Raw genomic sequence first — 72,089 nt, forward strand, 5'->3', positions numbered from 1 at the left:
TTTTAAACAATCTGATAAGTCTCATGATTCAATCCTCTGAAATTAAGAGTAAAAGATATTCTGTAACTGAATTGTTTCTGCAGCTTTAATGATATAAAAAATATCCAAAAGTAGAAACTCTTTTTCTGTCTTTACTGATTTATTTTTTTGTTTTCCTGGGCATAATTATCACAATCTTGTGATGATTTATATGATCCTATATGTTTATCTGAAAGGGCGTTTTATCATGTTTTAAGGGTTCATTGTGTGCAATCAATAAAACTGTGTGCCATATGGTTTTCTCTAAAACAGCCCTGCATTAGCATTTACTCCGTCGCGCACTGTGCAAGAATTCCCACCTGTGCTAATTAGCATGCTCCGTTCCCTTCATACAGATGGTTTCTATAGAGTTAGAGCGATTTAACGTTTTGCAAAAAGCCATCTGAAGTATTTGAAAATCCAGACAACAAACTAATGAAGCTACATCTCCAGACAGGTGAATAGATTCCTAAACCTTGCATTTAAATATACAGAGAAACGCATTACAGTTACTCTTACCTCATTATTTCCTTGGATTGTTTTAAGGTATTAGCTCATTCAAAAAGTGCATTTTATCAGTTCCTTAGCTTCTTGTAGTTCCCCTCTATGCCGTACGCCTATCAATATACGTCAAAGTTCAGACTGTCTAGGGAAAAAAGTGTTATTTAAAATGAGTAGTAAATCACAGAATGACATTTAAATACTGAATGAAATATCCATGTAATGTAGAGACACTACACTTATTTGTATAAGACACAAAGTAACAAAAGCTGGAGAACAAAGAAAAAAGACCACAAGATGGACTTACGAGAGAGAAGACTTACATGTGGACACAGCACCAGGGAGCAGTCAGTATACCAATCAAAAATGTTCAAGCATGGTCCTAACACTAACTTGAAATACCCCTAATTAAATATAAATGAAATGTTGTTTTTTTTTGTTTTACATCTAAACTAGAAAAATAAGCTCTGCATGCTGCAACTTTATATAAGCGAACAATGATGATTTAATGAAGTTCAGTATGTCATTATAATTTATAAGAAAATGTATAAGAATAATTAATAATATTATTTCAACAAATAATAACAGGGATGTGTGTGGAGCATAATTCAAAACCATACACAGTAAATTAAAACAAGCGATTAATGCGAAATTAAATGTGGAAAAAAATTCAAGAAATCATAACACTACCATTAGTCCTCAGTTCTGATGAGAATGGCAAGCCGAATTAACATAAAAATGAATTTTAAGATATCTGGAAATACATTTTTGATTTGGATTGCCATATTTGAGCAACCCTACTGAATTTGTTTGATTCGAGTTCAATTAAAAACACTGAAATTTTCAAACATTTTGGCGAACTCGACAAAATTCATTGAAGTCAAATGTGAAAAGAGAAAGGGAAATATTCTGGAGTAGATTATAATGGTGCAAAGTTTTTGTAATTGACCCTGAGGGCTAGGGCCGATTACTGCGGCTAAAAATTATGGCCTGAACTGTGTGACAGGAGTGCTAACCACTGTGCCTCCCTGAGATTATACTGCAATTCTTTTATCTCTTTCTGTGTTCTCCAAGCTACTATTACTATGACTAACAGAGCCTGTGATGCAAGATATCAGCGTTTTATATTCAGGGGCTTGTTCCTGTCACTACTACATTGTGAGGAGCATAACATGCTTAATCCAACAGTGAAGATACAATGTACAATAAATCTACGCAGAACAATAACATATCTTCATGATTACGGGATGCAATTATTGCTGGAGTACTGATCAAACAGTGACATCACACGTGTGTATACTTTGTAAATTATACACGCATGTGAAAAGTAGATCAGCCAGTGCCATTTAGTATTTGGTGGATTATTATTAATCGAAAAGTGAAGAGATATCCTGTCAGAGAGAGAGCTCCTTTTCCAAGAGTCCATTTAAGCGACCATATTGAGCTGAAAGGCTCCTGGTAAAATGTTCATTTCTTACAACTGAGCTGAGATCTATACACAAATCAGAAATGCAACTGAAAGCTCCATTATTCCAAAAAATTATAATAAAAAGGCAGCTGCTCTCCTCCTCCCTTCACACCCAAAAACATGCAAACACCTGACTTTCTTTCTGCTAGAAGAGCAGACAGTTTCACAAAATTTGGTACTAATTCATTGTCAGCAAGTCAAGTCCGAGTCCCATGGGAATCAAAAGGTGCATCCTCTAATTTAGTAACACACTCTGAATCCAGTTTTACCATTCATTCATCCCAGAATGCACTGCATTTCTGCTTAGCATGACAAGACTTTCAACCTTAGGCCATTCACCTGAAGTCTCCCACGCAATATCTAATACTCTGTATTTGCTTGACAGCTTTTAATGTGGCCAATGTCCCAGAAGTCCTGCAGCTGGAAGTGACTGAACCATTGTGGAATTATGAACATAAAAAAAGTTTAATAAAGTTTCTCTGCTAGATCTCTAAACACTGTATATTACTTAAGATTTGTTCCTAAAGTTTGTAAGCATGCTGTGTGTAGACAGTTGTGAGCAGGCCTTTTCGTAAATGAAAGTTACTAAAAATAAGTAAAGAAGCATACTAACAAATACAAATGTTTTCAACAAAGTAATTGTTGATATTACCAGTTTGAGCAGAAGCAAGCAGATTCATGTTCTTGACTAGATAATTTGAAATCACATTGCTTTAAAATTACTCAGTAACTGGTGTCTCAGCATTGCTCTTAACAGCTTTTAATAAAAAGGTTTAAAATTGAGTGACTCCATGAAGTAAGTATTTCTAAAGTTAATAATGTCTGTTGTTTACATAGCTCCCCAACAAAAATGTTGCCCATCCGTCTAATAGAATGTATAAGAAATACACAGTGCAGTTCTACAAAGTGAAAAAAAAGAGGAAGGGAATTTCTGTAACTTACCAAGTAAGCAAAAACTTCAGTAAATAAGGAATACAAATTATATTCAAAGCAGATGCTTCAACATATGCGTAGTAATTGAGATAATGAAGCAATTAACATCCCATCATGCTCAAGGTCAGTTATAAAAATGCTGGGCAGGCCCACTTGCCCATCATTTTGCTTGTCTTGGTTTACAGACAAGATCTCAGCTGAAGTGTATTCTTCAGAAGTGTCAGTCATAAGAACTCTTCATCTTGACAATATCTTTTGAAGAATGGTGAGTGAGCTGATAATAACCTGAAAGAACATCACCTTAGAAGTCAGAAGAAAATCCTAACCTGGCAGAAAGGAGATTATGTATGTGAAATCACAGTCTCCATAGCCATGATGCCTCTGCATTGATTTAATGTGCCAGGAAAATCTGACAAACAACTTTGGATCTTTTAACTGCTAAATGTCAGTATAGGCCAAAATAGTACTATATTTGGTTGGTTACCAAATACTCCTATATTTAAAAAATGAATGAAGTGTTACAAAAAGGTATGTATTAATAAGTTCTGTGGCTATTGCATCACAGCTGAGAAATTTCTCAACCTCATGCATGGCATCTACAGTACCCAGTGACTCTAAGCAGTGCACTGGTGGAACCACAGACTGGTTTCAGATTGATAAAGGCATCAGGTACAGTTTCAGGATGGATCCTGATCTTCTGTAGCCCCCATTGAGAGGATCCTCAAGTGTACATCTCACAGAAGAATGCTGGATACCACATTCAGAGTATAATTCATCATGGACCTGGATTTTGCAAATAATATCGTCTTCCTATAAAAAAAAAATGGGACTGGTCTCCCCTAGACTTTCTCGTATACTCGGGTATGGGGCTGGATATTTGAGGAGTAAACCGCAAGACAATGATTATATTTTTATATCATGTACATTAAAGAACCAACAACAACAAATCAAATCAAATTAATAATATATTGAAGAATTATTATAAAATCAAAGTTGAATAAATAGAATTCTGCAGCTGCATGAATAAAAAAGTACCACCTCCAGTTAGCGAAAATAGCCCAAAAGTGGATACAACAACAACAACATTTATTTATATAGCACATTTCCAGACCATGAGACCACCCAGCCCCCTCTGGGCATTCTACCTAACATAAATGAACAGTCCTCTTTGTATTTAGGGTTCTCAAGAAAGGACTTGATGATGATGGTCATGTAGACTTCTGGCTTTTAATCCATCAATGTAGGAACATCACGGTGCTTTGATTAGGTGGTGGTGGCGCAGGTCGCCACCACAAAAAACGGGAAAAGAAACAGAAGAGAGAGTAGGGGTTAGTACGGATTCTAGAGCCACCATGAATAGTTATGATAATTAATTGAATATACAGAGCATCAGGATTAAACACTGATAGAAATCAGTGAAACGTAGAAATCTACGTTTAAGAAATCTACGTTTCTTAATCAATAGCGCCTGATGACCCTGACTCTCAATTCACTGACACAATGTCTTATTTGGGTTTCTGAATGGATGAGTAGCAATTTTCTCAAACTAAATAAGGAGAAAATAGAAATTTTAGTGATTGGCAAAAATGGATACAATGAAGTTATTAGAAATAAACTTGATCCATTAGGATTAAACGTCAACATGGAGGTAAAGAATTTAGGGGTAATTATTGACTCTGACCTGAATTTTAAATCACATATTAATCCGATCACTAGGACAGAATTTGGTCACTTAAGAAATATAGCAAAAGTTAGAGCTCTTATAACTTTGAGAAATGAGTTCACGCTTTTGTTTTTAGTTGGCAAGATTACTGTAATGCACTCCTCTCAGGACGACCCAAAAAAGACATCAATCGATTACAACAAGTGCAGAATGCAGCTGCTAGAATCTTAAATAGGAAAAGAAAATCCAAGCACATTTATCCAGTTCTGATGTCATTAAATTGGTTACCTGTGTCATTGAGAATTGACTTTAAAATACTGCTTATGGTTTACAAAGACTTAAATAATCTGCTCCATCCTATATTTAAGAATGTCTTTCACCTTACACTCCAAATCGAAACCTTATATCTTCAAATAAGTGTCTGCTTATAATTCCAAGAGCTAAACTTAAAAGAAGTGATGAGGCGGCCTTCTGCTGTTATGCACCTAAAATCTGGAATAGCTTACCAATAGAAATTCACCAAGCTAATGTGGTGGAGCACTTTAACAAACTACTAAAAACTCATTATTTTAACATGGCTTTCTCATAACTTCATTTTACTTTAACCCTAATATTCTGTACAGTAATCCCTCGCTATATCGCGCTTCACCTTTCGCGGCTTCACTCCATCGCGGATTTTATATGTAAGCATATTTAAATATATATCGCGGATTTTTCGCTGCTTTGCGGATTTCTGAGGACAATGGGTCTTTTAATTTCTGGTACATGCTTCCTCAGTTGGTTTGCCCAGTTGATTTCATACAAGGGACGCTATTGGCAGATGGCTGAGAAGCTACCCAGCTTACTTTTCTTTCTCTCTCTCTTGCGCTGACTATCTGTGATCCTGACGTAGGGGGTGTGAGCAGGGGGGCTGTTCGCACACCTAGACATACAGTACGGACGCTCGTCTAAAAATGTTGAAAGATTATCTTCACGTTGCTACCTTCTGTGTGCAGCTTTTAAGTATGCTGCACGGTGCTTCGCATACTTAAAAGCTCAAAGGGCACGTATTGATTTTTGACTTTATTTCTCTCTGTCTCTCTCTCTCTCTCTGTTCCTGACGGAGAGGGTGTGAGCTGCCGCCTTCAACAGCTTTGTACCGGCGGTGCTTCGCATACTTAAAAGCCAAACAGCCCTATTGATCTGTTTGCTTTGCTCTCTGTTTCCTTTGAAGAGGAAGATATGTTTGCTTTCTTTTAATTGTGAGACAGAACTGTCATCTCTGTCTTGTCATGGAGCACAGTTTAAACTTTTGAAAAAGAGACAAATGTTTGTTTGCAGTGTTTGAATAACGTTCCTGTCTCTCTACAACCTCCTGTGTTTCTGCGCAAATCTGTGACCCAAGCATGACAATATAAAAATAACCATATAAACATATGGTTTCTACTTCGCGGATTTTCTTATTTCGCGGGTGGCTCTGGAACGCAACCCCCGCGATGGAGGAGGGATTACTGTATATGCATTGATTTATCATGATCATTCATGGTGGCTCCAAAATCCATACTAATCCCTACTTTCTCTGCTGTTAATTTTCCGGTTTTCTGTGTTGGCGAGCTGCACCACCACCACCACCTGATCAGGGCACCGTGATGTTCCTACATTGATGGATTGAAGACCAGAGGTCCACATGACCATCATCATCACGTTCTTCCATGTGAAGCCTGAAAACCATGAGGACTGATTGAGGTCATTTATGTTAGGTAGAATGCCTAGAGGGGGCTGGGTGGTCTCGTGGCCTCGTAACCCCTGCAGATTTTGTTTTATTTTTTCTCCAGCCATCTGGAGTTTTTTTTTTTTGTTGTTGTTTTTTCTGTCCTCCCTAGCCATCGGACCTTAGTTTTATTCTGTGTTAATTAGCATTGCCTAATTTTAGTTTTTCATATTTTGTCTTTTTTCATCCTGTAAAGCACTTCGAGTTACATCATTTGTATATATGCTGTTGTTGTTTTGTACATAATACCTATATGCAAAATTTGGTTGATCTATGTGAAAGCATACTCAAGTTATTGTGTTTACACACACACACACACACACACACACACACACACACACACACAGACATAATTCCAAAAATGGTATTTTCAGACTCTAGGAGGTCTAGAACGTCGAGATTCATAAAAATCTCGAAATCTAATTGTGTAGGTTGCCTCATGTGGCACTGTAAAAATCATGGACTCCTTCACTTCCTTTGTAATTCAGACTGTGACAAAAGCTGCCAGTCAGCTATAAATGAGGCGGTGTATCAAAATGACAAGGGTGTGTACACTCTCCTTGGACAGGAGCATCTCCTACTCTGGAATGATCAAATTTAAAAAAGCCTTATTATTTTGACTTTGCTGCATGCAACTTATTCTTGTTCAAAAGGGTTATTAAGCATTTCTTCACAGACTTGAAATATTTTCAAAATTTTCCACAATGGTAATGATCTTATTGTTCTGTTAACTGTCTTGGATTTGAAACAGTCATTCTAGTTTTGTATTTTACCTGCGGTCATATGAACATCGATAACAGCCTTCATTTGGGTTGAGTTAGACTGCCTCACAGTTGATGGTCTGCTTGTGATATTTGTAATCAATCTGTGGGATTGCAGTCTTTTGACACAAGGAGCCGACTCTGCCCCTCCATTAGGAATGTTCAGAACTCCAGCCCTGTAGCCCTACAGAATCGGTGCAATCATCATTAGTGTGAATGTTAGGCCATGATGATCTATACATTGATTGCTTTGAGTGACACACAAACTGATCTGAGGAGGCTGAGTGAGAAAGAGCTGGCTACAAAACAAAAGATGTGAATGAAAGACTAGGGACATGGGAGAGCTGAGAAGATGTGCCCTCGATTAGACAAAATAAAATTAGATAGATAGATAGATAGATAGATAGATAGATAGATAGATAGATAGATAGATAGATAGATAGATAGATAGATAGATAGATAGATAGATAGATAGATAGATAGATAGATAGATACTTTATTAATCCCAATGGGAAATTCACAATTAATTACAATTAATTTAGTAACACCAAAATGGGGCAGGTGGGCAGGCATTTGACAGTATTTCACTTGAATGCTCTCCATTGTTACCTTTACTAAAAATAAAGACTTATTTCTTTATAAAGGTTGCCCTTTGGAGTTAAGGATATGGTGTTGGATGGGTTTGCTTTAATCAGGACCACCTAACTAAATTCTAGTGTTGATTTAAAGGGGCTGAATACATATACAATCAATTGCTTGATGTTTCATAACTGTAATTAATTTAGGTCACTTTGCTCAGATCTGTTTTCACTTTGACATTAAAAGTGTTTTTTTGTTGCTCAGTGTCAAAAATGTCAAATTAAATCCACTGCGATTCAATGTTGTATGATGATTAGATGTGACAACTTCTAAGGGGTGAAGGCACTGCATTGTTCACTGTTGTGGAAAAACTGTCCTCTGTTTTCAAAGAAGTCATTCATGGAAACCATGCAGAACATTTCTTTATTTGTTCACAGGTATGCACAAATATCTCAGTTCATGGAGTGAACACTCAATAAAACAACTCATCTGCATTTGTTCGTTTCTGTTACATTACCTCATCTAATACATCACGTCATCTGACTCTTAATATGCATAATATCCAGAGCGTCATCCACTCAACGTGTGCCACCAGTGTTTCTGACTCCTTTTGACTCTCCCACTATTCTGAATATTTCCTTGTAATAGGGGTGACCCCTGGGCTTTCTCATTAGTTTATTCCCACTTTCCTGAGGGGTGTTTGTTACTCACCCATTTTATTTAACCCTTAGCAATTATCTTGGTGGCTTCTCATGTGCCTAAGCTTAAAACAACATTTAGTTAACCCTTTAGTTCTAATCAATTTTTATCCTTATGTTTAATAATTCATTGTTATAACTTCCCATAAGTTTATACTTGTATTAAATAGTAAAATTATCCATCCATCCATCAATCCTCTTCCGCTTATCCGAGATCGGGTAGCGGGGGCAGCAGCTTGAGCAGAGATACCCAGACTTCCCTCTCCCTGGCCACTTCTTCTAGCTCTTCTGGGAGAATCCTGAGGCGTTCCCAGGCCAGCCGGGAGATATAGTCCATCCAGCGTGTCCTGGGTCTTCCCCGGGGCCTCCTCCCGGTTGGACGTGCCCGGAACACCTCACCAGGGAGGCGTCCAGGAGGCATCCTGATCAGATGCCCGAGCCACCTCATCTGACTCCTCTCGATGCAGAGGAGCAGCGGCTCTACTCTGAGCCCCTCCTGGATGACTGAGCTTCTCTCCCTATCTTTAAGGGAAAGCCCAGACACCCTGCGGAGGAAACTCATTTCAGCCTCTTGTATTCACGATCTCGTTCTTTCGGTCACTACCCATAGCTCATGACCATAGGTGAGGGTAGGAACATAGATCGACCGGTAAATTGAGAGCTTTGCTTTACGGCTCAGCTCCTTTTTCACCACGACAGACCGATGCAGAGCCCCATCACTGTGGACGCCGCACCGATCTGCCTGTCGATCTCATGCTCCATTCTTCCCTCACTCGTGAACAAGACCCCGAGATACTTGAACTCCTCCACTTGAGGCAGGATCTAGCTCCCAACCCTGAGAGGGCACTCCGCCCTTTTCCGGCTGAGGACCATGGTCTCGGATTTGGAGGTTAGTAAAATTATATATAATATATTAATTAAAAATATTTATTAAAATTCTCTGTATCCTATGTTGTGATCCATTTGAGTCGATGAAAAGTTCAGTCATGCTGGATTTGATAAGACCACACCAGAGGTGAGCAAGCGTCTGTCTAAAAGGGCAGAGAAGAGATAATCAAAGAACAGCCAGGCAGCAGTAACACCTGAATCTGAGCAATCTTTCATCTAAAGAGAAAACATTAACCAGAATATAATTTCAAAACCATAAAACCACCCTAAATCATTTCTTTTGCTTTCATAACAATGTAGTGCTGCTTAACATGACCTTATCAAAGTTTTTATTTGAGACTTGTAAAGCAACAGTAAAGTGACTATTCATCTCCTCGTGCATTGTTGTCTAATTCTTACTTAACTGAAATCAGGCTTCTGTTTTATTGTGCTATCAGATCTGATCACCCATGACATGCACCTAACACACAGGTACCAACTCAGGTCTTAGATTCTGTTGTTAACAGGGTTATAGGAAGAAATACCCAAACCAACTACAGTGGTAAGAAAAAATTTATGAACTCTTTGGAATGACTTGGCTTTCTGCAAAAACTGATGTAGAATATCTAAGTCTGGTGACCACCTTAAGTGAATTTTGCTTAAAAGTGGGTGGGAACAAATAGCCGGCTCACCAAGTGTCACATTTCTAAACCAATCAAACGCTTCAAGAAGGTAGTGGTCAAAGTTAGGGGTGGTGATTATGAACTGCAAAGAGTAATGGTGTGCTTGTGAACATCGTCCAACAGAGAGCAATCTTCTGATTATTACAACAAACTGCTTGGGTCTCAAACAAAGACTTCTATTAAACATATGTGTGCAGAGAGCACATTGCATGTGTTGAAAGGAAAATGTCTTTTTGTACATTTAGATTATACATCGGCATTCGAGGACATCACTGGGTTAGCGATAAACGTGAACGATACATTGTCATGGGTGCTAAGTGTGCCCTCTGTTTTTCAGTTACGATGGTGATGTTGCAGTCGATGTAAGGTTGAAAGAATGTTTGTGAAAATATGAATTGCAAAATGTGCATTTGAAATAAATTGTGTGTCACATCACATCAAAAAGGGGTGAAAAGGGCAGCCATTAATAGAGTTGAAAACAAAAAGTCCCAGGAGATGAATATTTCAGTACTCAAAACAGTCAAATTAATAAATTTTCCTCACATTACTGACACAACTCCAGCAAAACTACGTAATGGCTGCTCAGCACCTAACATCTCACTGCCTGTTCAAACAAATAACTAAAGTTAGTTAACATTACTGTCAAATGCCAAAGTGCCATCTCAGAATATGGAATTTTAACACGTAGTATATACAGACCACAATTCCCATTTAAACTCTATTTGTTGCTATAATATACACTCACCGGCCACTTTATTAGGTACACCTGGCTAATACCACTTTTACCCCCTTTTGCCTTCAGAACTGCCATAAAAATCATCATGGATTGTGGTCTATATTGACATGATAACATCACACAGTTGATGCAGATTTGTCGGCTGCACATCCATGATGCTAATCTCCTGTTCTACCACTTCCAAATGGTGTTCTGTTGGTTTGAGATCTGGTTGACTGTGGAGGCCATTTGAGTACAGTGAGCTCATTGTCATGTTCAAGAAACCAGGTCTGAGATGATTTGAGCTTTGTGACATGGTGCAATATCCTGCTGGGAGGAGACATCAGAGGATGAGGACACTGCAGTCATAAAGGGATAGGTATGGTCAGCAACAAGACTCTGGTAGGCTGTGGCATTTAAATGATGTTCAGTTGGTACTAAGGGGCCCAAAGTGTGCCAAGAAAATATCTCCTACACCATTACACCACCTCCAGCCTGAACCGTTGATACAAGGCAGGATGGATCCATGCTTTCATTTTGTTGACGCCACATTCTGACCCTACCATCCAAATGTCGCTGCAGAAATTGAGACTCATCAGACCAGGCAACATTTTTCCAATCTTCTATAGTTCAATTTTGATGAGCCAATGCGAATTGTAGTTTCACTTGCCTGTTCTTAGCTGACAGGAGTGGCACCCATTGTGGTCTGCTGCCGTCGCCCACCTGCTTCAAGGTTCGACGTGTTGTGCATTCAGAGACGCTCTTACTGTTACCTTTCTATCAGCTCAGACCAGTCTGATCATTCTCCTCTGACCTCTGGAATCAACAAGGCATTTTCACCAAGAGAACTGCCACTCACTGGGTATTTTCCCCTTTTCTGACCATTCTGTGTAAACCCTAGATATGGTTGTGTGTGACAATCAGCAGTTTCTGAAATATCTCTGATCATCCTGTCTGGCATTATCAACCATGCCACGTTCAAAGTCACTTACATCACCTTTCTGATGCTCAGTTTGAACTTCAGAAGGTTGTCTTGAAAATGTCTACATGCCATAATGCATTGAGTTGCTGCCATGTGATTGGTTGATTAGATATTTGCATTAACAAGCAGATGAACAGGTGTACCTAATAAAGTGGCCGGTGAGTGTATTGATACAATAGTGGAAATGACAGATATCGTATTAGACAGAAGCACTACACAATGCTTTGGACCAAGTAGCTGGAGTGGTCTACGTGTGTGTGTGTGTGTGTGCCTGTCATTACAATGTACAAAGTATATTCGTTAAGCTTCATTTACTTTCTGCTACTGATCTCCTGAATTGATAACAGCAACTTTAACCTTTTATTTTTGTCTCAGTCTTTTGTTTAGTTTCTTTTACGTCTCTTCCATTTAAAGTACATGGATTGGAGGAACTGAGAGGCAGATGTGTTAGGAAGAATCCCTGTGGGTGTAGTCTTTAGAGCAGCTGATTTTGTGGCAGTTCAGTACAAACTTTTTAACAAGTTGACCCTAGATGTGTTATTGCCATTCGAGAATCGCTTCTGGCCCTGTGGGACTAAGTAACTCCCTCTGCCCTACTTATTAGCTACTTGTTACAGCTTAAATTTTAATAGTTTATAGGACCGTGATTCACTCTTAATAAGTATATGATTTTCAAATGAAGGCTATACAACAGTACAGAATTAATCTTAATAAAACAGTAATTGAAAATGAACACATTTCTTACCATCTATATGCTTTTAAGTATTTTTAAATAAAAATAAGCACAACTACAAAATAAGAAATGAAAAGGAGTATGGTTAAAAAAAATTATTAAGTTATACTAAGTCAGGCATGACAGAATACCATACCAGCCAGAGACTGTCTGCTGACCTTTTCATCTGCCATTAACTGAAATGATCTTTGAATGAAATTTGAGTTGGTCAGACCACTAAAAGCTAATTTCAACTGGCAATGAGCACACTCAAGGCTACTACTAACTCCTTCTTATTAAAGACAGTTTTATTCCCCAGAAACGTACGGTTCAAGTAAAAGAATGTGCTGTACTGTGTATAATCTTCAGACTTTCCTGCCTGCTGGCTGAACAGCCTATAATGCCATTATGGACTCTTCAATGATCCACATGATTAAATGTTCCTCCGAGAGTGCTGGCTTTTTTCTTAAGTGTAATTATTTCCTTCATAGTCTTCAAGTAAACAAGAAAAATCTGTTTGCAATTTACTAAATTACCTTCCCTTTGAAATGGTTAGAGGGTGGCTTAAATAGGACGTAATGCAATATGTCTGTGTTTTGCCGTGGAAGGTGCAGTGTGCCCTTCCCAGGAACACATAATCCCCCTTTCTGTGCAACAAATTTCTTTTTTTATGCCCCATGCCATTTACCGGCTACTGTACTCTGCCCTGTTACTCTGTAATGCCCTCTGCAGTGTCACAGGCCGCAGCTTGAACCTGTTAGTGTGCCTCCTGGCTCTGATGACTTGATATCATTCGGTTGTAAGGCTGCTACTGTGATTCCTTCTCTGTGACAGAGTATCACTTGACTCCATGGCAGCAGTATACCGTATTTCTGAGACTATGAGTGTGAACCCGACAACTGAGATCAAGTGACCCTTGAGATTACATGTCCCCCGCAAGCCCTTCTTAAATGGAATGTTAAACCAATAATAAGGAAGAGAGCAGAGCAGGTATTTTCACCTTATTTGTCCATTAACATAACATGCCAAAGAAGAAGCAAAAGAGTGTGACAAATGACATGATACAACCTGAGTTCCAGCAGAACTTAAATGTTATTAGCATTGGTCCTTCATAATAGGTCATTTCAGTCTTTCCCCTCTGTTCTCAGGTGGCCAGTCCAGCAGTAAAGCAGTTACAGATAAAGGAGCACGTGAATCATTGAATACGTACAAGGGTTCCTTCACCAGATTGGCTGGTCCAGCACTGACTCAGCTGTAGAATGGCCATTAGGAGTGATTAGGAGCTTGTTGGCCGAGGTCTCCAGTTGCTGGCTTGTCTGAGTTCTCTTCTATAATCTGGCAGTGCTTCTACAATACACTGACGGACAGATATTGTTGTTTTTCATTTCTGCTAATTCGTTTACTTCACCAGCAGGCACCCAACACAAATTCTGCAACTCCTTGTTTTTCATCAAGGAAGAGGTTCAGTCACTCACTGGTTCTTTTCTGTTCTGTGGGCCCCATGCCGTCACAATGGGATTCACGTAGCAGTCAGGCCAGTTGCTGCTTCAGGCTTTGCAGAGTTCTTCTGGGCAGGTTTCATGACCTTCCTCTGCAAAAGGAGGGCACAGGCTCTCACAGCTCAAAAAGTCGGGGCATACCCAGCTGCAGAATAGCCTGGAGTTGCGATCTGGTTGCAAACTAGAGTCTATATTACCAATGTCTGCGAGGTATTAACATGAAAGGCATGTTCAAATCGGTTTCGGAACATACCTCGGTTCCTGCTCGTTCTTCTCGCTACTCCTCTTTTTAGGGAGTCAAGGCTGGTGGGGGCCGAGTGTGAGGATCTGTCAAAAAACATGAAAAAGCCCATTGAGGCATTCACAAGAAATAAATTGTTGTTGTTGTTACATCTTGACTACAGCTGTCTGTTCCCCCCTCCCAAAGATCTGTGTCACACCCATTTGCTGTTCCTCTGCAGAGACCTTTTCTTCTGCAGGTGTATGTTGTCTTTTATCTTCAGCTTGTTTGTGGTTTTTGTATGGCCACTCATTCAGAAGCTGTTCAGCAGCATCCTGGCAAGCGTTTCAAATTCCCTGCAACGTGAGGGCCCAGGCTACTGACCTTTTGGAGATGAGTTGTTTTTGAGAGTCCAGACAGCTGCTCATGAGACCAGTGTGTGCCTTGAGCATGTCCTTTGAATAACCTTAGCTAAAAACATCCTAGCTTTTAACACCTGTTTGTTATAATTAAGCACAATACAGTACCAATACAGTAATTGTAAGAAAATGCATCACTATTCTTAGAGAAATATATCCCATCATCACCGCAGCCACTCAACGGCCTAAATAGTCTGAGGGCTGAAAATCCTCAATTAACACCTTGGTAAAACTAAATCTACCTTTGGACAGCATACAGTATTGAATTACCATATAAATTGCAGTTAATATGCCATGTTGCAAAAAAAAAATGCACTAACTAATTTATTGTTTTTAAATCTTATAAAGCCTAAGTGGAACCATTGTTAAGATCTTCTTATATGTCTGATAAGTGACTCTTATATGCCCTCTAGGTGACCTTTATTCTAAAGTGATAAAAACACATCAAGCTGTAGTAGTCCAGATTAATGACATCTTTAGACAACTAAAGATTAGATTTAACTATTCATGTATGTCCGTATAAGTTGCTCAACTTTACTTAAAATGACTTGTCCAAAATGATAAGGTCCGATTGCTTTCAAAGATAAATGAATGCATTCACTTCTGAGCGCTCTGTTATGCAGCAACATTTTTACACAATCTCTCTCTTTTCTTTTCTTTTTGTTATTAATTATTAATGTTGGCCTCTGGCTTGTTAAATAAGTAAGTTACTATATTATCAGTGCCCTCATAATGTACATGCACTTAATGATGTCTATGAATCGTAAACTTCATGCATGTAAGGGATATGCAACAAAGTCCTAAATATGACTGCTTTAATAGACCTGCCATTGCTGTCTCCAAACATTTTGTTGCCCTGTAGTGGTGGGAACATGTTGAAGAAGTGTTGTCATTTCTACATGGTGTGACCAAAATATATGAACATACCCTTAAATGAAAGTCTGCAATGTCCTCACTGTCCATGCTGTTATCACTCATCTGAACTTCGGCTTGTCTCAATTGTGTTTTGGATGAGCTGCAAACTTGAAAGATGGCACAAGGTGATCACTGAGGATCCTGAACCTACCTTATGTCCACAACATCTGCAAATGTAAGAGACCTTGAGGAAAATAAATTGGGATATATTAAATGATCCTGTATTCAGTTGGTAGTACTGTGATTGATACCACCAAAGGAACCTGTGATAAGAGGTCCATGACAAAGTGCAATTTTAAATAAATAATCAGACATCCCAAGGCATGCAGGCGGGTGCAGATGCCAGTCAGGGAGAAAGAGAGAAAAAGAGCACTTGATGACTAGATGTTGCACACTGTACTAAACAGGTAGATTAAATGTTTGTTTATGTTCATTATGTAATAATAGCTTGAACTGGTATCTATTAACTTAATTGAACCTGCTAAAAAAATAAGCCATCATAAAGGTTTGGGGCAGCCACCCATATAATATGCCCTGGCTGCAAAAGGTTGAGATTTCAAACAGAGTTATTAACAAGACTGAATCCAAAACAGAACTGATTAACTAGAAGTAAGATGGCGGCTTTAAAGGCCCGTAGAGGAAGTGACATCATCAAAGTGGCCGGAACAGGAAGTGATGTCGTCCAAGGCACTGGAACTGGCGTAAGGAACTGAGAAAGACAGTTAGTGCACCCCGCCGCCCCCTGGTCTGATGTGCTTTTACAATTACACAAGCCCTTTAGCTGCCTCCTACTCGCATGTGTGTGACAATATATATACAGGTAAAATTCCGTTATAACGAATATTTTTACAATGAAATTTTCATTACAACGAAATATTTTATGGTCCTGACAGTTTCCCCATATGACACGAGTCTATAAAAATCTCGTTACTATGAAGTACATTCAGCAGATATTTCATTACAACGAAGTACCCAAAAGACCTTGAAATGCCTGAATGAATCATCAACAGAGCAGTTTTTTCTGTGGTCGCAGCTCAGTTGTGCACAACGATCCCCAAGCAGAAACATTGTAAAAAAAATGTCTTTGTCCGAAACTTTGCTCGTACTGTTTTTTTGCTGTTTTTGTTTTCTATGTTTTTCAGCGATACCTTTTGCTTATTGCTCGTCAACATTTGAAAAACATCCATTGGAATTTAACTCATTGTCACCCTCCTATTAAGGTTACGGGATGGAATGGCAACATGAAAAAGGTCAGACAGATATGGAGGGGCGAGGTTATGGATGACCTTAAATGTTAATAGCAGAATCTTAAAATCAGTACGAAACTTGATCGGGAGCCAATGAAGCTGCTGCAAGACCGGAGTAATATGGCGAATAGATGGGGTTCAAGTGATGATACGTGCTGCAGAATTCTGGACTAACTGAAGCCTATGAAGTGATTTATTAGGGAGACCAAAAAGGAGTGAACTGGAGTAGTCCAGCCAAGAAGTGACAAGACTATGGACAAGAATGGCAGTGGTATGAGGAGTGACGGAGGGGCGAATGCGATTAATATTATGTAGGTGGAAGTAAGCAGACCGGGTGATGTTATTAATGTGACATTGGAAAGATAGAGTACTGTCGAGGATGACACCCAGACTCTTGACCTGAGATGATGGGGAATCAGCAGAATTATCAATAATAAGAGAAAGATTATTGGTTTTGGATAATTATGATTTTGAACCAATGAGGAGAACCTCAGTTTTATCACTGTTTAATTTAAGAAAATTCGAAGACAACCAAGATTTAATTTCAGAAATGCAGTCAATAAGCGAGAGTGGTGGAAAAGAGGAGGTGAGTTTACCAGCAAGGTAGAGCTGGGTGTCATCAGCATAACAGTGAAAATGAATGTTATATTTGTGAAAAATATTCCCAAGGGGAAGAAGGTAAATAATAAAAAGAAGAGGCCCCAGGACAGAGCCCTGGGGCACACCAGAAGTAATAGTGGTGGATTTGGATGTGAAGGTTTTAAGCTGTATGAACTGAGTGTGGCCTGAGAGGTAGGATCTAAACCAATCAAGTGGAGTATGAGTAATGCCAATCAAAGATAATCTATTAAGGAGAGTGGTATGACAAATAGTATCAAAGGCCGCACTCAGATCAAGGAGGATGAGAAGAGTGATTAGACCAGAGTCAGCAGCCATAAGGAGGTCATTGGTAATTTTAACAAGTGCCGTTTCTGTACTATGAAGAGGGCGAAAACCAAACTGGAACTTTTCATATAGATTATTGTGAGATAAGTGGGTGTGAAGTTGGATAGCTACTATTTTTTCAAGAATTTTGGAGATAAAGGGCAAGTTAGAAATGGGGCGAAAATTATTGAAATTAGTAGGATCAGCACCAGGCTTTTTTAGTATTGGGGTTATAGCAGCAGTTTTAAAAGATGAGGGAATAATACCAGTAGTAAGAGAAGAGTGAATGATGGCAGAAATGAGAGGGACTAGAGAGGGGAGGCAGGCTTTAACCAGAACTGTAGGCAGGGGGACCAGCTGACAAGTAGATGACTTAGATTTGCAGATGAGATCTGAGATTTCAGAGGAAGTGGGAAGCTGGAAAGAAGAGAAACAGTGAATAGGCGAGTGTAGTTCAGAAGGAATACAGAGAGGATCTGGACCAAGGTGCTGATGTATCCTTTGGAATTTCTCATTGAAAAAAGACATAAGAGAATTACAGAAAGCAGTTGAGTAAAGGTGAGATGGTAAAGAGTCTGGAGGTTGTGTAACATTTTTCCAAATTTCTGGAATTTTAAAAAATTAAAAGTTGTTGAAGTGGCAAAAGAAATTGGTAATTGCGCTGCTGCAATAAAATTCAATGTTTCTGAGAAACTGGTGCGAGATTGGAGGAAGCACAAAGATGTTAAAAAAAAATAAGTGTTGTATTTTTGAATAGGCATATAAGTCGGGGTCTGATTTTGTGATAAATATTTTTGGGTTTTCTAGACCCGACTTATAAGCGAGTATATATGATATTTCACAAACTGCTGATCTACTTGGATTTTCACACACAACCATCTTTAAGGTTTACAGAGAATGGTCTGAAAAAGGGAAAATATCCAGTGGGCAGCAGTCCTCTGGGTCAAAATGCCTTGTTGATGACAGAGGTCAGAGGAGAATGGCCAGACTGGTCTTAGCTGTTACAACTCGTTACAACTGAGGTATGGAGAAGAGCATCTCTGAACACACAACATGTCAAACCTTGAAGCAGATGGGCTACAGCAGCAGGAGACCACCCCGGGTGCCACTCCTGTCAGCTAAGAACACACAACTGAGGCTATAATTCACATGGGCTCACCAAAATTGAACAATAGAAGATTGGAAATATGTTGCCTGCTCTGATGAGTCTCGATTTCTGCTGCAACATTCAGGTGGTAGGGTCAGAATTTGGTATCAACAGTATGAAAAGCATGAATCCATCCTGCGTTGTATCAACAGTTCAGGCTGGTGGTAAAATTATGAAGGGAATTAGAACAGTAGATGGCCCCAGTGGGTAAAGGTCTTAGTCCAAGCTGTCTATGATATCCTACCTAATCCAACAATCCTCCATGTTTGGAACAAAAGAGATACACTTCTCCTTCAGGAAAGGAATACAGAACACATCCTTAACAGTTGTCCAAAGGCAATGGGAAAAGGATGCCACCTCTAGCGATATGACGAAGTGCAGAAATCAGTGACAAATAGTGTCTCATCAGCCATCATACCCAGCAAACACCACTGTCCCCTCAGAAAGCATATTGCCTTTATGAAAGCATCAACATTCCTACTCATTACCGCACAAGACTGGCTAGTAAAGGTTGACCAGGGCAAACAATTCAAATTTCCATCTCCCACAGTAATACTGTCACTACGACCTGACATATTCATTCTGTCAGAAGCCTCTAAACAACTGGTTATGACAGAGCTGGCAGTGCCCTGAGAGGACTGCATCCAGCAGGAACAGAAGAGGAAGCTTGCTAAGTACCAGGAGCTATTGGAGCAGTGCTGAGCGTAGGGTTCATGAGCTCAATGCCAGAAGGTGGAAGTAGGATGTAGAGGCTTTGCATGTCGCTCACTTTGCACACTGAGGCTGCAGAACGAGACTCTAGATGGCTTAGGGTCAAGATAAGAAATTTATGGACTAACATGACTGAGACACAAGTCAGGGCCTGATCAACCCTGGCTGTGTTGTCTGGATGAGGGTGTCTGATGTGGAAAGACCCAAAATATCCAATGAACCCAAAGTATATCACTGAAGATTAATTCCCATGGCATTAGGTTGATGTATCAGCATATCATATCATATCCATCCATCCATTTTCCAACCCGCTGAATCCGAACACAGGGTCACGGGGGTCTGCCGGAGCCAATCCCAGCCAACACAGGGCACAAGGCAGGAAACAATCCTGGGCAGGGTGCCAACCCACCGCAGGACATCATATCATATCATTCTTTGTTATAAATTTTGTTTAAGAAAATTATTTAAACTAGCCAACCCGCGGCGTACCATACGCCGCATAATCAGGCCGCTTTTTTAATGATTTTTAAGCACAGGGAAAAAATTAACATTTGAAAAATCCGGAGGAGAGGGGAAGGACGCCCATTACACCCCATCCGTCATGCTAGTCTGCTGATTTCTTGTTCAGTAACCTGTGAGTAGTGATGGGCGGAGTGAAGCCTCACGAAGCATCAACACGTTTGAAGCAATTGTGTCGGAAATCATATCGAAGCTTCGAAGCATTTGACACTCACCTCTCTCGTGACACCTCCTGGCCATTTTCATTAACGTTACAGAAACTTATGATACACTTCAATGACGTCTGTTAAAAGTCGTATTGCTTTTATTTTTTTGTAGCTACAGACTGACAACGAAGAGAAGGGTTCGTCAGCAGCTTGTAGTGTGTGATGTCTAAAAAATATAAATATAACTAACGCCGACAGGCAGAATGCACTATACGATAGCAAGAGTTAAACAAAATAAGACGCCTCACCTCATGCATTCCCGGCTCTTTCAATTAGTATTTACTTTTGCACTGTATCATTATAATCGCTCCTGTTATTAGTATTATAATTAACAATGATCTTTTCTTGAGATCACATTTAATAGCCTTAAATATTTTCTTTGGTCTGTCTTAATTAAAACGGAGTAGACAGAAAATAAAGGTTTATCCCTGTACTTTGCCATGATATAGGTAAGCACATTTGAGAAAGAAAATGTGAAATCCTTAAATCACAGATGTCATTATTCGATCAAGTATTAAAATCTGCAGTGCTTCGAAAGCTCGACACAGTGTCGAAACCTGAGTATCGAGCGGCCCATCACTACCTGTGAGTCACATAGAGTTTTCATTGTTGTTTGCGATTCTGGCCGCTTTTCGCGTACTGAGTTGTTCCGGAGTCACAGTTGAGAAACAGTTTTTTAATGTCTTTTAAGCACAGGCGAAAAAATGAACATGTGGCCCGGTGCATTCTTTAACTGCCTTGTGGCGCTGTAGTAGTACGGCTGCTTTGCAGTAAGGAGACAGTGGAAGATTGTGGGTTCGCTTCCCGGTTCCTCCCTGTGTGGATAGCAAATTATTCGCGACAAACAAACTGTTTTACACGCTGCAAACCAATCCGCGCTGCTTTTTCAATGTTTTTTAAGCAGAGGGAAAAAAATGAACATTTGCAAAATCCGTAACGCTGCTTTCAGTAAGTACAATGCACACGCGTTTAATTTGTCAGCCACTTTTTGCCAGCGGTCTTTTCTGGTTTGGGCCGCTCTTGCAGTGTTACCTCTTGTGTATATTATATCTTGAAATCCTTTGAGTTGCTAATTAACTAACTAACACCCACCCACTCAGCTTGTGTGAAAAAAATGCGCCCGTTCTTTCATCATTTTGTTGCAGCAATATACATTGTGTTTTCACTCAGCGCGGAGGCGCGCAGTCATCTTGGATTATTACAGCCTGCTAATCTGCTACACGACTGCGTTTGAAAAACCGACTTATCCCTGATGAGTTTCAATCATCACACTCACAGTGTAGAGAGGGGCGTGGAAGTGTGGCTGAAATGGTTTCCGGGTAGACTCGTGCTTTGGGCATTTCTCCCCTGTGCAGTGTGTGAGCGAGCGAGTGAGGAGAGAGAGAGAAAGCCGGTACCTTACAGTGAGCGAGAGCAGGCTCAAAGGCAATGTGTTCCTGTGGTATAGCGGGTCCATAGCTCCCCTTCAAAAGGCCATTTTTAATCAGGTGACTGACAGTAGTGGAGTCAGGCACAGAGAAGGTCAGGCCTGAAGCAGGTGAGACGCTAATGAAAAAGAGGCACAGGGCTTATTGGTTTTTAAAGACTGCTCCTTCATTGTGTTTTAACTTCAGTTTTAAAGGATTGCGCGGCTCTCTCTTGCGCTGCCTGTGTGTGCGCTTGTCTCTCTCTGGCGTTGCCTCTGTGTGTGTGTGTGTGTGTGTGTGCCTCTGTCTCTCTGGCGCTGCCTGTGTGTGCGCGGCTCTCTCTCTTGGGCTGCCTGTGTGTGCCTCTGTCTCTCTCTGGCGCTGCCTCTGTGTGAACCAAGGTTCCACTGAGGTTGACTAATGAAAAGTCAATGTGGCTCAGAGCTGCAAGTGGACTGTGGCACAGAAAAACAGAAATGACGGCATGTTTTCCGAGGCATCGCGTCTGAGTTGGTGGGCGTGGCTGTGATTTTTTCGTCGTATCCAATGGTCTAAGAGTTGGTGGGCATGGCTCCTTCCTGCGTGCGCCATTGGCGTCTTACTTGTCGCCAGTTTAGTGAATCCACGCCCCTTCCGGCGTGCTTTCCATGGGTGGCTACTTGTCTCCCGGCTTAGTGAATTATATATATCCATCCATCCATCCATTTTCCAACCCGCTGAATCCAAACACAGGGTCACGGGGGTCTGCTGGAGCCAATCCCAGCCAACACAGGGCACAAGGCAGGAACCAATCCTGGGCAGGGTGCCAACCCACCGCAGTGAATTATATATATAGATTATTTAAAACTATCGTTTCTTTTGTCTTTTTTCCATTGATTGTTCTTACAATATTGAAAGCTTTAAAAAGAAGCCTGCACTGAAAGGTAAGGCACTATTGGCAGCAGTTTGTGTGTTGGCTGTCGGAGCACTTCAAACCCACTGATCACAATATGAATTCAACAATTTTCTGAGATCAGCCTTAAGCACTCAAGCTTGTGACAATACATCATGAACAGAACAAAAGAAATCACTGATTGTCACAAATATAAATAATGCAAATGTTTTTAATCTATTTAGCCATTTCTAAATTATGTGAAGCCTATCACTCAGCTGTAAGTAATATAATATACTGTGCAGTGTATCCACTAACTAGTCACAATATGTCTACCTATTACCTTGTTTTCCATTACACTGCATTATATCTCATCATCACTTTGGCTCCTGGGCTACTTATGCAAAGTGCTGTGATGTTCTTTCTCTTTCAGATATATTGATTCACTTTCTTTCAATTGCTGTAAAAACCAAATATGGGTAATTCAAGCAAAACAGTTGTTTTTCTTACTTTGTTTTCTAAGTTTAGATTTATGGCCAACTAAAATGAACCTGAAAGTTTTAGTGATATAAAACAAGCAACACTGCTCAGAGCCTCTTTTCAACACCTCATCTAAATTTAATAGCACTTTTCATTTTCAACTGTTTTCCTGTTGAAGATGGAGGTGCATAAAAAGGTATTATAAATACTATATATATATATGTTGTGTCAACTAAACCACAAAGAAAGCCACAAAAGTGCATAACAGGCATTTCTTTAGCAGGGGCAATGACTAGCAAAGTGGGCAGTCCAGGCATTGTTTGTGTGGACACGAAATAGTGTGGAGTATGGAAGGGAAAGAACGATGCTCTGAATGGGGATATGCACAAGATAATGGATTGTGTTAAGAGCATCTGGCACATAAAAATAAAGAGTATTATAAGCAGACATATAAAAAATATAAAATATAAAAAGCCGACTGAAAAGCGGAATATTGCTCTTCTGCATTGCAATGTAGAATCCATGTACACATCTGTGACTGAAAGACAGATTGATTGAACTATTCCTGTCTTCCTTGGAGATCTCCTTCCATAATAGATAGATAGATAGATAGATAGATAGATAGATAGATAGATAGATAGATAGATAGATAGATAGATAGATAGATAGATAGATAGATAGATAGATAGATAGATAGATAGATAGGAATTAATTTGGCTCAAAGAATAAGTAAGTAAATACTAAAAAAGGAAAGACAAAGAATCCTTCCGACTTGCCTAATGATAAAAAGAACAATAAGAATCACAGTACAGCATTATAAAGGTGTATTGCTGTAGGAATAAAGGAGCCGCAGTAGTGTTTCTTTACAAATGTCTGCTGAATAATTTATTGGCTAAAAGTCTTCAATGCTGCCGTGTCAAAGAGAGGATATGCAGGGTTGTTCATAATGGCCATCAGTTTCATCTTCATACTCTCCTCCAGTACTATATCCAGAGTAGTCCAGCAGGTCCAGAGGACATCCCATAGCTAAGCCTGCCTTTTCAATTATCTTTGTAATTCTGTGGGCCTCTCTTGAAGTGATGTTACTGGCTCAGCTCAGTACAGCATAGAACATCACATTCGCCATCACAGAGGTATAGAACATGTAAAGGAAGTCAACACCCACGTTGGTCCATTGTGTAGAATAAAACAGCAAGTAAAATAAAAAGGTTGACCATAGACATTGTATGTCTACTGTAGGGTTACATTAGTAAGCTCTTGCCAAGGTCTGAAAAGAACCTCACAATTATATTTAATTTATTCCAGTTTGAGATTATAGAGAATGTCACTCTCCACACTGAGTTAGACAAGGTGGGTGGACTGTGGTTCTCCAGTTGAGAAATAGTGTGCTTTAGAATATTACAACTAATTTTTCATAGCACACTTTTATCTATCTGATATTACTCCAAATATTAATGTTAAAAATAAAAGGACAGCTGAGCAACCTGGTTTTAGACAGATTGGGACAACATATGCTTTATCAATCTCAGACTCACTCACTCCCTCCTTAATTTCCCTTCTCACAATTTCTTTTTCTTCTTTCTTTCCTACTCCAATTCCAGTTAATACCATGAATGTCAGTGCCAGTTAACCAGTGGGATAAATAAAAAAATAACTCTTAAAGCTATTGATGAATGAAACCACACAAATATCCCACTGTGACATGCCCCACAACATTTGGGGGGGGGGGGGGGGCAAATATTATTCAGAAATTCTTCAGTCTTCTATCCCTAATCCTCATAAATGTAAAGAAGTTACCTGTATAATAACTTTAAAATGATATAAAAAGAAAACAAAATCAGGACACATAACATGTTCCTGCCAAACTGACCGTACATCCAGGTCAACTTATAACATGACAGAGAATGCCCACCAAGACCACATGTCCATACATCCTGACATCATGTTCATCCTACTATAGTGTCATAGTGAAAATGAAAAGTAAATAAGAAATAAAATATTAAACGGTAAGCCATCCAACAGCTGACGAACCTGACAGATTACTGAAGGAGTATAATTATTATTGTGTTCTTTGTGATGCTTCTTGCCAGGCTTTATGTCTGTCTAAAAATAAAATCTTTTGGAGAAAAATTGAACACTGTTGGTGGCAGATATAAGGCGTGCCCATCAGCAGAACATTTTGTCGCTAACAATTAGTCAGTTTGGTTTGTGTGTGCTAATAAACTTAATCTTTGTTTTCCTTTCAATTCGCTCAATAGCCTATTTAGGTTCAAGTTTATTGCATTACACAGTTGTGAGGACTCAAGGCTGCAAGGCAGGAAACAAAAGAAATTAAGAATATTGACAAATGAGGAGAGACCATTCAGTCCATCATTTAGATAGCTAATAGCAAAGCTGCTAAAGTGTGCAATCTACACACTTTGGAAAATAATTCTGTATGGGTTAGTAAATATGATAAACCCATTTGTAGGCATATTTAGCCAAGAAACCATCACGTTTCTGTTTGAATTTGCCAAACGTCCCCCCAAATCAGTCCTCTCTGCACAGTATATAGTGAGGTTATAGCCTATCTGTCCTTGCTGCAGTGGGCCTTTAATTTATATCAAATCCCAAGAACACATGCTTTGGTTCCTTTTGTTTAGGTGCCAGACACACTATGACCACTTACAGGGTAAGATGTACTTTTCTTGCTTTGTCTATATTCTCTAAATAGAGTACATTTGTTTAATTTATTGTTAAAAAAAGGAATGAAGTGAATTATCTGCAACAACACCAGTAACAACTTATTTCTTGTACTGCCCAAAAATCAAACAAAGAATGCCTCATTGGGCTTTAACATGTCCTGTTTTTTTATAGCAGCCCCAGCCTTGACTTCCCAATAAGACAAGAGAAAAGTCACCCACCCATAGGGAAAAAAATGGAAGAAATCTTGGGAAAGGAAATTCAGATTGAAATCACCTTCCAGGTACAGTAGGTTGGGTGTGCAATGGGTGTCAAAAAATGGGGTACATGCAACACACAAAACAAAACACAAGTAATCCTTTTCACAGAGTAAGATGGCCAATCTATCAAATACAGCATCGGGCTGGACAATGACTGACTAACTGACTGACTGACAGCACAACGGTACAAATTACTTTGTTCTTGCACAGCACACCTCACCAAGTGCAGGCACAGAGCGCCATGACAACTCTCAAGGCAAAATGCAAGAATAAATGATATAACTTACTAAATACAGAACTATTCCATATTAGGCTACTGGTTCAAATGTCGAGAGGTTTACTTACCTTGGCAGTGACATTCATGTCTCTGGTGACTCTTGCTATGAAGTCAGTAGACAGATTGGGAGAGCATGGGGGGTCATAAGGTCACTGGAAAGGGGTGTGTGGTGCTCCCAATATCTATACAAAACGCCAAAGGTCCAAGTCTTTATAGTCCTGGTGCTTCCTGTCTTGCTATATGGTTGCAAGATATGGACGCTGTCCAGTGACCTGAGATGAAGACTGGACTTCTTTGGTACTGTGTCTCTCCAGAAAATCCTTGGGTACCGTTGGCTTGACTTTGTGTCGAAAGAGTGGTTGCTCATGGAGTCCCGAATGAAGCACATTACCTGCATTGTGAGGGAGCATCAGTTACGGCACTATGGCCATGTGGTGCGTTTCCCCGAGGGTGATCCAGCTCGTAAGATCCTCATTGTTGGGGACCCGTGTGGCTGGACCAGGCCAAGGGGTCGCCCACGTAACACCTGGTTGCGGCAGATAGAGGGTCATTTCCAGAGGGTGAGACTGGACCGTCTGTCTGCCTGGGGGGTTGCCAACCAGAATCCTGAGTTGTTTCATTGTGTAGTGGGTGCGGCAACGCACTGTACCAGTGCATGCTCCTCAACTTGACTTGACTTGACTTGTTCAAATACATCAAGACCAAAGTAGAAACTAATTAACATTAATGGAAAACAACAATATCTGTCCATCAGCTAATTGTAGGACCACATCCAGATTGTAGGAAAGGAGTCAGGCAAGCCAGACACAATCAGAGTACTGGAGACCTCGGCCAACTAGCCACCTTCCCTCTATTGGCCAATCTACAGCTAAGTCAATGCTGGGCCGGCCAATCTGATGAAAGGATCCTTCTACCCAATTCCAGTGCTCCTTTATCTAATTTGACTTTTCCATGTCAGGCAACTAACTTGGCAGTAGACAAGTGGTACCAAGTAACTCATGAGGATACTGAAAAGAGAAACAGAATAGGAGAGTGTTGGTAAAAGTTTATAAATATCAAAGTAGTTATATTTTAGTACTAATGACTAACAAACAGAGATGCAGAATGCACAGTTAACTCTAGTTAGGGTACGCTAAACTGAAGTTGTGAGTCTTCAACTGGGATGTAAAAGCTGAGACTGAATGGGCACCTCTTATAGCAGCAGGCAGACCATTCCACAATTTTAGGGCCCGGTAACTACAAGTTCAATTTCCCACTGTTGATTTATTAATACTCGGAATCATAAGCAGGCTAGTATCGTGAGATCTTAATGTGCGCTCAGGTTTGTAAGTAAATGATAAATTCAGATAAGTAAGTAGGGTCTTGGCCAATTACGGCTTTATATGATAAAACAGCTCTGTGAAATATTTATGTATAGTAAGATTATGTTGCAAATTATTATTTTACATTTCAGCATGTTTAACCTGTTATGCATTGACCTCTTTGCATCCACAATGCGTCATAATGGCAAAGCTTCAAATATCTTTAGGATTTTTTTTTAAATTGTTTTGATATACTAAACTTGATTTGTGTCATTTCAAATGTAACATTCAGTTTGGGTGTCACTTTGGTAGGAGCTGGAGAGAAGTCCATTTTGTTCTGTGATGCCCCTGTTCTTTTTATATTCTGTAATATATGTCATCAACTACTGATTGTACTTTATGAGTACATTATCTCAACAAACTGATTAAGAATTCAGACTCGGTTATGGGATGTACTCTGAACCCCCTGGAGGTAGTAGTGGAAGAGAGAATGAATACAAAATGGTGTGCCATTATGAACAATGCTACACATACTCTCTTTGATGCATCAGGTCACAAATCACTGAACAGAAGTGTGTCAAGAAATGCTACTGAGGCTCCTTTATACCAATGGCAATACAGTGCACTTGATAATGTTTGGGGCACATTTTTCTTTGATTTATTTCACTACTTCACAGTTTAAAATTACAAATCAAACAGTTCATCAGTGATTAAAGTGCACATTGCAGACTTTCATTAAAAGGTACTTACACCCAATTCACGGACACCGTGTAGTAATGACAACCATAACGGCAATATAATGTTTGGGAAAATTGATGCCACAGGTGTTTGTGATTCCTCAGGTGTATTTCATTGCTTCATAAGATACCTTAGCTTGCTTCTACCCTTTGGAGTCTGTAGTTGCCATTGTTCATCATGAGGACTAGAGCTGTGCCAATGAAGATCAAAAACACCATTATGAAGCTGAAATACCAGAAGAAAATCATATGAGACAACAGTAAAACCTGAGGCTTACCTAAATCAACTGTCTGGAATACCATTAAGAAGAAGGAACACACTTGTGAGCTCAATAATCAAAAAGGGACCAGTAGGCCACAGAAGGCATCCACTCCTGATGACAGAAGTATCCTCAGTATGGTAAAGGAAAAGCTCCAAACTCCTGTCTGACAGACCAGAAACAGTCTGCGGGAGGCAGATATGTGTGTCAGAGAAGACTTCATAAACAGAAATACAGAGGATACACTGCAGGATGCAGACCACTAGTTATCCACAAATACAGAATGACCAGATTACAGTTTTGTGAAAACGGACTTAAAAGAGCCTGCAGAATTCTGGGAAAAGGTCTTGTGGACAGACGAGACAAGATGAACATGCTTTATCAGTGTGATGCCAAGAGCAAAGTGTGGAGACGAAAAGGAACTGCCCAAGATCCAAAGCAGACCACCTCATCTGTTATACATGGCAGTGGGGGTGTTATGGCTTGGGCATGTATGGCTGCCACAGGTCCTGCCACACTTCTCTTCACTGATGATGGAACAAATGACAGCAACTGCACAATGAATTTTGGGGTGTGGAGAAACATCTGATCTGCTCAAATTCCAGTAAATTCCTCCAAACTCTTTGGGCGGCACTTCATCCTCCAACAAGATAATGATCCAAACAGACTGCTAAGGCAACATGGGAGTTTTTCAAAGCTAAAAAACAGAAAATTCCTGAATGGCCAAGCGAGTCACCCAATTTAAATCCAACTGAGCAGGTCCTCTGTATGCTGAAGAGAAAACTTAAGGTGAAAAGCCCCCCAACAAGCAAGAGCTGAAAATGGCTACATAACAGGCTTGGCAGAGCATCACCAGAGAAGATCATCAGCACTTGGTGATGTCTATGAATTGCAGACTTCAAGCAGTCATTGCATGCAAAGGATATGAAACAATATTCTAAATGTGATGACTTTAATAGACCTGCCATTGCTGCGTCCCAAACATTATGATGCCCTGAAATGACTAGGTACAATAAGTATTGTCATTTCTACACGGTGTGACCGAAATGTATGCAAATCCCCTTCAATGAAAGTCAGCAATTAGCACTTTAATCGCATCTGAATTGTTTAATTTGTAATTGTAAACTGTGGAGCAGAGGGGGAAATCAAGAACAAATGTGCATTTGTCCCAACATTATGGAGGGCATTGTATGTCTGTATAATGTGTCGTTGTGACTGCCCTCTCTTTTTGTTAGCCAAGTTTTTATTTTGTAAGTCTTGTGTGTATTTATAGGGGCAGTCTGTTATTGTTTTTTAAAATATTTCCTGAACTTTTGTTAAAAGCTAAACTGTCCCCTTGTGACAAATAAAGTACTATATATATGATATGTATCTTTTCAAAGTTGTTGGTATTTATTGCTTTATTCTGATTTTGTTAATTTTGAAGCGGGTGTGAGAGTGTGAGTGGGCTGTGCAAAGGACAGAGTGGTTCTTGCTTTATTTCCATTGCTGCTGACACAGGTTTTGACTCTCATTGCCCTAGATTGGATTAAGCAAGCTAGATAATAGTATTGTATGTTCTATTAATTGCCATTAGAAAGAAAATAATAAAAAAAAAAAAACACAAGAGACTGAGACATAAATGGAAGAGATGCTTCTGAATCCTCTTCCAAACTGAATAAAAATGAATGGGCTCTGTCTCCAATAGTCAACACAGGAGCAGAATTACACTGAAGCTCAAATTCAAGCTTTTGCTGGAGGGCTGGCTTTACACTGAAACGTAATTTAATATTCACAGAGAAATGGAGAGAAGATTCCTCACACTGTGTGCAAAATGACTTACCTTGGAGGCAGTGAAAGTGCTTTAGGAGCCAATTTTCATTTTTGGAGAGTTTCTGTAAGGTAAGCATAACTCTAGTGGGACTGACACTCTTTTTTTTTCATTGCCGGTATATTATGGCAATTTTTAAAAGCTGATTGTTATCTGCAGAAGGCTTCACTGAATAAGGGGAAAACTGAGCAAAGGGTTTAGTAACACAAGAAAAAAGTAGGTAAAGAGAGAAATGGTGGACAGACGTTGAAATAGACAAGGCAGCTTTAATTTAAAAACTGTATGGAGAGACTTTGAGAAGACATTTATGATGTCACAACATTTTACTTTCGAGACAGCTCAGCAGCCATAAGTAGTTTTCAATCCTGACATTTGCTAGGTCGTTTAATAATATTAAGTATAAAAATATTTTCAGAAACAGCTACAATTTTTCACCTACTGTAAAGCATCTTAAAAATGATCATTTTTATAATTTAGTCTCGGCCAAGATGCATTTTTACACCCACTTCAGTAATCACAGTTAACCCTCCCTTTATTGTTGGTGAATATCGTATATCGTGAAGTTCACAAAGTTACAAAAAGGGACACACATTATTGACACTGAACACCAGTGGCCGTAGAAAAATGAGGAGCACATGAGCTTGCAATTAAAATACAGCAAGAAAAAGAAAATTAAATGAAAAAGTGCAGATACAGAAACAACACAAAAATGCAACATCTCAAATTCAAAGAGAAAGATCATTAATCAACAGCGCCAAAAGACTCAAGGACTGCATATTGGTGGTTGAGCAGGTTGAGTTCCAAAGTCCTAGGTTTGATTCCCAGGCCACATTCTTAAAAAATATTAATTCTGTACGCATTTTTACCTGGCTATGAGTTTAGACAGATTTTGAGTTTCAACCCACCCAGTTTCACTACAGACTCACATTTTCTATCCAACAATGGAATGGGAGTGCAGACTTTTTTGTCTAAAAAGACCCATTTTATCTTCATTATATAAATCAGATATAAGTTACTGAGTTAGCTTGACTTACTATTGCTTGCAAAGAACTTTGGTTTATATAACCCTATAAAGAAATATGACTATAGCTAATAGTTTCCTTTTTAAATGTAAACTCAGAGGTTAAGCACAGTTTAATGAGCATCTGCTTTGTTATAAAACCCCTGGGGATAGGAAGCTCTCTTAACATGTGTTACATAAATCATATTAAAAATGTTCAACCTCAGACACTAAGTGTCATTCTTTAGCATGTGTTTTAGATTAAAACCTCAGAGGCTAGTCAGCTTAACCTAACGTGTGTTACATTTAAATCAAAGCCTAACTATTAAAGAATACTCACCTAACAGAAATATTCAGGTTGCGAACTTTAGAGTCTAAATTCTAGCATGTATCCACAGTTAAAGAGGCTATACCTTTTCAGCACAAATTACAGTAATAGAAGGGAGATAACCAATATAATAATTGACAATTTATTAATAGCAAAGTCAAAAGTATAGACAGTAACAAATAGAATAAAATTATAATAATGTCAAAATATGAAACAGAATTAAAGCATAGATAGCATTCTTAAAGACAGAAATACTTATCTCCCCTTTAGCATTTGAAAGCTTATATCCTTATATAACCTAAAAAACTAAAGTTAGTCAAAGATTAAAGCTCACCCAATGGGACAGTTTGTGGCCATAAAATCATTAAAAGAGTTAGCACAGAGATCAAACCTCATCCATTAGGACAATTTGTGGCCATCTAATCTTCAAAAGAGCCGATATAGCGGACCATTTCTTGCTATCCCTCTGCATTTTGCATCATGTGCGTTGAAAGAAAAGACAGACAACAGTCGGCTGGCCCCAATTTTTTATTCTTAAACAAAACCAAAAAAAACAAATAAGTAAAAAAGAGACAGAGACATCACACAAGGAATTCGTTTCTCTCTTTGTTTTACTAATCTTCAGCACTCATTCCATGTCTCTGTTTACACAAATATAACTATAACTATTAACATGGATGTTCATAAAAACATGTTGATGTACACAAAAATTTACAACGATAAAGTAGACATACCTTAAACAAGCAAAAAAAAAAATGACAAGGGAGTCACAAAGGGAATCAATTTCTCTCTCTCTCTTTAACTCCTACCAAAAAAAAAATATCCAAATATAATATTTCATGTTGACATAACACAATATTAAAGTGAGGAAAAACAGAAAACTGAGGGTATGAGATTTCAATATGCCACAGACGCCAGGACGCTGTGAAGCAAAAGTCATGTGCGTAATTATTTACAGCAAACTGCTGCATTGTCTTTAAATATAAAATAACTGCACATACATAAAAAAATTGCTACAGATAGTGATGTTGTGTCCTTTATATAAAATAAAAGTTGAAATACTCCTAAGCAAAGAGAGTCAAGAGAGAGAGCTTGGAGAGCATGTCTTACTCCTTCACTACTCACAATATGTCTGACACACTCACTGAACAGACACGCACAGTGCTGTGGTGCAACATCCCACAACAACATGAGGATGAACTTTATAAATTAACTGGATCAATGCAGAGAATATTCTGTTAGCCTTTATATTTGCCTTGCTCACACTTTCAGCAACCACGGGTAGAAGTGTCCAAAAAATTACATTTCTAGAGGCAAATGTTTAGGCAATTACATTATTCCACATCCTGGCTGAAATTTCCTGTCTCAATATTTCAGAAATCACCAAATGTATGTTGATGAGCTAATGTACAGTGCTAAGCTCAGCAACACAATCTTGGGAGCAGCTTATAAAAACATATTAGAAAACATATTAGATCACTCTAGACAAGAACAGGTCATTCAGCCCAACGAAGCTCGGCAACCCTGTCCACTTATTTCTTCCAAAAAAATATCAAGTCGAGTTTTGAAAGTCCCTAACGTCTTACTGTCTGCCACACTACTTGGTAGCTTATTCCAAGTTTCTATCGTTCTTTGTGTAAAGAAAAACTTCCTAATGTTTGTGCGAAATTTACCCTTAACAAGTTTCCAACTGTGTCCCCGTATTCTTGATGAACTCATTTTAAACTATCTATCCACTGTACTGATTCCCTTCATAATTTTAAACACTTCAGTCATGTCACCTCTTAATTTTCTTTTGCTTAAACTGTAAAGGCTCAGCTCTTTTAATCTTTCCTCATAACTCATCCCCTGTAGCCCTGGAATCAGCCTAGTCGCTCTTCTCTGGACCTTTTCTATCGCTGCTATGTCCTTTTTGTAGCCTGGAGACCAAAACTGCACACAGTACTCAAGATGAGGCCTCACCAGTGTGTTATAAAGGCTGAGCATAACTTCCTTGGACTTGTACTCCACACATCGTGTTATATAACCTAACATTCTGTTAGCCTTCTTAATGGCTTCTGAACACTGTTGGGAAGTCGATAGCTTGGAGTCCACTATGACGCGTAAATCCTTCTCATAAGGTGTACTCTAGATTTTCAGACCATCCACTGGGTATTCAAACCTAACATTTTTACTTCCTATGTGTAATTCTTTACATTTACTGACATTAAATTTCATCTTCCACAAATCTGCCCAAGCCTGTATGCTATCCAAATCCTTCTGTAATGATATAATGGATTCCAAATGATCTGCTAATCCACCTATCTTGGTATCATCAGCAAACTTAACCAGCTTGTTACTTATATTCCTATCTAAATAATTTCTATATATTAAAAATAGCAGCGGCCCTAGCACTGACCCCTTCTGGACATCATTCTTAACATCGGCCAGTTCTGATGAGGTTCCTCGCACCATCACTCTCTGCTTCCTGTGTCTGAGCCAATTCTGCACCCATCTACACACATCACCCTGAACTCCCACTTCTTTAAATTTGTTGCCCAACCTCTCATGTGGCACCTTATCAAATGCTTTCTGAAAGTCCAGATAAATAATCTCATAAGCTCCACTTTGATCGTATCCTTTTGTTGCCTCCTCATAGAATTCCAGCATGTTAGTAAAACACGACCTCCCTTTTCTGAACCCATGCTGACTGCTTAGAATAACTCCTATTCTTGCCAGGTGTTGCTCGATCTTATCCTTAATAATTCCTTCCATTAATTTTCCTTTGATGCATGTTAAGCTTACTGGCCTATAGTTGCTTGGATTTGCCCTGTCACCCTTTTTATATAATGGGATGATATTTGCCATTTTCCAGTCCTTCAGAATCTCTCCAGTGCGCAATGACTTCCTAAAAATATGTGTCAAGGGTTTATATATGTACTCGCCAGCCTCCTTAAGAACTGAAGGGTAAATATTATCTGGTCAGGGTGATTTGTTTGATTTCATCTTATTTAATCTGAGGATCACTTCTCCCTCTACAATTTCCAAATCCATCAGTACCTCCTTAGTAGTCCCTGTTTCCTCTGGGAGGTTATCCACTTGCTTACTTGGGCTGGATAACATATTAAAAGTAACCTAATGAATATCTTATTGAAGTAAAAATACCCACATTTTTATTATTCCAATAGGACTGGGTGTAAGGCAAGAAGCACACGTACTGGACCTGTCTAGGGCATAGAAACATGTCAATAAATGGTCAATTTGACTCAACGTATTGATAAATCACAAGAAAATTATCACAGTCATCATACTTACTTTCAGATTCATGGTGGCCGATGATGATGCGTAAGTCTTTTTTTGTGCAGTTTAATGATGTTGGAGCATTTTTCAGTATAACTCTGAAAAATTACCTGTGCATGTAAACCACAGATTATTAAGAAACCAGGTTTCTGCCTTAATGAAGTTATTTACCTTAATGTCTCGATGCATGCTCAATAATCCAGGTAAGGAAATCCTAGAAATTTGATTCTGTTCATCTGGACAAAGTTTTTAAGTGGGAGAAATATTTTCGAGACTTATCCAAGTCTCTTCCTCAGTCTCAATTGACTGCAGGTTTCCCCAACCTTATAAACAGTACCTTTGCTTAATCACAGAGACTAGCACCATTGACAAAGGGCCAGTTGATCAGTGATATGCAAATTGTCCACTGATTAGTAGACGTGTGAACCATTCATAGAGGGTTGAGGAATGGCTGCAATCACAGCATTGTAAGATGGCGACAGATAGCTTCCTCGTCAGGCCAGGACTCCGCAGTCTATTTACATCTACAGGATAGTGGTCACTCCTTTAAAGATGAAGAGGTGCACATCCTGGACAGGGAGGAGCGCTGGTTTGAGAGAGGAATCAAGGAGGCCATTTAAGTGAAAAAGGAATGACCATCTCTGAACAGAGGAGGGGGCCTAAGGGTACATCTGTCGCCATCTTACAATGCTGTGATTGCAGCCATTCCTCAACCCTCTATGAATGGTTCACACGTCTACTAATCAGTGGACAATTTGCATATCACTGATCAACTGGCCCTTTGTCAATGGTGCTAGTCTCTGTGATTAAGCAAAGGTACTGTTTATAAGGTTGGGGAAACCTGCAGTCAATTGAGACTGAGGAAGAGACTTGGATAAGTCTCAAAATATTTCTCCCACTTAAAAACTTTGTCCAGATGAACAGAATCAAATTTCTAGGATTATTTACCTTAACCAGATTATGTGTGTGCATGTAAAAGCACTCAGTGAGAGGCATAAACAGTACGAGTTTACCTCTGTGGTTTGCATTATATGCTGTATGCAGCTGCAAAAAAGAACACAGATAAATTGAAAATGAGACTTTAGGGAGCAGAATTTCTTGTTTTTCACTCAAAAATGTAATAACCTCCAGAAATCTCTTTTAAGTGATCTTCACATTTCATTGTTACAAAATGGCGCAGTGGTAGTGCTGCTGCTTTGCAGTAAGGAGACTGTGGAAGATTGTGGGTTCGCTTCCCGGTTCCTCCCTGTGTGGATAGCACTTTGAGTACTGAGAAAAGCACTATATAAATGTAATGAATTATTATTATTATTAAATTGCCTAAAAAACTAATTTTAGTATTAGTGAAATTGAAACTTTCCTGTTTTGCTCATTAAAAGTTACAATTCATAGACAAATTATAAAGTTAACAGTCTTCACAATGGGACTATAGTAAATATGCCCCATGTTGCTTATTGTTTGTATGCTTACATAGTATTATATTGAATATTGTACAGATCTTTTAAATAATATGTTGTAAATGGTCTTTCATGTGGGCGGCACGGTGGCGCAGTGGGTAGTGCTGTTGCCTCGCAGTTGGGAGACCTGGGGACCTGGGTTCGCTTCCCGGGTCCTCCCTGCGTGGAGTTTGCATGTTCTCCCCGTGTCTGCGTGGGTTTCCTCCGGGCGCTCAGGTTTCCTCCCACAGTCCAAAGACATGCAGGTTAGGTGGATTGGCGATTCTAAATTGGCCCTAGTGTGTGCTTGGTGTGTGGGTGTGTTTGTGTGTGTCCTGCGGTGGGTTGGCACCCTGCCCAGAATTGGTTCCTGCCTTGTGCCCTGTGTTGGCTGGGATTGGCTCCAGCAGACCCCCGTGACCCTGTGTTCGGATTCAGCGGGTTGGAAAATGGATGGATGGATGGTCTTTCATGTTTGTTTTATTTGTTCTGATGTATTTTATTGCATTAGGCGTTTTTATTGATTTAGTAGTCATAATGGACTCAACACTATTAACTACCAGACAGTGTTCAGAAGCCATTAAGAAGGCTAACAGAATGTCACGTTATATAGCGCCTTGATGTGTGGAGTACAAATCACAGGAGGTTCTGCTCCAGCTTTATAACACACTGGTGAGGCCTCATCTGGGGTCCTGGGTGTAGTTTTGGTCTTCAGACTACAAAATGGACATAGCAGCACTAGAAAAGGTCCAGAGAGGAGCAACTAGGCTGATTCCAGGGATAAATGAGATGAGTTATGAGGAAAGATTAAAAGAGCTGAGCTTTTACAGTTTAAGAAAAAGAAAATTAAGAGGTGACATAATTGAAGTGTTTCAAATTATAAAGGGAATCAATTAAAAAAATTAACTAATTAATTGCATAACGTTTTGTAATTAATCGCATCTAAAATTAAATGTAATTGTAAAATTAATACATAAATCATGTTGTAAATACACGCTGAATCACAGATTGGAGTGGAATCAAAACAAAGGAATTAAAAAAAAAATAATGGCATAGTTTAAACTTAAGCAATAATCTTAAACCTGAATTTTTGAACAAAATCCTACTTGAGCAAGTGCAACCTGAATTTGAAAGCCTTCCTAAAGGCAAGTTGAAAAGAAGGCAATAAGAAAACGGGGCCAATGTATTAAATCTCATATGGGCATAGCATATGAGACACAGACGTGTCAAAGCAACTGGTGTGTCGAAGAGACTGTTATCTTTGAATGCACTGCTGAAGACTGATTTAATTTAAAGAATAAGCATCTCTTAAAAGGCTTACATTAAAACTTGTGTTAAAACTCCATAAATACTATCCTCAATTGTTCATCACCATCAACAACTTGATAATTATACTCTCCACAAGTGTTTTTCAGCTTGTCTCCTGTGGAAATAACAGTGTAGTTCCCCTGGGTCCTGACACACTCCTGTCTAAAGAGGATGGAACTACCTGGAGAAGCCAATATAAAAGCAGCTCTGTGATCACCTTAACTTTAATTGCACTCAGTCTTGTCTAACCCCTCTATATTGTCTTCTCGCTTCTCTCTACTCCCTCGTGCCACAGCCGCCCATGTGACTCCTGCATTCCCTTACAAACGCAGAGCAAAAGCGCTTCCATTCCAGTGCCTTCCATACTCAAAGCCATCTCTTGAGCTCCTTCCACCCTTTTTCCCAGGTCTCTTCCTCTCACTCAGATGTTGCATTTGTAAAATATAATGTGCCTTTCTGAAGGCACAATGCTCGATAGCTGCCCAGCTACATGAAAATGCCACCCTGACCAAAGTACTGCCTGAGGTGTTTGCTTCATTGCTGGCCCTGGATGTGACAATATTTTTTAACACGTTAAACGGGCCACATTCATCGCAAAAATGAACATGTTAACTTTATTCCAGCCTAGTTGAAAATTATGAAGGGGAATTAGTCCAGTGGATCGAGGCTGTTATTTTATAATGAGTTCAGAAAGAACACGAAGACACACTTGGAAATTTAAACGAAAACTTTGCACAGACATTATAAAGTTTTTCTTTTACACAGAGAACCACAGACACACAGAATAAGAGACCAAGTAGTGTGGTAGACAGTAGCACTTTAGGGACTTTCAAAACTAGACTTTTTTATTTTAGAAGAATTAGGTGCATAGGACTGGCAAGCTTTGTTGCGTTGAATGGCCTGTTCTCTTCTACATTATTCTAATTAAATAAATTAAATGGGCAAGGAAGTGTAAGTAAGATCTCCATTTACAAGGCAAATAAAAGTGAATTGACCCCTCATTCATGATATTGTGCATTCCTGAAACAAAAATGCCATCATCCCTCCACACCAGCCCTAACTGTGCTTCTTATTACTGAGTACCTAAAGCCTCAGAACTTAAGTTCTACTTGGCTGTTTCTCAGACAAGAAAAAAAATACTATTGATAACAAACAACATTTATTTTTACTGTATAGCACGTTTTCATACAAATGATGTAGCTCAAAGTTCTTTACATGACGAAGAACAGAGAAAAAAGACAAAATAAATAAGAAAATAAAATCAGAGAACACTAATTAACATATAATAAAAGTAAGGTCCGATTTCCAGCGAGGACAGAAAAAAAAAAAAAAAACACCAGACAGCTGGAGAAGAAAAATAAAATCTGCAGGGGTTCTGAGGCCATGAGACCGCCCAGCCCCCTCTAGGCATTCTATCTAACATAAATGACCTCAATCAATCCTCATTGTATTCAGGGTCCACATGGAAGAACTTGATGATGACGGTCATGTGGACTTCTGGCCTTTAATCCATCAATGTAGGGACATCACGGTGCTTTGATTAGGTGGTGATGGTGCAGTTCGCCACCACAAATATCCGGAAAAAGAACAGAAAAGAGAGTAGGGGTTAGTATGGATTTCGGAGCCACCATGAATGATAATGATATTTAATTAAATATACAGAGCATCAGGATTAAACAAAAATGAAGCTATGAGAAAGCCATGTTTAAGTAATGTGTTTTTAGCAGTTACCTAAAAGTGCCAAAAAAAGTAACAAGAAATGAAAATATAATGCAGGCAATGGAAAAATACAGGTGAGTTACTTGTAGTAAAAGACTGAATTGCTTAATTTTGTAAATACAAGTGGTTATAAAATAGGTGACTTGGTTTATAAAAAGAAATCCTTTATTTTCATCCCTTATATATAATGGAAAATAAACAATTATTGTAACACTTTACATTAAGTGTCCATAATTACACTGTAACTACTATGTAATTACCTGTATAAGTACAATGTAACTATGAGTTATTACTCTGTACTTACTGTGTAATACAAAGTAACGCTATAGTTAATTACTCAGTTATCATTGTTATTCCACAGTTTACAGTAATCCCTCCTCCATCACGGGGGTTGCGTTCCAGAGCCACCCGCGAAATAAGAAAATCCGCGAAGTAGAAACCATATGTTTATATGGTTATTTTTATATTGTCATGCTTGGGTCACAAATTTGCGCAGAAACACAAGAGGTTGTAGAGAGACAGGAACGTTATTCAAACACTGCAAACAAACATTTGTCTCTTTTTCAAAAGTTTAAACTGTGCTCCATGACAAGACAGAGATGACAGTTCTGTCTCACAATTAAAAGAATGCAAACATATCTTCCACTTCAAAGGAGTGTGCGTCAGGAGCACAGACTGTCAGAAAGAGAGAGGAAAGCAAACAAATCAATAGGGCTGTTTGGCTTTTAAGTATGGGAAGCACCGCCGGTACAAAGCTGTTGAAGGCAGCAGCTCACACCCCCTCCATCAGGAGCAGGGAGAGAGAGAGAGAGAGAGAGAGAGAGAGAGAGAGAAACAAACAGTCAAAAATCAATACGTGCCCTTCAAGCTTTTAAGTATGCAAAGCACCGTGCAGCATTTCGCTTCATGAAGCAGCTGCACAGAAGGTAGCAACGTGAAGATAATCTTTCAGCATTTTTAGACGAGCGTCCGTATCGTCTAGGTGTGCGAACAGCCCCCCTGCTCACACCCCCTACGTCAGGATCAGAGAAAGTCAGCGCAAGAGAGAGAGAGAGAGAAAAGTAAGTTGGGTAGCTTCTCAGCCATCCGCCAATAGCGTCCCTTGTATGAAATCAACTGGGCAAACCAACTGAGGAAGCATGTACCATAAATTAAAAGACCCATTGTCCTCAGAAATCCGCGAACCAGCAAAAAATCTGCGATATATATTTAAATATACTTACATATAAAATCTGCGATAGAGTGAAGCCGCGAAAGGCGAAGCGCGATATAGCGAGGGATCACTGTATATAATTACAATGTAACAATTTATCACTGATCCAAAAACAAGTGTACTTACATTATTACATTGTATTTATACTTTCAAAATGTAATAAAAACATCAGGGTATGAACCTACAACTATGTAACAGATGTCCCATGGTCTGGGCAATTGTAATGGAGAATTGCAGTGATAACTGCATAGGTTTTTGATGATATTTTAAGATCTTTTTTAAATAGTGAAAACACCTTTACAAAATGGTTAATGCTTTTGCCTCACGGATCCATTATCCTGAAATGGAATTCTGTCTGGAGATATGTGTGTAAAATTTGTACGTTCTACCCATGTCTCCCTATGTCTTCATCATGGGTTTTACTGCCACATCCCATGGACATGTACAGTAGGTTGGGTTACGTGGCCATATGTGTGAGAGTGTGAGTGCTGGTATGTTTTTTCATTGGGCCCTGCAATGGGATGGCACCCCATCCTGGGCTGTTTCCTGCCTTGTGCCCGGTGATGCTTGGAATGGCTCTGCAACCCTGTGTACCTTGATTGAATGATGCAAGTTTGGCAATATTATGTTAGGGATGGGTATAATAATTCAATTCAATTCTTCATTACAACTGCCTAGACCATGGAACATCTGTTACATACCCTGATGTTTTTATTACATTTTGAAAGTATAGATACAATGTAACTATGTAAGTACATTTGTTTTTGGATCAGTGATAAATTGTTACATTGTAATTATATAAACTGTGGAATAACAATGACAACTGAGTAATTAACTATAGCATTTCTTTCTATTACACAGTAAGTACGAAGTAATAACTCGTAGTTACACTGTACTAATTATGGAATTACAATGCATCATTGAATAAGCATTATATATATTATTAGCTGTTTCAAATATGAAGCTGGTTAAAGCTGAGTGATTTACATGACAATTTCTCATAGCACAAAATTATGTCAAAAACTTTTAAGATATAGCAGGTGGGAAGATGTTAAAGAATTTTTATGGTATGTACAAAGCGGGAAGACTTTGCGCCACGATGATCTATAGTATTAACAGAGCTTACACACTTGCTTTTTACTCACTGAAAGAAATGTGAGATTTCAATTCTTGGTGCCTGTCAACAAATATCTGTACATTTCTCAGTTCCCTGGACATCTGCTTGGGATTTGTATCTGCTTTTTTATGGTTTTACTTGACCAGTAGGAGATGAATTATTCAGTTTGTGAGCCCAACATACTTTGTATGTAGCGAGAACATAGGGGACTATATGTAAAGTGAGCAGATCATTAGGCTGCTCATGGATTGGAAGTCTCCTGCTGCTTTGAATAAAGCTTTATCTGGCATCAATGCACATGTCAGTTCTTCCTTAGAAATCCCAAGGCATGCTTAAATTCATTTGTAAGCACATTTTATTTACCCGTAAAAATTCTGTGAAGCCATTCCAAAACCAAATATCAGAATATAACAAAAAACCTGCAACAACAGTAATTTTATCTTCATATTAATTCAAGAACACTGTGTCTGGTAGTGTAATACTGTATGGAAAGAAAGAAAATTAATTTATTAACCTATTTTTATTTATTTTCCTTTTAGTAAGATTCAGTGTTATGTTTAGTAAGCAAAGCTACTTAATACTTTCTGTTTCAACTCAACTTGGTTTGGCCAGATCCTTTATTTTCTAACTAACAGAGTGCAAATGCTTCATTTATGCTTATGGTAACTATGGAAGATTCAAGCTTTCCAGGGGGACATTTTACGTGAAAGCCCTTTTAAGTGGTACTTCTCAGTGGAAAACTCAGAGATCATTTTGTTACTTGAATTTGCCAAGGTCTGAGTTACTCTCACCTCTCAAGTCATTCATTAACTACAAAAACAAATAAAATCTCACCAGGCATAAATGGAATATAGTAGTCATATTGTATGTGTAGCAAAGTAATACCTACTTTTTAATTAAAATAAAAATTATATGCAGTTGATATTCTAACTGAAATACCTGGCACAAGAAAGCAAATATTTACCTGCTGTTTCAATGCTGACCCTTTTGACATTGCCGGCTTTCCCATCCGTCATCTCCACTACCTCTCAATCAACTTGTCTGCTCTCATGAGTCGAGAATTTGTTCCATTTGTGTATGACTGGATTCCATAATTGAGATAATTCCCTGCTAATTTAATCCCTTCTTTGTATTTCCTTGTTTTACTAGTACATGTTTAATTCCATGTTAATAACTGAATCATCAATATGCAGTGTAAGCTGGCCAAAACTACTGTTTTTTTGTCCCATTGTTTATTGCAGGGGTTCCCAAACTTTTGGACGTCAAGTACCACCTGAGGTTAACTGAGTTGCGTTGCGTACCACCCGAATTTTTAACAAAAATATTAAAAAGCAAGTACTGCAATGAATGATTAATTCTTAATTAGGTAATATACATCAAATTCACGACACTGACTACAACCGCCCCGAAATCTGAATAAAAGTTAAAGAATTGGAAGAAATTATGCATAAAATTAATGAAAAAATTTGTGCATGTACATAAATTGATCAATTCTGCCCTGAAACTAAATCCTGCCTTCGGCCTGTATGTGACGCAATTACCAAAGACGAAATGGTATCGGCTTTGTGCTTAGATCTAGTGACTACGATGCGATACAGCGGCAGTGCACGTATAACAACAAACGCGAGCGGTTTGTGTGAGGCAGAGTTACCGAAGACTAAATAGTGTAAGCGTTGTGCTTTCATCTAGTGACCAAAAGCTCAAACAATGAAGAAGCAGAAGTTGACTTCCGCGAAACGAAATTATGGTAGCGTTAAATGAACTAAATACTGATTCGAATAATAGGTTTTATTTATTCAGATGACGAAATTTCACACCACACTAAATTTGGGAATCCACGTATTATTGTATTTAAACAGTTTCATTGGTTTTTGCTCACAACAGGCTTGTCATCAAGGGTTTTGCACAGACAAATTAAATTTCAGGGACCGTGATGCGTACCACCTGAAAAGGCTCCACGTACCACAGTTTGGGAACCGCTGGTTTATTGAACCCCTATTCAGGATGAATCTTCTGAAATTCCATAAACTCTTTATGTTAAGTTGGGTTAAGTGTAATATACAAGCAAAGTTTCAAGACTCGGCTGATTTTGAGTAATTTGTCATTACTGTGTTGGTCCATTCATTTCAACTCCCCAATGAAATTCTTCAAACTCCATGAAGCCGGTATTTTAAATTGTATGAACAAAAAATATAAACACAAAATTGAATGAAAGCAGACACAGTCATTTTTTGAGTGATGTACAGTGCATTCGTTTCCATTGAATCACTGATGTGTTTCATTTGCACCCCCTCTTCTCCCCATTACAACCCACGTTTCTCGATGTGTAGCTTTTGATGTTTTATCAACTGTATTATACATGCAAAAGTTCATGAACTCGGCATTTTGAAGTGGTGCATTTTTTTGCCCCGCCCCTTACAATCACCATTTCTGATGAAAATGTTAAGTTAATTCAGCTGTTTTATGCATGCAAGATTTCAATAAAAATAACTCAGGTTAAAGTTCATTTTTAAAATAAAAATTTAGCAGTTTCATGGGAAACGCCAGACAGGATGTCAGTAGGCAGTGCTAATATAGAATGAATATACTCCCAAAATTTTTATTTCTCTTTCAGAGTATTACTGTAATTATCAGTAAATTATTTTTGAAAAAGTGTAATTCTATTATTAGCTCATTTACACAGAAACATGAAAAAACATCTATTAAAATAATCCGCATTACTGAGATCAAAAGCAGAAGATGGTAGGGTGACTTTCAGCCAGACTACTGGGTTGCAAAAACTCCTAATGTGAGTCAATGAAAAGAAGAAGACAATGCTGAATACATGCTGGGATGGTTGGATTTGCAAAGAAAATCTTGATGAAGTTGTCTCTGTTTCCTCTGTGCTCCAGTCATTAATAATTATTGCCAATATAACAGTTATCAGATTGCTCTTCACTCACTCAAAATATAAAACCAATGCCGATATCACTTTAAGAAAAATGACGCTGCTGACTGTTGCTTCATCATATGATAATTTTGCATTCGAGCCCTATGTCAGCTATACAGCATTTAAGGTTTGGAAGACATTAGGTATCTCAACCTTCAGAGATCTTTATATTAATAATAGGTTTGCATGTTTTGATCAGCATTGTTGTAAATATCGAATTCTGTGGTCTCTAACTCTTTGTGGTCATAAAAGATACCAGGGCATCGTTCGTAAAGAGTAGGGTGTACCCCAATGTCCAGGCTAAATTGTCCACCATAGCCTGGTCATTCTGACTCCTTAATCATCCCCTGTCTCTAATTGGCTAACTATCTCTAGCTCATCAATTCACCACCTAACAGCTAATGTGTGGTGTGCGTTCTGGCTCAAAAAATGGTGGATGCTGCATATTGGTGGTGGTGGAAGAGGCTCCCCATTGACTATGTAAAGTGCTTTGAGCAGTGAATAGATAGATAGATAGATAGATAGATAGATAGATAGATAGATAGATAGATAGATAGATAGATAGATAGATAGATAGATAGATAGATAGATAGATAGATACTTTATAAATCCCAGGGGGAAATTCACAAAAATAAAAATATAAATTTAATGTCATCTTCTTCTTCTGGAATATTATTATCAATTCTTATTTTGCTGTCACCTTTATCCAATGCACCTTTTGTGATAGAATTGATTATACAGTATTTCTTTTTTTTCCATTTGGAGCAGAGGCAGGTGAAGTGACTTCTTCTCAGTCAGACAGTGTCAGTAGTCTCCAAACCTCTATGCCACGCTTCCCACTATGAGCCCTTGTTTCTTGTCTTATTTTCGAGTGTCTTCGAAGCTGTATTTTTTGCCTCTCTGATAATAAAGTTTACCTAATCTTATCGTGAGAAAATTGCAGGATACATTTATTGAAAGCCATACCACTTATGAAAACATCATACATTTATTCATATTATATTTCAGCTCTCTTGCATTTACAAGAAGCTGAAGATTACACATAAATATCAACTCCTTGAAAATCTGATTTGGTATCAGCTACTATATGTGTGTTTGAAGCTTCCTTCATTTTAATTTTATGTAACTTACCCTAAAAGTTTTAGCACAAACCTTTTTGATCTGAAAAGCAGGTTTATCCATTGTCATGGCAAATACATTTTCTGTATTTTAGTTATAGTTTTGTTTTTTGAAGGTGAGATCCTAGGATCAAATTTAAAGTGATAGCGATGAAATCCATTTTTATAAATTTGAGGGGATCTTTCAAAGAAACTGGCAAGTAACAAACAACACACCGCATACACCAGCCGGCGACATAACAAGACCACACTTTACTCTATTTAAAGTGTAATTCAGTGAAAGATGTAATTAAGCCAGTGAAAATTGCTGGTTTTCGCACAAAAGGAGATAACAAAGACCTTCCGTGATGCTTCGTGATGATCGTGGTAGCAGAGCATGAACGATACACTGTAATTTTTCCCTAGTAGGTAATATCCAAATGTTTAGGCATTTCCTTAGAGTAATTGAATTGATGCCTGAGATAAACAAAGTGACTGGAGACAAAAGAGCAACTATCATCCCACATCAGAGAGCTGATATGTCGGTGCTTTTATTAATTAGAATGAAGTGCTTTTGTTTGTTTTTTCAATGTCGACTGAAATCATTTGCATGATAAGCAACCGTTAACAAGCCTGGATAATTAATAAAAAGAAATAATATTATGTCATTTGAATGATTTTGAAGATAGCTTTTAATGGAACTTAGAATGAAATCGATGTAACACTCCAGTAACCATTCGAAGGCGTACTGTCTTCAGGTCTCTGACTCGTCCAAAGTCAGTTTATCATTTTAAAGAGATGGGAAGAAAAGAGAGTCCGATATGCTGAAGAATTCCACTTTTACTCGCACTTCACATTGAGACAGCAAGCTGCCCAAAGTGATGATGTTTGGCATACTTAAGTATGTCTTAATGATTTTTTTCTTGTTATATTATCTGTGTTTTTTTCTGGTTTTTGAGATTTTTCACCCGTTTTGAATTACACATTGCCTTTGCTAGCTAGTTATTCACCTTAAAAATACTCTGTGCTTCTGGCCGCCTTTACCAGGAGCTCTCTCTCGCTCTCTTAATTATTATAAATATTAATATTAAGATTTGGCCTCTGGCTTGTTACTATTAATCTTAAATGATTTTTTAAATTGAAAATATGCTGCTGTCATCTCAGGCCGTCTCAAGCATTCGGTCCATATCTACTGCCTTCTGGATGAGAACTTAAAAGTTGTCACTGGCTGAGCGAAGATGATCAGAAGATTCGGATGACTACCTGTATCTATAAGAATGTAAGAAACTCTGAGAACATCAAGTGGAATATATTAAATATTTCCATACTTAGCTGGTAGCACTGTGATCACTGCTGACAGTTGCACCTTATCGCAGGAGGAGATGGAAGAATATGGAACTAGGATAAAAGTAAGGTGGGATGTACTCACAACTGGCCTGTCTCCATATATGTGAATTGTTTGATTGCTTTTGCGTGAGATCGATGAATTTTAATACAGTATGTCGTGGCAAGTCAAAGCATGTTCAGGTACACACCTAAAAATAAGTGATTCTTCAGAGCAATGCCATAGGGGAACCATTTATGGTTTGCAAAAGACCCAACCACATGAAGGTTCCAGAAAGAACGTTTATTTATTTAGATCCATAACAGGCTGCACATAGAACCGTGAATCTGTGATAACAGGTTTGTTATCAATATTTTCCTGATTTTATAAAGACTCTTCTAAGTTCTAGTTTTCAGGATCTGTTCATACACTCTTACAAATAAAGGTGCCAGAGCGATGCCATAGGGGAACCATTTTTGTTTCACAAAAGAACCATTCATTTGAAGATTCCAGAAAGAACCTTAATTTATTTAGATTCATAACAGGCTCTGACTAGATGGTAACAGATTTGTGAAATACCATTAATTCATGATTTGAAAAGGACTCTTGCTGCATATATACCATACAATAATGTAGGCTAAATCCAAATTTCCTTAATCTGTTAGTGACATGCTAGGTAGCCTACCAAATATTAAACATTTCAGTTTTTTTCTACACATTAAGAAGATTTTGAAAGCATATGCAAAGAAATGGTGCTTGGTCAAGCAACGAATCTTCGAGAAACCACACAACCCTGTAAAGAACCATAAAGTGCTATTAAAGAACCAGCATTTTTAGGAGTGTACTGTTGCATTTGTTTCTGGATAGCAAGCTTAAACTTCTTATTTCAGATGCTATTTTAATGCTGGACAGTTTTGAGCAGTTTTCAGTGGAAAAGGCAGGAGGAGAAATGGAAATGAGTGAATGAGTAATTGTGAAAAGGTGAGGCACAATACAATTAAAATTAACATGTGGTAGCCAGTCATTGAAATACAGACGGAGTTCGTCCATGTTACTGCCTAGGGAGATGATTAATGTTAATTAACTTAGGAGCAGACATTATTCACTTTGTACTCTAATGCAGTGGTTCTTAATTATTATTATTTTTATCTTTTGTGTGTTTTTGAGACGCAGAATCACCACCGAGCGTCAACTCTTGGGGGGTGGTTGAGGGGGTTTGGGGGAGATCCCACTTGGAGACTCATAGACGTGAGCTATAGCAGAGCAATGGCATTTGCTTGTGCTTCCAAAGGCAACGAAAGTCAGCAAACCGTACGCATGAGGAAAGACCGAAGGAACTGAACTTTTTCAGCTTAAGTAAAAGTAGATTAACAGGAAACCTCCTTCAAGGGTTTAAAATTATGGAAGAAATACATATATTAGATTCCAGTTTTTATTTTAAAATAAATTCTGCACCAAGAACAGAAAAAAACAGTTGGAAACTTGTTAATGGCAAATTTTACACAAGTGTTAAAAAGTACTTCTGCATGCAAAAAACCATAAGACACATGGGATAAATAAGCAAGTAGTGTGGTGGAGAGCAGGATAGATAGATAGATAGATAGATAGATAGATAGATAGATAGATAGATAGATAGATAGATAGATAGATAGATAGATAGATAGATAGATAGATAGATAGATAGATAGATAGATAGATAGATAGATAGATAGATAGATAGATAGATAGATAGATACTTTATTAATCCCAATGGGAAATTCACAATTTTAGGGGCCGTGAAAATTTGACAAGATGTTATTTTGGACACTCTAGGTGAATAGGATGGTCAAGCTTGCTGGGTAGAAAGGCCTGTTCTCGTCACAGTTTTTCTAACCTTTGAATATTCTAACAGAAGCTGAAATCCTGTTTGGATGATAGAGGGTGCTGTAGCCCTGTGAAACCCAACAAACAGATGTTCTGGACACAAGTTTAAAAGCACTAAGCAGATTTTTAATCTTTTCTTCAATATAGTGCCTCCAAAGCACCACATCCACCAAACACACCACAAATCAATACAATAAATTTCCTCCTCTCCTCCCAGCAGCTCTGTCACACTCCCTCCCAACTCCGGCTCTCTTGCTGGGTCTCCACCAGTCCTTTATATAGTTCTTGACCCAAAATTGCTTCTCCTCTTCTGTTCACGTGACTTATCAGCACTTCCGGGTCAGATGGAGAATTAAATTTTTCTTCAGCCCAGAAGTACTTCTGTTCTTCTGTCCCCGTGACTTGGGAGTACTTCCAGGCTATATGGGAAATGAAAATCCCCGTGTCTCCCTGCAGCATCACACGGTGGCACCCACGGTACCCAGCAGGGTTGTGAAGCCAAACTCCATCTCCCATGATGCCCTGCGGGAATCCGGGGCACCTCTAAGCTGTAGGGAAGTTGCCATCTAGTATACTGGGTGTGTCGGTCGGGTTAAGCTGCCAGCCGTCCATCACACCTGAAACCAGAAGGAAAATAATAAGAAATACAATACCCAAAAAAAAAATTCAAGTGAGTGTTAATGTTCTGCTGATGAGTCTCTTTTTCCTGACTTAATATAAACCCAGAATCTGAACCTGGCAGCAGTGATGACAGGGTGGCCCTGCACCCTGGGGCTCCATTCACAAAGTACACAGAATGCCTCGCATTTAAAGTTACTTGACACAATGACTAAACCACAGACAAACATAACAGAAATTACATAAAACATTAAAAATAAGAATTCCAAAATCACAGTAAAACATACGTAAATTCATGTTATAATTTAACAGGGACAGTGAAGACCATGCCAAGGTTTCATCTTCATTAGAGGTGCAGCATAACCCACACTGATTTTTACTGTAACAACTTTGCAAACACATTTTCGATTACTGTTTTTCATCCTTTACGAAGATTTGTTTCTTTCATCAGAGTGTGTGTTGTGGCTGGAAATGTGTTTCAGTCAGGCAGCATTATGTAAATGGAGATTTTCAGTAACTGTAAGACAGCTGAAGTCGTTTTATGAGGGAGTTGTTCACCAGTTTTCCAAATAAGATCATCATACACTACATTAGTTTATCAGTTGAACTTATAGGGACTGTGTTTTGTGTTTGTTTAGAGTTATTCTGTGTATTGTTTGTGTACTTTTTTGTATATTTCATAAGTGTCGGACTGGATGGACTGGCATCCTGACTGGGGTCGCAGATGATATCCTACCCATCCAGGACGCCATAATGGATGGAGAGCAAGAGAGGGAGATGCAACCCGGATGGGATGGTCCTTGAGTTCTGTCCCATTCAGTAAGACCCAATAACAGATGGACGGGGGACAAACAGATTTCAGGGACAATTCATTCCCCAACAAAACAGGTGGCAATATTCTTCCAATGAGAGCCCAGCTTGGACACCTGCAAGGTGGCCTGGGAAGGGCACATTTGTCATTTTCTTGGGTGCTGTGGGGATGCTTTGAAGTATGCAATTTCATATTGTGGGGAGCTACCAAATGACCTGGAAGTGCTTCAGGCAAGCAACAGAGAGACATTGGAAGTACTCCCAGGTTCAAAATAAAAAGGGAACATCTCCATTCATCAGGAAGTTAGAGTTGGGAGGTAGTGGACAACGCTCGGTAGAGAGGAAGGAAGACGGAGGTGTGCATTTGCTTATTTATTAATTGTGCATAAGATGCTGGACTACCTTGAACCTGTGTAAGATACACAGCTGTAATAAAAATCATTTCATTTCACCCAACTTCATGTTTTGCTGAGTTATGCCTTGGGTTCTGGGGTGCCCCCACAATTGGTATAGTGCTTTCTAATGCATCATATAAACTTCTGTCTTTTCATTGGGTTAGTTATTGGCCTTGTGTAGAGTGGTTTTGTACTGGTGCTGACTGAATGGTGTCCTGTCAATTCTACAAATGAAATAATTAGAAGGTTGCATGTAAAGTAAATTCTGGAATGGCTACACATTTGCAAGTCAGGTCTTCTCTGGATGTATTAAAACACTAAAGAACAAGATCTGCCAATCCCTTTCTCAAACACAAGACCAGTGGCACTTATGTCTTACATCATGATGACCTTTGAGAAATGGGTCCTTCACTATATGAGTCCCTGTGGGGTACACCACCTAGACCCTCTGCAGTTTTCCTATGAGACAAAGATTGGACTGGAGGATGCAATTATCTGTCTGCCCCACAAGGCTTATTCTAACCTGGGCAGACCCGGAAGCACTGTGGGGATTCTGTTTTTTGATTTTTCCAATGCCTTCATTGCCATCCAGCCATCCCTGTTAAGAGGCAAACTCAAAGATATGCAGGTGGATGAACCTGTGGTGTCCTGGATAATGGACTATCCGTGGGGCAGACCCGAGTTTGTGAGACTCAAGCACTGCATGAGCAACACTGGAGCACCGCAAGGAACTGTCCTGGCTCCTTTTCTCTTCAACTCTGCACATCTCCAACTATAAATATAATACCAGGTCATGTCACTTGCAGAAATTCTTAGATGATTCTTCACTTATAGGGAGTATTGATAAGGGGGATGAGACAGAGCCAGGAGTCAGGTGGAAAAATTTGTTTCCTGGTCCAAAGAGAATTGTCTACATCTTAACATCAACAGGCCAAGGAACTGCTTATTGACTTTCAACACGCCAAAGAGCATCTATGTCTGGTCACTGTTCACGTAGTGGATGTAGAGGTTGTGTGAGGAGGTCCATATTAATGACAGGTTGGACTGATCTTGGAATACAGAGAATCTATATAAGAAAGGGCAGAACAGGCTCTTCTTTCTTAGGTGACTGTGTTGCTTTGATGTGAGAAGTGACATCCTTCACATCTTCTACAACTCTCTGATGGCCATTGTGATTTTCTACAATGTGGTGTGTAGGGCTGGTAACATCACATCAAGAGATGACCACTAAATCAAAAAGCTAATTGAAAGGGCAAACTCAGCTATGGGACACCATGTGGACCTCATGGAGGCCAAAGCAAAAGGAGAATTAAAACAAAACTGAGTGCCATTATGAACAGTGCTGTACATCCTCTCTGTGACACTCTGAGGACTTTCAGACAACAACTTATTCAGCAGAAGTGTGTCAAGAAACACAACTAAGGCTCATTTATACCAACAGCAATACACCTGCATACAGCCTCACTGTGACTATGACAGCCAAGTCTGAAGTTTTCTTTTCTTTTCTTCCTTTTTAGTCATTCTGGTGTGTGTTCAGGCCATAGTATCTATCTATCTATCTATCTATCTATCTATCTATCTATCTATCTATCTATCTATCTATCTATCTATCTATCTATCTATCTATCTATCTATCTATCTATCTATCTATCTATCTATCTATCTATCTATCTATCTATCTATCAAGAATTTCTTTAAAAAGCCATATTTCCCCATGGTGACAAATAAAGTTCTATCACTTTATCAGCCACTCTTTCTCAGTTTATGCTAGGCATGGACTAATACAATCTAAAATTGTAAATGCTGCTTTACTTTCTAAAATCCGCAATGTGGACTCTACAATAATTCAGCTGCTGAAGATGTAAACAAGTGTTTGTCTTGCCTGATAATATGTACAGTATGATTTTTGTCCCTGGCTGATGACTTGCATGTTGGTCGGACACTCCACTCTGTCTGCCTGACAACACTACCACTACTATTACCCTACTGCACTAGTGATTTGCTGTAGTATGTATATGCCTTTGGTGTCTGAAAAGATTCTCATGCGCTTAAATTCTCTTCATATACTATATTGGCCAGATGGTGCTCCATTGTTCAAATAGTCTTTGCACATTCATTTCACACAAGCTAAGTTTCCTCAGTTTAAAGACTCCTACACTGTCTTTACATTTCAGTTCCATATACAATGTACTGTATTGCAAAACTATAGATACTGATCTTTAGCACTTGTCTCAGGAACACTTCCAAAGTGTTTGTTTTTCTGATACTTTTACTTACCTTTGCATTTTTTATTTCACTTTTTCATTTTCTGCCCCTCATTTTCTGCCTTATATCTTTCTCTTTCTTATCTTTGTGCTGGGTGGAGAGTAGTCATTAAAGAAAAAAAGAGTCTAAATTTCAAGGTTTATTATGATGTGTACATAGCACAATGAAAACCTTACTTCTGCTCAGAGCAGTGACAGCTGTCAGCAATACAACAGCAGCAAAAAGACAAAGAAACAGCAAACATAGAGTGTGGCATACAGTAGCATTCACAAGCTTGGAATCACACAGACATGTCCATGTTTTTCATAGAAATTGATCCATTTTTATAAAAGTATCATTAAATTCACTTTTAATACTCATATATGTAGTGGTAGACGGCCGTGACACTTGCCTGGCTGAAATGCTTTCACAATAGAAGGGCCGGGGAGAGAACATTCACAGGGCATTATCTCCCCCGAAGCAATAGATTGCAGCCCCCCTGGGTGGCAGCAGCACCACGGTTTCCCACAGGGCTTCATGGGAATTGGAGTTCAGTGACTCACCCCTGTTGGGGGCTGCTTGGACTGGGGAGCCCTGTTTTGTGGGATTCCACCCTTGCCAGGAAGTACTTCCAGGAATCACCAAAAAGAAGATGCCCGCCACAACTCGTGGAGCCAGACAGAGGGAGAAAGACACAGCTTGCCAGAGGAGGAGGAGAGGTGGAAGGACAAAAGAAGCATTTCCCATAGCTAAATAAAACATGTTTGTTGCAAAGACTTGTGCGTGGTGTCTGTATATCAAATTTAACCTTTCTCTCTAAAATACTTGAAAAAATAGTCACCAATCAGCTTCAATCACACTTTACAGATCATAATTTATTTCAAAAATTCCAGTCTGGTCATAGTACAGAAATGGCACTAATGCATGTTGATGAAAGAAACTCCACTGTAGTTACATTGTTAGACTTAAGTGCAGCATCTGATACCATTGACCATTCTATTTTACTACACAGACTGAAAACTGACATTGGGCTTATAGGTTCTGTCCTTGCCTGGTCATTATACACAGAAGTGAAATGGTGTTTCAAGGCTTAGTACAGGGACCTTTACTGTTTTCACTTTACATGACCCACTGGGATCTATCATTAGAAAACATTGTGTTTATTTTCACCCATACACAAACAACACCCAGTTATACCTCTCTTTTAGACAAAATGATGTTTCTCTGATGTTGTTCTTAATAAGATGTGTTAGTGAATTAAGAAGTTCTCAACCGTCCACTCCTTTGTCTTTAAACACAAATAAACAGATATGTTAATTATTTGAGGGAATGATGCTGATTGCAACAATATTTTGTCATCATTTAACTCAGCTGGAATCACCATTAGTTTTACAGAATCAGCCCACAGGCGTTATCTTTGGGCATGTCATTTAAAGTGCACATTACAAAACTGTCCAAAACATGTTTTTCCATCTTAAAAATGTTGGGAAATAAAGGTATTTTCTAGATACATAGGTTACAGAGAAATTAATTCATGGATTTATTTCTAGTAGGACTGACTACTGCAATGTGGTGTTCAGTGGATGCTCAAATAGTTCTTTATACAGCTTTCAGTTAACTCAAACAAGAAAATCCAAACACATAACGCCAGTTGTGAAATCCTTACACTGGTTCTCGTTTAATTTTAGGGCAGATTTCAAAATCTTGCTTTTAACATATAAAGAATAAAATGGATTAGGCCCTACTTACTTATCTGAACTTATAAACCAAAATGCACATTAACATCTCAAGACGCTAGCTTGCTAATGATTCCAAGGATTAATAAAATAACAGTGAAAGGTCGAGCTATTAGTTACAGGGCCACAAAGCTGTGGAATGGTCTGCCTGCTCCAATAAGAGATGCCCGTTTCAGGCAAATCCCAGCTGAAGACTCACAATTTCAGTTTAGCATACCTTGATTAGAGCTGCTGATTAGCTGTACAGACTCTGTCTCTGTTGTTAGTCATTAGTGCTAAAACATAAGTAATATTATATTCATAAACTGTTACTAACCCTCACCTGTTCTGTTTCTCTTCTCTGTATCCTCATGTGGCACTTGGTGCCACTGCTCTACTGCCAAGCTCTTTGCCTGCCTATGGAAAAGTCATCTCCGATAAAAGAGCACTGGAATCATCAGGTAGAAAGGCCCTTTCATCAGGTGGGCAGCCCAGCACTGACTCAGATGTGGAATGGCAAGTAGGGGGCAGAGAACATGTTGGCTGAACAAACAGGACTCTGAATAAATCTATATCCTCATATGTGATAGTTCTGTATCTAGTGACTTATATATTATTGTATTTTTGGTTTATAGCTGGTACTATTATTATTATACTATTGTATTGTATTCATGAGGTGGCAATAATAGATTGGCCATCTAGCTCTGTGAAGATAATTACTTATGTTCTCTTTTGTGTGTTGTGTTTGCCCCCATTTTATGACACCCATTTTATGCCCAACCTACCTAGAAGGAAGTCTCTCTATGAATTGCCTTTCCCAAGAATTCTTCCACTTTTTACCCTACAAGGGCATTTTTTGGAGTCTTTTCTTGTCTTCTTGGGGAGTTAAGGCTGGGGGCTGTCAAAAACAAGGTCTGTTAAAGCTGCACTCTTGGTGTGATTTTGGGTTATACAAGAAATAAATTATTGTTGCTGTTAGCTGCCATTTCTTAATTACATTAAAAACTGATGGAACAGCTGTCTGAAAAATGCTTTTCTATTTTCTTGTAGCCTTCTGCTGCTTTGTGGGCATCAATTATTTTATTTTTCAGAGTACTAGGCAGCTACTTAGAGGAGTCCATGGCTTCTGATTGTTGGGACAAGGTTTGATGAGTCAGGGGATTTATACAGCATTGTAATTTGCATCACCTGACCTTTCCTAATGATGATTGTGAACAAGTCATAGCCCTAATGATCTAATTAAAGCCTGGGACCTTGGGAAAAGTTACAAATCGCTTAGGGTGCCCAAACTATTGCTTGCTGCTGCTTACCTTTATTTTACTATACAGTAGTACCAAACAAAAATAATACACTTATCATGATTAAAATGCTCTAAGAATATCTCTTCTGTAACTTTATGCCTTCTACTCACTTAACTATTCAGAAATTCTGACCAGCAGTTCCCAAACTTTTGCAGCAGTCCATGCCCCAGAAACAACTGCATGGACTCCTGCCTAATTTGTTTTATTACAATAAATTACCTTAACGAAGGCTTTTTTTGATATAATAACCTCAAGATAAGCACAACCACTATTCTTTTTCTTTCTTTCTTCTCCTCCACTCCTCCCAGGCAAGCTTTGTCCATCTTGCACACCTGACTCGCTTGGATAAGGTCAAGTGTCTTCTTTTATCCATGTGCCAAGGAATAGCCCGCTGGAACAACAACAACAACATTTATTTATATAGCACATTTTCATACAAAAAGTAGCTCAAAGTGCTTTACATAATGAAGAAAAGAAAAATAAAAGACAAAATAAGAAATTAAAATAAGACAACATTAGTTAACATAGAAAAGGAGGAAAAGAGGAAGTACCTCTGGGCGAATCCTGGCAGCCCCCACGGCACCCAACAGGGCTGCCCCATTATGTAACATATCTCAGCATGCCCTGTGGTTGTCTGTGTGGGAATCCTAACACAGGGAGGCTGCCATCTAGCGTGTCAAGGAGCAAATAGTCACAGTAAGATTGACTCCCAGATTCTACCATCATATTTGCCTCCCAGCCAGTCAGGTAGGGAACGATATCCTTCCTTTCTTTCTGCTTTTTCTTCCTCTGTGGATTGGAACCTATTCTGGCATGGTTTGCCAGCCCATACATGCTGTCTATTATATTTTATATATATATACACACTACCAGTCAAAAGTTTTAGACACTTCAGTTTTCAGGTTTTTCGTTAAATTTAATCAGTTGAAATGCAATGAATTACCTAAAGTCATGAAAAGGTAAGCAGTAAGCTTCCAGAGGTTTAAATTTAAATCAGATTAGCAACAACTGAAAAAAAGGAAATTTCAGAATATTACAAATGGGTCTTCTTCAGGGAACAACTAATAGATTACAACCTACAGATGTTCTGCAGCAATTAGAGTACATTAAGCCTTGCAAGTTGAAGTCAACAATTTGCACATGTGTCCCAACTTCTGTTGGTTACTTAAAAACCCTCGGTCTGTCTTAAAGCAGAGATTGTGTTGCTGCACCCTCTATACCATAGGAAGTTGTAAATTCCAGTGGTAATGGCAATAAAATAGCAATTAACAAATTAAATGAGACATTGCATTATTACCCTTGGAAGTGTAGGCCTTTCATTTAGAGAAACTGCAAAAAAAAATTAAAGTATCGGTGAGTGCAGTGGTGTCCTACACAACCCAAAGACAATCAGAAACTGGAAGAAGCTCTGACAGGAGGAGATCTGGGAGACCCAAAGTCACAACCCAGTCAGAAGACACGTTTCTGTAGATCACCAGCTTGTGTGATCACAGGAGCCTCACAGCACAACGGCATCAAGCACAGATTAACAGTGCAGGTGGACGAAAGCAAATCTCAGTGTCTACTGTGAAGAGGAGACTTTGTGCTGCAGCGTTGACAGGGCAAGTGGCAGGAAGAAAGCCATACCTTAAAGGACCAAATAGGGCCTTGAAACACTGGCTGTGGACTACTTCAGACTGGAAGAAAGTCTTATGGACCAATGAATAAACATCTGAAATCTTCGTTTCATCACTCAGTTGGTGAAAGGATGGTTCCTCGGTGTGTAGCACCTACTATCAAACATGGATCGTCTGGAGTTCTTTTGTTGGAGGCAGAGTTGGTCACTTGCTGAGTGACTGACATTCTGAATCAAAAGGGTTACCACAGTGTGGCTGTTATATTCGCAAAAACTTGCTACTTTGATACATTGAAAATTTGAATAAAATTGTGTACACTTAATGATTCTTTGACTTACTTTTTTTTATTTGCCATTATTTATTTGTTCTATGCCTTGATTTCATGAAGCATTGATATATTAAACTGCCTGAAAAAAACTGAGGTGTTCTAAAACTTTTGACCAGTATATATATACAAGCTGCAAAGTGGTGCAGCGGTAACGGTTTTGTGTCCAAAATCTTCCCTGCATAGAGTTTGCATGTTCTCCCCGTGTGGGTTTCCTCCCACAGTACAAAAACATGCAGGTTAGGTGACATGGTAACGCTAAGTTCACCCTAGTGCATGTTTGGTGTGTGTGTGTCTGCCGTGCGATGGACTGGCGCCCTGTCCAGGGTTTGTTCCAGCCTGTTGCCCTATTAGATAGATAGATAGATAGATAGATAGATAGATAGATAGATAGATAGATAGATAGATAGATAGATAGATAGATAGATAGATAGATACTTTATTAATCCCAATGGGAAATGGATTGATGATGCTAAATTGGCTCGTGTGTGTGTTTAACTGTAATGTGGATTGTTCCTGCCTTGTGACTGATGACTGCTAGGACAGGCTCCAGCCCCCACACCCATGCTTTGGATTAAGTGGACTAAATGATGTGGTTTGGTTTTCTTCAGTTATATTTAAGAAATGTACTTGAATTTAAGATAGGCCTCTGCTCTATTATTATATTTTAAAGTTTCAGTAATTTGGGTTCATGTTTGGTTTTGGTCTGCTCTCCTTTGGGTGAACAAGACAGTAGTTTTCGTCGGGTCCCACCTGTCTTCATCTGTTGCTTGGCAACACTTCTTGTGTTGCCATCACTTATGGGAGACAAGAGAAATAATAAGGAGAGCCAGGCTGCTGTTCTTGGCTGTAGGATTGTGTATCATATCCTTGTGCTTAGTGATGTGACTTTAGTGCTTTACTATGTTTTTGGATTTTGCCTTTCTGTCTAATGCCTCAACAACTTGTTTCTTGTTACCCACAATTTATTTTGATCTCCTGCCTATTTTATGCATTCTGTCTTAGGGTTGTGGAATGAAGTAAAACATTTTCTATTTTTTTTTCTTCTTACTTGTTCTTTGTGGGTCCTTGGTGTGTTTGCTGGTTTGGGACTGCATGCCTTCTTTGGTATATGAAAAGGGACTTCATTCTGCTCTCCATCCTTGTGGCTCAGTTTCCTCATCTCAAAATGGGAGAAGACATTGACTAGACAACTCTTTATAATTATTTTGTTTTATTTGTGTGTGTGTTTTTATCATCAGGTAGAATCCCCATCATTCACTCTGAATATGCCGCATTGGAAATATCGCAACCACTGTGCTCGATGCCTGTAATTTTAAGACAGTGTTGAACGAAAAGGTTTAGCTAAAGTCATGTGGAGCTGAACATCTCAAATTATGTACTGTAAGATCACCTTTGCAATGTAATAATATTTATAAGCTTAGTTTAGCCGTGGCTAAAAAAAAAATAAAAATACATAATATATCTGAAGTATGTGCACTTATCCAATTTACGAGTCTCATTTAGTTAATTTAAGAAATGTATTGGTATGACTATAAGTGTTATGTAAAGTATACCATAGTAATACTAAATAAATGCAACTCAGAAGCACACCGATTAGAATTAAAGAGTAAAACAGATTGCACTTTGCATCATTTTAGATAATTTGATCTCCAATCAAATAGCACCAAATTGAATTTTCCACAGAGGGGCTGTAGATGGCATTGTTACCCTGCAGAAAGCAATAGGAAGAAGCAAATTCTGAAGATTTTTGCAGTAAGCAGGATGTGTGCGAGTCCAACACAGAATATTCATCTACAAATTGAAAAACAAATTAAGGAGACATTCTTCAGTAGACCTGTAGTGACAATTTCACATGTTGGTCAACTCAAGTGACTTCCAATAAATACTATACATAAAAATGAGAGAAAATGAATGCTATAAAAGCTCAATGCATGGTATCCATTATTATTTATTACAACTCACTTATGATATTTTATGTTTTTACAGCTTCATTCATAAAATTAATCTTAATATATTAATTTACAAAATATATATTTTCTATTTTTAGTTTACAAGTCCTTATGCACTGTTCAATAACATTGATCTAAAAAATGACGCTACACCCTTTTCACATTTAATATACTGTACATATTGTTGTGCCGGCTCTTTACATGGCTCTTCTTGGTAGCTCACTATCCTTAAAAGGATTCTTTCCTGCTGGTGCACTACTTGGAATTCTATATGCAACATTGGTGGGCTTGCCACTTTTATAGACTCTCCTGCAGATGTCGCTGAAGCCGCTCATTCACATGATGGAATGCCCGCTCCTATGGTTGGTGACTCATCTCCAGTCTGATGGAACTTATCATTGCCACTACATAGCGTTCCCTTTGAAGTCACTGTCTACAGCAACCACTTCCAACTTCTTGAAACTCTTCAAAATGACTGTGTGGTCTTTGTTTCCAATGTAGTCATGTGGCCGGTAAGAAAGGCACATCATCAGGGTTGAATACTTTGCTGTCAGCAGGGATGTTAAGTACTGCGTTGTCATGCGGTGTAGCAGAGGTGCTTAATGTTGCACTTGGCACTTTGCTAAGTCGGACTGTAGATGTTCTCCTCATCCCAATCCAGATTCCAATGTAGCACTGGTCCCAAGTGCCAATATGGATTCTTTGTTCTTTACATCACTCTTTTAGGTAGCTTGCTGGTTATGAAGCTGCTCGTTTGTGTGATAATGGACTGCCAGCTAAATCAGTTGTTGATTGATGCAATTTCTCAGCACCATTATAAACCAAAATATATTCAAAACTATATAAACAATGCTTTTTATTATTAGTTTTTAATCCATTACCTAGGTATTTGATCCCCTTATAGAAAAAGACCACAGTACTACAATCCATTTCATGCAGTTGTGATGATGTTTCCAATGATGTAAATGACAGTCATAGAATGCTAGCTGGGAGAACGTAAATCAGTCATATAGTTTGCAGTGGAAAATATTAATAATATTAAACATTAGTTCATGAATATTTAATTCATTAGGCGATTGACAATAATAAATTATTATCGGAAATAGTAAGACTCTTGATATATGTTATTATCAATTTGCTCCATTTCATCAAGTTAGAACATTAGAACATTTTAGATGAGAACAGGTCATTCAACCCCACATAGCTCACCGTTCCTATCCATGTAATTCTTCTAAAATAACATAATGTCGAGTTTTGAAGGTCCTAAATGTCCACCTGTCTACTGCACCACTTGGTCACTTATTCCAGGTGTCTATGGATGTCTGTGTAAGATAAATTCTTCCTATGTTTTATGCGAAATTTACCCTTAGCAACTTTCCAACCGTGTCCCCGTGTTCCTGATGAACTTATTTTAAAATAAGAGTCTGGATCCACTGTACTAATTCCCTTCATAATTTTAAACCTACAATCATGTCACCTCTTAATCTTCTTTATCTTAAACTGTAAAGGCTCAGCTCTTTTAATCTTTCCTCATAACTCATCCCCTGTAGCCCTGGAATCAGCCTAGTCACTCTTCTCTGGACCTTCTCTAGTGCTGCTATGTCCTTTTTGTACCCTGCAGACCAAACTGCACCCAGTACTCCAGATGAGGCCTCATCGGTGTGTTATAAAGCTTGAGCAGAACCTCCTGTGACTTGTACTCCACACATCAAGGCGCTATATAACCTGACGTTCTGTTAGCCTTCTTAATGGCTTCTGAACACTGTCAAAAACCTTAAAAGGCTTAAAGTATATGTTTTGACATGCAATATTTCTCCGAGTATTAAGTACAGTATGACATATTTGTGTATAATCATTAGAGCTGAAGAACTTGGTGGAATGTGAGTTGTTGTCATCTAAGTATATAAAATAGAATGTCTATCTGTATGTATGTTCACTACACAGTCCTACACCCTTTCAGCGATCTAGACCAAATTTGGCATAGTTACTCTCAGATTATATGGATAAGATAGACTACTTTGGAACACAAAATGTTAACCCTGGGGAACCCAGTGTTTTTTTTTTTTTCTTTTCGGCTTCAGTTTGCATGCCATTGCCACCTGCTGGCTCAAAGGAAGTGAAACATTTGAACCGACTGAAGCCAGACTAGCAGACAAAATGGCAAGGGCTTAGCTTTACTTACCCAGACAACCCCACATGCTGCTTCTGTGTGTTTTTGCAGCGGGGTGTTGGGTGAGGCCTGATTGAGAGTGGAAGTGCAGCAGAACACAAAGGAAAAATCAAAAAGGTAGTTTTCAGCTTTATCAATTTTTTTATTATGATTTAACCATTACAAACTGTCTACTTTGAACTAAGAGAATGAGTCAGGTATGACAGCATTCATGTTTACAAGCAAGCAAGGTGTTACTGCAATTGTGGAATCCATTCACGCCCAAAAAGAACAAATTCTTGACTCATGAGAGCAGAGACAGGTAGTGTGGATGATGAATGGAACAGCTAGCAATAATAACTGGTTCACAATTTCAAAAACCTATAAACTTTTGCTTTAGTTCCTTAAACCATTCTACAAATATACTGAGTAACACCTGGATAGTAAAGTATATAATACAGTATGTTACTTATGTGTTTCATAGAGAGTTATAACACCTGTTCAGATGACATATCAATTCAATGCTAAAATATGCCATAAAATAAGCCTGACCAAGAATTAAAGGATTCCAGGCAACCCGGGAACAAATTATTCTCACCACTTTCATAACAGTTTACACAGTATTTCAAACTAGACAGCATCTTGAATAATTAAAAGACACCTTTTTGACTGACCATTAACTTTCAAAAACGAGATATCATTATAACTAATTAATGCTAAGGTGGTTCTTGTGATATTTTTGAGAAGATGACAAATAGTGACGAGTGAAACCACTCAATTTAAATCGGCTAATTTGAATTGACAGCAAAACAATTTACGCAAAATTGAATTTTGGAAGTTTCGTTTGGCAAAAAATGTGTGCATATTGAATTTTCTTTCACTTCCAGTGTTCATACAAGAATAAAAACATTTAGCTCCTGTTTGCATTTAAATAATACACCACTCAAAAATGATATTTTTTGTATATTATCCCAAATGATTTGAAATTATCTCTGATAAAAAAAAATAATCTCAAGTTTCCTTAAAGAAAGAAGACAGAAAAAAGATTATGATATAATTCAAACCAATGGTGATCAATGCTGTACAATAGAAAACAACATGAAAAACATCTATGGACAAGATAAAAATCTCATTAGATTAGAGATCAGAGATTAGGGATCTTTAATATCGCATACACTACAAGAGCAAAGTGAAACTGTTGAGTCACAGTTGTGGTGATGCATAAATATATACAGTAAATAAAAATAAATTAATACATAAATATAGTAAAAAAAGTTATGTTTAAAAAGAATTAACGTACAGTGCGATTACACATAAACCATCAGCCAGGTACTGTACACAGTGCAGACAGGCAGGATCAGATTACTAGGAATTCAGTGACATTTTGGCCTCAGGGCAGAAGGTATCCCTGAAGTGAGTGGAGCAAGCCGTGAAGCTCTGGTAATGCTCTCTAGAAGGTAGAAGCGAAAATGGGATGAGCTGGATGACTGTCACCAGAGATGATGGACTCTGCTCTGTTTACAAGTGTTTACAACGAACGGTTCGTAAGGGTCTAGTGCGAACTCTTACAATGTTAGTTTTCTTTGATGTACAAAGTTTTTCTCAGTGTTATTCAATGTTTTTACATTTAGTTTACTATTACACTGTGCATTCTATGGTATAATTAACTATTTTTGTACTTAAAAAAATATATTTACAGTACATACAAGGTTTATTTACAAGGTCCGTTCATACGGGGGGTATTCTTCGTACGTGGATTACTCGTTTAGCCAGATGTAATTGTTGACGATTTGGCCTGATCTTGGATCTGTCGGTTTTTCGAAACTCTTGCTGGAAGTGTTGTCATAGCAACACATCCTAATTTGTTCAATATAAACAAGGATTAGCTCACACACTTAATTAGTGTCCGTGCATGGAATTCATTTAGTCATGACTTCGCCATTCATGAATGAGCGACCAATTGATATATCGGTACGCAAATTATAAGAAGAGAATTTCATATAGAGAGGGTTTTGCGCGATCGGCAAGATCCTTTATTCCCTTTAGCCGAGGGGGAATATTGTACCTCAAAAATTTATTAGGACTTTATATTCGAAGTCAAACTTGCCGAAGTCGGGCTCTCACAACCACACAGATAGTATGCATTGCTTTGAGGTTTTTGCAAGTGGCACTTTTTTTATATACTGTAGGTGATGCGGAAAATCTAACTAAATGTGCAGTTTGCCAGGCAATTCGTAAAGTCTTTTTGGCTCTGAAATATTTCCTTTGGGTTTTCATTGTGTTTCCTGGACACCTGCGTGTGCAGACAATAAAAGAGGCGTTTCATGCCATTGCAGGTAGGTAATACACAGGTAAACACCCACAGTTCCATGAAGAATCTCACAATCAACCTAACATTCTCATTACCCAGGGTTTCCAAATGTGATTGGGGCACATGGGACTGATCACAGTGGAGTTTGATCAAACATTATTTGGAAAAAGTATCTTTCCTCCTGATGAATAATCAGACACAGTGTCTTCATCAAATATTTGACCTTTGTCAATATCTCATTGGTCAGACACAGGTTCTAGGGATATGACATTCCCTGCAACTGACCCAACAAAAAAAGATGGCTATATGGAACATACGTATGGCACACATTGTGGACAAATATATGCAATGACCATCCTTTACCTGAAATGAAGTGACCACTGCATCCTGACACTGGTTCTGAGGAGGAGCTTCCCCCTGGAATGCCCTCAGAAACAGGGCATATTGCTGGAGAGCCAACTCTTCTGCAGGGGTTAGGTCTGGACCGCGTGGACCTCCACCTGTTTTTTGCTTGTCTGCTTTCTTATTAGCTTTAAAATTAATGTTCTTTACATTATATATGATTCTTTATGTCATCAATTCTTTAAATAGCTATACAGTAATCCCTCACTTATCGCGGGAGATAGGCCAACCGAACAAGGCCGACCGCGATAACTGAATTTCCGTGAAGTAGGGACACCATATTTATTTAATTATTTAACGTGTATTTGGATGTTTTTAAACCCTCCCTGTATTGTTTACAACCAACCCTTTACTCTATTAATAACAGGGACAACTGCTAAGCAATATGAAATCGGTAGATAAGTTTACACTTACTGTATAGCGAAGTACACGTAGCTATATATGACGTGATGATGGTGATGAATATGCTGCGCAGTAAAAATGATGACGATGAAGGTGATAATCCCCTGAATGCAGTAGCAAGAGCACGTTAATGCTGAATGAGTGAGATGAGACTTCCTGGTTAATGCAGCACTCCGTCGCTGAGCCAATCAGCAGCACACAGGAACTTAACTGCGTGCTCTGATTGGGTAGCTTCTCAGCCATCCGCCAATAGCATCTCTTGTATGAAATCAACTGGGCATACCAACTGAGGAAGCAAATACCAGAAGTAAAAAGACCCATTGTCCACAGAAACCCGCAAAGCAGCGAAAAATCCGCGTTATATATTTAGATATGCTTACATATAAAATCCACGAAGTCGTGAATCCGCGAAAAATGAACCGCGAAGTAGCGAGGGATTACTGTATACCAATATTTACCAGTTTGAAGTATATTCTTGTACTTCACTTTAACCTGTTCCTGTGTTCTCCTTGTGCTCACGTTTGATCTGGAATTATGACATATTAAATAATAATTAATCTGACACATAGGAAATGAAACACTGCTTTCTGTAAGTACAATGCACATGCATTTAATTTGTCAGCCACTTTTTGCCAACCGTCTTTTTTGGTTTGGGGTGCTTTTGCAGTGTTACCCCTTGTGCATATTAAATCTTGAAATTCTTCATGTCCTTTGAATGAAAGGTCTTGCTCCGCTTGTGTGAAAAAAAAAATGCGCCCGTTCTTTCGGCATTTTGTTACAGCCTATCAAAGACTTGCTGATCATGTTTTCTAGACTCAATATATATGGGCTTTTCAATCAGCGCAGGCATGCACATTCATCTCGGATGATTAGATCCAGCTAGACTAGACTAATCTACTACATGGCTGCATTTGAAAAACTGACTTATCCCGGATGAGTTTCACAGGCATTAACTCATCCAAGATGAGGCATCTGATCTCGGATGATTTAAGCGACGTATGGAAAATGCCCCCACGGTCTGGAACGGATTAATTGTATTTACATAGAATCATATGAGGAAATTATGTTCGGGTCGCGACCAAATCGGGTTGCGTCCAGAGTTTTGGAACGAATTACGGCCGTGACCTGAGATACCACTGTATATGAAAACATGGCTTCAGTGTTTCCAATGTATGTTTGTGACAGCAAAAAACATCAGGAAATATTTATTTTATTACATATTCCTAGAACTATTTTTCTCATGGTAAGGCTACATTTTCTTCTTGGTTGTGTGAGTTCTTACATAAATAAGATAGTAAATCAAAACAAAACCAACCATGTGGCATGAAAACTTTACTGTGATTTGGTCTTTAGAGAGGAAACCAATCCCCGGTGGTGTGAAAGGTTGTTATATAGAAGAAATGTTGAACATATACCTAAAACAGAAGGTTTGTCCATGTTATACTAATAATGATATGTTTTAGGTATGTGTACAGCATTTCTTGCCTTGCATTTCCTTTCATCCTACACTTGCACAAATCGTTATAGACATGGAATACACATGAAATGTATGTATTCAAAATAACAATATATTATTTACCCTATACAACTCCAGGCACCTTACACCACGGTAAACAAGACTTCAGCTGGGAGACCTTCAGTTCCATCGGGGAGGGGGTCGTTGGTATAGCAGGCTGCTTTCTGCTTGTACTGATCAACACATTTGCAAAACAAAAGACTCTGATGAGCAGAGGTGCAAAGGGATTTAAGGTGGTCCGGGATTATGAGTTTTTTCATAGGCTTCAGGGATTCTAGTATTAAAAGGAAGCTGGTATCGTGCTTTTGATTTTGCTTCCTCTTTTTGTGGTTGGATTGGAACTTCTTGCGTTTGGCCCCTGCTCACATTTCATGATACTGCTTTCTATAGTATAATTTATTTAGATTTGTTTGCTTTTGGGTTTTACGTTTTAGAGTTTTGTTTCCCTTGGTTCTACTTTGCCTTTTTCTGCTCTTTTTTGAGTCTTCCAGATTTTTCCCCGCTCATTTTTTCCCTTCATTCCTTTTAATATTAGAGTCTTAAAAGCTTTTGTCACATTTTTGAAGACTAAAAATCTGCCTTTTGAATTTGGGGCTAGGCTTTCTGAGGAAATTAAACTTACTTTTATTGGGGTCAGTCCCAAGTAAAGTGCAGGTCTAACATTTATTTTTGAGACTTGCACCCATTTCTAAGTTTGTGAGCTAGCAGGCATCATAACATTAGGATTCAAAACATAATTCATGGTTAGTGATTTCATTAACATTTGGTTTCATTTTGGTTTTTAACTTCTATCTTTATTTACCGTGATTTGATTAAAGTTTTTTTGAGTTTTGTCAATTGGTATTTTTGACTTTCTTCTGGTATTAATGACTTTTCTAGTGTCATTGATCATTTTTATTTTTCTCTTGGCAATCTTACTAGCTTAGAGGAAGCTACAAGGAGCTTCTGAGAAGATTTTGCCCTAGGACCCTCTTGCTTGGTTTTCTTTTGACTGTGTTTGAAAGGTGTGTGTGGCTATTGCTTATTCTTATTATTTGCCTGTCATTAACTTTGTCACAGTTTAGTCTTTTTAGGTAGTTCATTTCACTGTCTTGTTAAATTTCCATCTTGGTTTCTCCTGTGAATATGACCATTGCAATTTCCAGCTGCCTTTAACAGGTGTCATACCAATTTAATTACTTATTGCAGTTAAGCTGTGCATGCAGTATGCATAATACAACTTGTGATTTAAATAACTAAAAAAATTAGATGAATTTCATTTGTTAACAACATGTGGCAACTCGGTATTTTCTTTTCAGATTTCTGCAAGTCCTGTGATTTTTGTAAAATAATTTTCCTGTTTAAAGATGTATGCTCTGAGATTAAATATTGGAATGTCTAGACTGCTCAAAAAAATTAAAGGGAACACTTTGAAAATACATCAGATATCAATAGGAAAAAAATCCTGCTTGACATCTATACTAATATGGACTGGGTAATGTGTTAGGAATGAAAGGATGCCACATCGTTTGATATAAATGACAATTATCAACCTACAGAGGGCTGAATTCAAAGACACCCCGAAAATCAAAGTGAAATGATGATGTGGTAGGCAGGCAGGCAGGCTAGTCCATTTTGCACAAAAGTTAATTGCTGTAACTCCAAATCATACTCAGCAGTTTCTATGTCCCCCATATGCTTGTATGCATGCCTGACATCATCGGGGGGGGGGGGGTGATTGGCGAGGGGGGGCATACTCCTAATGAGACGATGGATGGTGTCCTGAGGAATCTCCTCCCAGATCTGGACCAGGGCATCACTGAGCTCCTGGACGGTCTGAGGTCCAACCTGGTGGCGTCGGATGGACTGAAACATAATGTCACACCCAGAGGTGTTCTGTTGGATTTAGGTCAGGCAAGTGAATGTGGAGGCCAGTCAATGGAATCAGTTCTTCATCCTCCAGGAACTGCCTGCATACTCTTGCAAACACATGAGGCCAGGCATTGTCGTGCACCAGGAGGAACCCATGACCCACTGCACCAGCATAGGGTCTGACAATGGGTCCAGGGATTTCATTCCGATACCTAATGGCAGTCAAGGTGCCGTTGTCTAGCCTGTAGAGGTCTGTGCAAATAAAAGACTAACCCTATCTACAAGCAGTTCATGCTGTCATATAAGTACATGTATCTTTAGTTGTGGTAATAAGAGCGTAAAAAGCACAACATCCTCACAGGTGGCGCAGTGGTAGTGCTGCTGCTTTGCATTAAGGAGACTATGGAAGATTGCAGGTTCCTTCCTGTGTGGATAGCGCTTTGAGTACTGAGAAATGCGCTATATAAATGTAATGAATTATTATTATTTTTATTATTAACGTGTCCAGTGTGTGGTCATCCACGCTAGAGCGCACCTTCGTGCAGAAGTACGCCAGCCGCTGAGAAGTACGCTCTGCCTCCACTGAAGTAGGTGGCACAATCATCAGATACTGATACACTTGTTCTAAACAAAGCCCGCGCTTACCGTTGCTCTGAAACACCGCCATTTCAGCTTTTACTCATGCATCCAGTTTCTTGTCATCATTTTGTGATGGCAAGTTTCTTAGCACAGATAATGCGGATGCAACAGACTGACGCATTGCAATTTCAAGTTGCTGTTCAAAGCTGTTGTCTGATGAAGTGCAAGCTGCAGCAATGGCGTCAACTTAATTAGTTTCAACTATAACTCTGTTATTTCTTGATCGATTTTTACACTTTTAAACGCTATATATGCGAGCGTGGCCGTTCCCATTTTCCCAGGAATTACAGCAGTTTCATTCCCGGGAATGCGGGAATGAAAAATGTCTGGGAATCCAGCTCGGGAAAGTAACAGGACAATCATTGTCCACTGGTATTAAGAGTTTTCCACTTATATTAAGATTTATTCTCTTGTTCCTTGGCCTTTTTCAGTGTTCTAAAATTAAGAATGCAAAATAACTGAATTAAAAATTATTTTCTAATATTCAGTGTATTTCCACTGTAGAAAGTCTAATCTCAAGTAATTGGTTCTAAAAATAGCATTTTCTACTTATTTCAAACCTTTGAGCACTTATCAGAACTTTTGTAATTCTAAACTGGAACTAACTTATTTTAAGATGTCTTGGCAAGTAAAATTATCTTGCTGCATGGACAGATAATTTCACTAATATTAAGTCATTTTCTCCTGAAATTCAGTGTTTATATCTTAATTTTAAGCTAAGGTTTTTTGCTGCGTGAACCAAAATTAAGAAAAAATTGGTATCTTATATGAATACCAAAGTGGACCAAGCTTTAACTTGTCAAGAGTTTTGACCAGGAAGCAGCACAAAAAGGGGATGCAGGCCTCAAAACAATCAGCCAGACAAGGATTTCACACCGTGTTCTGGATCACCAGAGTCAGCCTAAGCACTAGCAGCCAAGCCCCAAACTGAAGAAGCAGACTTCAGGCCAGCTTAGGCTCAAAAATGTGGCAAAAGCTTGTAGCAAGCAAATATCAATAAATGTCTACAAAAGGAGAAGATGAAAACTGTTAATAATAACCAGGTGGCCCTGCCTCCGTAGGCTTCTTGTAAAGAAGTAAGTGGGGAAAGATAACCAAAAAATAAAACCTTTAATATGTAATTATTTATTGGAAGGGTTTCAGATATAAAGAGGCAGAAACTAAAAGCTCAATATAACTAAACAGGTGAAATAACCACAATCCAAGACAGCACCAGAGACAATACCTTAAATAAGAAACAGGAGTCAAAATTGGCTTATCTAATGTGAAAATGAAGCAAAGATCATGTAAACAAGAAGCAAAATCACAAACGTAATGCCAAGGCTTCAGCTTCATCTTAAATTCTGATGGGCCTTCCAGCACCCCAGCTGCTAATTATGTGGCCCTGCCTCCTTAGGCTCCACCTTCATTAGGCAGAGGAGACAACAAGGAGCACTAAGACATAGACATGTACCATAATATCAAATTAAAAAATAATAATAATAAACAACACCATATAAAAAATAATATACAAACAGAACAAAATCAACAACAGAATTAATAGTAGGATGTGGAAAATAATATTTAAATAAAAAATCAATTAAATAAACAAGGCATTGATTTGAGCCACGGCAGCACCCTTGGCTGTAACATAATAAACACAGCATTTTATTGCAAGAAAGCTATAGAACAACCCTGCGGATTGTTCCTGCATACTGATATCTTTTGTTCAAGAAAATGTTGAGTTGTGCCAGGCTTTTTTCAGACATGACCCTCATCATTTAATCAATAAATAACAAATGATAATATCACAGCTACAGCTGTGTGCTGTTTGTATGAAACCTTGAAGCCAATTTAATACAACAGGAATTATCATTTCTTACTCATCTACTCCGTCTCCCACAGGATACATCTATAATTATTTAAATGTTTAGTACTTTAGTGAACGCAATCAATATAAATATGTATTTTTAAATACTATGTTTATGTTGGTAAATGCCACCTTAGTGAACATAACATGAAAAAGGATTTATTTTATGGATTTGCTTTTATTCATGTTGTAAATGACTTTCTGTACCTTAGGGCTGAATAAAGTTAAATACTGCTAGTTGTATTGCCAGTCACATCATTTCATGGTATGAAATTAGCATTCACTACCCGAGCTGGCCTGATGTGCTTAATTTTGACATTGTTGGTCACTTAAACTGGAAGTAAGCCAATATGTGAGCGAGAGAAAAATAGGTTAGTCAGCTCTCATCTAAACTATCAGATATGGGGAGCAGGGAGGCTAGGTCACACAATAAAAGCTGTTGTGAACAATATTAAAAGCTTCTCAAGTAAAAGAAAGTAGTTTTGGACCAGAGGAAGCATAGAGAGTCTGCAAAATAATGTCAAGGTCCCTAAGGTGCTGTTTTAAACTGCTGTACACTGCAAAATACACAGAAAAAATATTGCCGTGGTGTCACTGACTTTACACCCCAGTAATGGCATTTCATTTCCTATTTGGCTTTCAAAGCTATCAACCCTTTGAGAGTGAGAACATTCAGGAGAGGATCGTGTTGGCAAATATTTATGGTTGACAGTGGATATATTTGATTTTGGATTCTTGCATCCATTCAGGATAGAGTATTGGTCAGAAATAGGAGTAAAAATACATTCAGCCCAAAAAGGTTACCAGTCCTGTCCACTTAATTCTTCTAAAATAAAATCAAGTTGAGTTTTGAAGGTCCCTAAAGTCCCATATGTTTATGGTTCTCTGAGTAAAGAAAAACACCCTGACATTTGTGCGAAATTTACCCTTAACAAGTTTCCAACAGTGGCCCCGTGTTCTTGATGAACTCATTTTAAAGTCACAGTCTCGAGCCACTGGACTAATTCCCTTTATAATTTTAAACACTTCAATTATGTCTCCTCTTCATCTTCTTTTTAATCTTCTTAAACTTCTTTTGCTTAAACTAATATTCCAAAAACTTAAAATCAAATGACACAGAGTACAACTAAAAGAAAAATTCTGTAACCTCAAAATTCCAG

The sequence above is a fragment of the Erpetoichthys calabaricus genome, chromosome 4 (assembly GCF_900747795.2).
Source record: "Erpetoichthys calabaricus chromosome 4, fErpCal1.3, whole genome shotgun sequence".
In the NCBI taxonomy this organism is placed as follows: domain Eukaryota; kingdom Metazoa; phylum Chordata; class Cladistia; order Polypteriformes; family Polypteridae; genus Erpetoichthys; species Erpetoichthys calabaricus.